At 36.8% G+C, this 72,089-nt stretch overlaps 1 protein-coding gene across 1 annotated transcript; it reads right to left on the bottom strand.

The window, feature by feature from the left end:
- Window positions 1-17,932: 17,932 nt before the first annotated feature.
- On the bottom strand, window positions 17,933-54,320 carry LOC131160680 (tRNA (guanine(37)-N1)-methyltransferase 1). Its single transcript, XM_058116539.1, has 9 exons — window positions 53,280-54,320; window positions 51,701-51,802; window positions 50,350-50,469; window positions 50,089-50,255; window positions 47,904-47,974; window positions 19,970-20,112; window positions 19,197-19,308; window positions 18,379-18,491; window positions 17,933-18,231 (listed from the first exon to the last, which is right to left on the bottom strand). Exons 1-9 carry the CDS (start codon window positions 54,174-54,176, stop codon window positions 18,088-18,090), a joined length of 1,869 nt encoding a protein of 622 aa, XP_057972522.1. The 5' UTR covers window positions 54,177-54,320; the 3' UTR covers window positions 17,933-18,087.
- Window positions 54,321-72,089: the final 17,769 nt, after the last annotated feature.

The raw sequence follows: 72,089 nt of genomic DNA, 5'->3' as shown, positions 1-72,089 counted from the left end.
CTTCCTATAACCCTTGGCGACATGTCTTGCTTTGTATCTTTGGACTTCTCCTTTAGCGTTCTTCTTGGTCTTGTATGTAAGGACCCGAATCCGAGTGGGTTCCTACATATAAATTTTTCAGCGGACGCAAATAAATCTAAATTATTTTTTATTATCAGAGCACCAATTAGCTTTATTACAAATATATGTCTCAACTATTAAAAAGTAAATTTCTAAAATTTCTAAAATACACAAATATATTCTAAATTGTATTATGCTACTTTTTTTATTCTACTCAACTCTTTCTATTCCCGTCTATGTACTTGCTACGCCAAATTTCTGGTACACTCTTCAAAATGATCTGAAATGTAAAATAATGATTGGGATGAGACAACACTCAATAAGTAAATAAGATTATTATTAGTGTGTAGCCAAAATGAGCTTTCAAAATTTTGTAAAATAATATTTAATACTATAACTTCAAAAAATGCTTTTAAAATAAATGTAAATTTAAAATTTTCTACATAAAAACTTTTGTCATCAACTATAACAGTAAAATTTTATAATCATATATTATAACTGTTAAATTGAACTTTTAACTTTGAAAAAACTGTAGTTATAATTTTTAATTATATACATATATATACTTTTCCTTATACGTTTTCTTTAGATCATCATTTAGGCACAATAATGACCATGTTCATATAAACTTATACTTTACCTTCAAATCATCAATAACTCTATTCACATAATTAAATATGTATATACATATACTGTAAAAATCACCCTTAGGCATGTTAATCGTAAGTCATATTTACTCCCATTACTGGATTGTGCGGTCTGAAGACTGCACTTAGCTGGCTGGCTGGCCAACCTAAATCAACGTACATCATCATTAAGTGAGATTTTCTCTATTAAACCCTGGTCCTCCCAGGTGTGCAATCAGGAGAAATTCATTACCATATAAAACCACTCTAAAAGCAACGTGGGTGCACTTTGATCCGTTTAAAATTTAAGTTGCGGTACCGAGCATTCGTAATTTTCTGTATCGTCTATGCCATAAGGGGTTTTGAAAACATCTTATTATAGATTTATAAAATTACAATAATATCATGAAAATCTCATTTTTACTCATATTTTCATGAAATACGCAACGTAAAAAATCAACTCATGTAATCTTTACTCATATTTTCGTAAAATATGTAACGTATAAATAAACTCATGTCATACAATTTTCATGTTAAAAATATTTTCTTGAATAGAAATTAATGATGTAAAATACCCGAGGGGTTTATAACATTTTTTAACTCAAAAATAAATACAAATATATTAAAGATAAAACTAGTATAACTAAATATGCATAAAAATAAACTCAGGAGAATTTTATAAAACTAACTAATATAATTGAAATTTACTTACAATAAACTCGGGTATAAATTTTAAATAAAAGTCTAACATAATCAAATTTACTTACCTCTTCTTTTACCTTGTGCTACGAACACAATAACTATCTCTAAGAAATGAGATCGAAAATAGTGGATGAGTGAGAATTTACTCAAAAATTCTTTCTACACCATTAATTCTTTCACTCACTAATTCTTCTCTTCCTTTGAAAATTTCTATGAAAAATGAAAGTTAAGAGCTTCCTATTTATAGGAAAATTTTAGGGAAGAAAATAGAATTTGTAAAAGTGTAAGGAGATTGGTGAAATTATAATTTTTTTAAATTAAAGAATGGGCATGGGATGGGTTAGGTATGAGATAAGAATGGAGGTCATGTGGGAGTGTTTGCCACCACTTCCTTTTAAATAATTTTTAATTAATTACTTTATTTATTTATTTATTTATTTTTATTAAATCATTATTATTATTATTATTATTATTATTATTATTATTATTATCTTTAAGCCATACTTTAGTATTTTTTTTTTAAAGAAATAAATTCGAATTTCAAATACTCATGTAAGCCCCACATGGTCTTGTGGGCCCCACACAACTTCGAGACCCAAGTGGGTCCTACATAACTCCAATAGTCCTTACATGATTTTATGAGCCCTACATAACTCCAGAACTCATGTGAATCCCACACAACTTCGGGACTCATGTGGACCCCACAAGATACATATATTATTATTATTATTTTACCATGTATTTCTACAAATTATGTCTGTCAAAATACTATTTTATGTATATGTACTTATTTACGTGTACAAACAGTGTCTATCATGTTTATCTTATAAAATTCCATTTTGATCAGGCCGACCTTCAGGGAGCGACTGAGCCGCAATGGTCTCTGAGCACTCACTAAGATAAGGTCTTTTCTTAGGCATCAAACATGGAATCAAAGATCCTACAGAAAGTACTTCTGTATGGATATTAACTTAATCACCATTTTTATTATTATTATTATTATTATTATTATTATTATTATTATTATTATTATTATTATTATACTTTAATCGTATATATATTTTTGGGTCATCACATTGTAGACCCATTTTACAACAATAGTTTTGCGACTCTTCAGGAGATTCGTCAGCTCCCAAGTTTTACTCTTCTTGATAGATTGAATCTTCTCATCCATCGTTTTTCTCCATTTGTTTTCTTCATTAGTCTTCTCAAAGCTAATCGGGTCGTTAGTCAGCAACAGACAATGTAAGAACCCAAACCGTGATAATGGGTATATATATATAAAGAGAGTGACATTTTGGTAAAAGATCAAGTTCGTCGACGAAGCCTTTGTACTTCTTGTCGACGAAATTCAGAGCCTCGTCGACGAGGAGAAGCCGAGGAGTTTCAGAAATCAGGAAATATCAGGATTCGTCGATGAGACCACCGATTCGTCGACGAATTTAGTGAAAGATTCGTCGACGAAGGCACCATTTCATCGACGAAAGTGGGTCGGGTCAAAGGGCTATAAAAGGAAATTTTTATTACTTCTTCACTAAGTAACTTAGAAAAAAATCTCTCTCTCGCTCTAAACCTCTCCCTACTCTCTCTCTCTCTCTAGATTTCTTCGCCAATCGTTGATAGAATCGGGAAACGGAAGTTACCATGAGGATCGTGGAAGGATTCTCTACAACTTCTATGGATCGGAATCTCGTTTCAAAGGTTTTCGGGTTTTGGCGAAAAATCGAGGTAAGGCGCGATTTTCATTTCTGATATGGTAGTTTTGTAGAGGATGGTCTTGTGAGTATATTCTGTACTGTGATTTGTAGGTTTTGGAACTCGGTTCGCTGTTTAGGAGCCTTGAAGTTCGGGATTTGTTATATGGGGTTAAGGCAAGGGGAACTATGTTTATATTGGTTCTTTTCGAAATCCGACTCGGTGGAACTGTGGTCCATGGTCCTGTGTGTGTTTTGGCTACTCATTTGAGGGGATCTAACGAGGAAAACTATGGGTTTTTCATTACTGTAGTTTTGGGAAAAAGGGGACGATGGGCTGTATCCCGGGTTTTGTTGAAAATCGAGTATATGTGTGATTTATATTGTAATATTGGGATGGTAGTGCCTTGACTTTGTTTAAACTGTATTTTTATGGAAAACCATGATTTAGATTACCAAATGGGTGTGGTTTGTTTGGTTATATGAACATGCATGTGTGTGTGATATGCGGAATTGCTGATAGGATCGCAATTCCAATTATTCCAGGTACTGAGAGTGTCCGGCTCTATATCCAAGGGCATGAGCCTATTCTGGTAGATCAGATCGAAGGGTGTGGATCCACTAGTTAGCGTCGGTATGATGCCATGGGAGTCGAGGGCTAGCCATGTGCTAGTGACGCCATGCTTCGCGGGTTGGCTACGGGCCAACACCGGAACGCCGGACCGGCTTTGGGCCAATGAGTGTGACGACACTGTGTATTACTGATCATGTGTGTGTATTGTGACGAGCTGCATATAAATGGCCATCGTATGCGTGCATGTATGCATTGTGTGAATTAGTACTGGATTACATTCAACTGCGTGTATGTTGTATCATGATGATACTCAAATGCCACACACTGATATAATATGTGTTCTTCCTTACTGAGAGGTGTCTCACCCCTGCTGTACGTACATTTTTACAGGTCTTTCGAGTAACCGGAACTAACGTCCTGGTGTAGGGAGCGTAGTGGCCAGTGTACTGCGTTAGTGCTTGGGTAAGTGTTAGGACTGTAGTTTGTTGGGTTGCCATTTTGAGTTGTATTTGGGCACCCAGTTTGAACTTTTTTTTAGAGCCATGTTCTGCTCTTGTATAGACTCCGGTATGGTACTGCATATGTTGATATAGAATGACTTTTTCCGCTGCGTATATGATTGTGGTTGGATGTGTTTAGGGTGCCTGGAAACCCCACGGGGTCGGACCCTCATCCATTGTAATGTATCTGTGATAATTTGTATGATACATGGATAGGTTAGGTTACATTTTCACCCCTGGGTCCTATTACGAGGTTCGGGGCGTGACAGAAAGTTTGAGTAACATACTCTTCCATTGGTTCTATATTTTCATACAGATCAGCTAGGTTCCGGGTACCTCTAGGCCTCATGTCTGAAATTTCACGCTCAATTGGTGATGAAGCTCCATTCCTCTGTGGTGAATGGTAACTGTGTGGAGGTGTATGCACTTCGGGAACTTGTGACTCGATAGCCACTTCTCTTTTCTGTGTGGATCCTTCTCCATCAAGCGTCAATTCCACATCTTTGGAAGATTCAGCCTGATCTTGGGTCAAGCTGTGCACCATTGGCAACAATGACTCTCCATCTATATGTTCAGTTTCGACAAGGTTAGCCTCCTTGCTAACCTTTTCTTGTTGTCGCCCCAACACTCATTGCTATAGTATCCGTACTTATGGCAGTTGTAGCACTGACCGTTTCTTTTATCTACGCTCGGACGGTTATTGTACCCTCCTCTTTCTTCCTTATCCTCTGCCTCGTGGGGCATAGTTCTATTGATTGGGTCCTCCTCTAGTGGGACCTCTTCCGCCTCTGCGACCTTCGCTCGAGTTAAAATTTTCATAATTTCTTCCACGAGATCCTCAGTCTCGTCCTCTTCCTTGTTGTGACGTCCCCCCTTTGTCATGTCTATCTACAATGAGAGACAACTTTGTTTGGAGGGCTTGCTCCAGTGCTTTATCATCACTCCTTCTGTTGACTTTCTGCTCATAGGCTTGAAGTGAGCCCATAAGTTCTTCTACGGACATGATTTCCAAATCTTTTGTTTCTTCCATGGTCACAACTATATAATCATATTTTGGATCCAGAGATCGCAAAATTTTCTCACAAATTCTCTCGTCATTAAGAGTCTCTCCATTTCTTCTCAATTGATTTGATACTGTGTATAGTAGTCAGCAATAGATTCAGTAGATTTAATTTTTAGAGATTCGAAATTACCTCGCAATGTTTGAAGATGGATCTTCTTTACTTTGTCTGCACCCTTGTGTGTTCGCTAGAGAGAGTCCCAAACTTCTTTGGATGTCTTGGCAAAGGCGATGATTTCAAACGTAGCTTCATCAAGACCTTGGTAGATTATGAACTTCGCATTGCAATCCTTCTTTCAATCAGCTCGCAAGGTCGTTCTTTGAGCATTTGACGTAGCTGTTTCGGCTTCTTTTGATGGGTTTTCTCTGTACCCATCTTTAACGATGTCCATGACATCCTAAGCACCTAGAAGGGCTCTCATTTGAATAGACCAGTTGTCATAATTCTCTCGGGTCAACTTTGGAATGACCGCTTCTGCAGTACCGTTAGCCATTGAGTTTAATATATCAAAAAGAAAAAGACGGGGGTTGATATTGGCAAATCTGATGCCACCAGTGTTTTTATAAGATCGAAAAATCTTAAGAACCGATTTTGGGTTGCAAAGAACCGGTCCAAAAATCACTGAACTGGCTACAAAAATTTCGGGTGGTTTTTAAACTAGGCCAGTTTAACTTAACGGCCGTTTAACGACGTTAATGCTTACCATAAGGCCACATGGCGGCTTCTGCGCGTGCCGCGTGTCGACGGCTGGATAGGGGTCGGAAGTCGGGTCGGGTCGTGCTCGTGGGGACAGATCCGGGTTGCTAGGCGCGAGTCACTAAGCCAGGTCTCGGATCAAGTGGCCAGGTCGGATCTAAACAACCGAGCGAGGAAGATGCGTGCGGGGCGCGTGGTGCACGTGTAGCCGACGGTCGGAATCTTCGTCGACGCGTGCGGCGCGTGGGAAGAACGGTGACTCCGCTGGGGGTGCGTGTGAGTGCCTGTGGAGTCTCCTAAAGTCTGTTTGAGACGTGGTTTTCACTGTTAAAATCGTCTTGATGCGAATTTCAAAATGGTAGGCTCAATTTTGGATTTTGAACAACTTCAAATCTATGAGAAAATTGAATTTTTTCTCTGTTTGTCTCTATTTGGCAGATTTCGGCATTCTTGAACGCTCTGATACCACCGATGGGTGGAGTGAACACTCAGTCAGTATTTGCACTCATTTTCAATAACAAAATTTAATTCAATCTAAAAATAAATACAGAGGATTCAAAAACAACTCTCTCTCTCTCTCTCTCTCTCTCTCTCTCTAGTTATTCACCCTCTCAACACCACATATTACATTACACACACACACATCTATTTATAGCAGATACAAAATCAAAATAATCAACAAATGCAGTTGGTAGGTAAGGTTGATGACCGAAGAAGCGATTGGTCGGCAGCTGTCGTCAATTTTCGCTGCCACCGCCAACCGTCAAGTTTACTCTTTCAACATTACTTTTATACTTATAAAAAACTAACTTTCAATAATGTGTTTATGTACTTCAAACAATTTTTTTCCATATATTAATTTTATGATAATGTTTTTCAAAAAGGTTTAGCATAAAAATATATGTATCTAAAGAATAGCATCAAAAGCGCATGAGTGAAGTGATAGCGTAATAATTTGTGTCGTAATTGCTTGAATAAAAATGGTTTATAAAAGTTATATGGAACTGATAATTTGATATATGTAATTATGACAAAAAAAGTGCAGAAGGTCATCCATAAAAATTTTAGATTTTGTTAAAACAATAATAATAATAATAATAATAATAATAATAATAATAAGTGGAGAAGGAGTTTAGGTTTGTGATAGGTATTTGGTAGGTGTAGCGCCAAATTGCTGCTCGTGCTGCTCTCTCTATCTGGTCAAGCCATCCAACCCAAATACCCCAAAAAAGAACCCAAACTGCATGACCCAACGGCGCGTGCCCATACCATTAGAACTCGGATCTCATGGGTAGGCCGTACCAGCTCGCGTCGTGCCCTCACGCCAATTTTGCCTAAATTGTACCAATAGCCGCACGCCACGTATACATATAGGGTCCACTTTCCCTCACAAGGACTCTGGACGCCTGATCTTCTATAGATTCCAAAAAAAATAAGGGTCCACCTGCAAAGGGGCCCGGCCCAATGAGCTACTGCGGAGGGAGCAGTGCGGGGACCACTGTTTCTAGGGACCACTACATACGTGGCAGCGGGGACCACGCACGTACGAGGAGGGGGTGGGCGGATCGTACGGATGAGGAGGCGGCTGGGAAAAGCGACGCGGAAGGCATCAGGATTGGGTTTAGGCACGTGCGAGGGAGTGTGGGGTGATACTGACACGTGTAAGGTTGGGGGGGACAAGGTAGGGGCTGTTTGGAAGAGCAGTGCTGGTTTTGGGGAGACAGGGTGGATACTGGGGACCTGGACAGCAGATCGTAGCCCTGCATGGAATGATTGAGGGGGTGCAATCTGCCAAACGAGCCCTAGCTGACATGCGGCCCAAATCTGTAAATCATGCTCTTTTTCTCAGGCTAAGGTCTGAGGACCACTTCCCACGTGTGTGTGTGTGTGTACGTGTGCGTGTGTGTGTGTGTGTGTGTGTGTGAGAGAGAGAGAGAGCGAGAGAGTGAGAGAGAGAGAGTCTTCATTCTCATCTCATATCTCCATAGTGAATCATATCATGCATTGATGAGGTAGCTGCCATTTCCTTTCCCTCTTAATTGCCATATTTTTAAACCAACCTAATGAAAAACCTTAACCCAAATTTTGAAGACAAATTCATCCTGATCAAAAGATGGCCTCCATCAATAAACCAACTCACCCCACACCAACACAAGTTCAAAATACAAAAAAGAATGCTACATGTGGGTACCCAAAAGAATCAAAAACTCACTTTTCATTATGTGTTACATAAATATCTCATCAATTTATATAGCTTAGTTTAGGATTTCAAACTTAATTTTGAAAAATCAAATTTAGTATAGTTACTTTGTTTTAGTTTTACTATTAAATATTTAATTGTGATTATTTTGTTTCAATGCAGGCTTTTTGTGGGTTTGAACCAAATAGCAAAAGGTAATTCATTTCTAATCCTTAGGGTTTTTTTTTTTTTTGAAAATTCAAATCGGATCTATAACTGGAAAGTTTAAGGTAATGTTTGGAGTATGAATTTTAGGTCACTATATTTTATATGAATTTATACGAATTCAAAATTCAAATTCAATACTTCATATGTAAGACAAAAATTTATTTATTGAAATGTTTCTCAAGGGATTAATATTCGTTATATTTTTTCTATGGTCATGATTTTTATTTGTTATAAGCACTTAAACAATGCCAAAAGATAATCTAAAGATCAAGTAGAATTGAAGAGTGAGGACCATTGATTTTTCTACTAAGAACTTGCTTTTGTGAAGTAATGATGGTGCAGAGATAATGATAAATAGAGTAATAAATATATTAGAGATAGTATTAGCTAAATTTGAAGCAGCCTATAACTACTAATAAAAACCTTTAAGCCCTCATAAGAACTATATACCCATGAACTGAAGGAAGTCCTTAAAAGGAATTTAAGTTATACTGTTTCCAATATTTACGAATAGCATTTGTGTGTATCCACAGCACTGCGTTCTTACTTTTTAATGATCTCATTAATTAAAGCAATTAAGCATATGGAACTCAATTCATTAGTACATCCATCAAATCCTTCTCCGAAATTAAAAAAGAGAAAAAGAACAAAACACTGCATGCATTGAACCTTGCAATGAATAATTATGATAATATTTTTTTTTCAAAAAGAAAACTAGAAATAAAAAGGTGTATACACGCATCCAACCTCTCTCTCTCTCTCTCTCTGGGGTATATGTAGATCGAGGGGGGAGGGAGGCAGAAGAAACTGTTAAAAAGGGCTTTCTCCGGAGCAGTACAAAAGCATGGCCACTTTGGAGTAAAGCCTGCACTACTGTTAGTTCTGTTCTGACATATTATTTGCAACCCCTGAGGACCACAGAGAGAGAGAGAGAGAGAGGATATATGATAATAGAGTATATGTATATTTGAACTGAGATACGCTCTCTATTAAATATATCATCAATCTGAATGCGAACTACTGGATCAGATATGGTCTCTCCCATCTCATCTCATCTCTCATATATGAGATTTATGAGCGTTTTGGGATAAGATAGCTGTATCTGCTGTATGGCGATTAAGGAGGGAGCGCCCCAGAGCAGTTGTGCACAGAGCCAGTGGCTGTACATGCATGCATGTTTCGTTTCTAATTTAACACTGGCTAGCTAGTAGATGTACAATGTAATGTGGTATATATGTATTACATGTAATGCGTTGGGGGTTGGGTTGGGTGTATGTGTGATTGATTTGGTGTATGTACACTTGGCCCAATCCATGCTAAAAACAAGTCGCTATCCCTACTGGTAGGAGCCTGCAGGCAGTGGGGAACGCTGCGTAACAAAGACTCGGACACAAAAGCAATGCATGTCCCTTCTGTCTCTCTCTCTCTCTCCGTCAGTCCCAAAGTGCTGCATGTTGTCCCAATATGAAAACAAAGCCAAAACCCCCATATGAACATGCATGAGCCCACCCCACCTTCATATCTTAGAGAGAGAGAGAGAGAGAGAGAGAGGGAGATGTCTGCGTCTGGACATCATTTCTATCTTTTTCTCGATCCCAAAGAAAATTTGTCAATTCGTATCAGTTTAAAGCAGGCTGACAATTCAATAAGTTCTGGTAATTGTATATCAATTTCCTTAATTAGTGAATTAGACTTCCTTCTCAATATAAACCTATTCTTAGTCCTACTCCATGGGCGCGGCCATGGCTGATGTAAAATTTTCATTCTTGCAGACGGCTATATATATATATATATATATATATAAGATTAAATTGGTGGTTTGTTATAATAATAATAATGCATAGTAATATTTTAAAAAAAAAATTGTGGCAGCAAGTTAATTTCACATTTTAATTATGTTAATAAATTCCTTTTTTAAAAAAAAAAAAAAATTGAGAGAGATTAATTTTAAAACTTTGATAGCCTGCATAGTAGTCAGAATTCACGTACAAACAAAGCATGGACAAAGGGCAAAAGCAGATATCAAGTAGTTCGGACAAAGGGGAACCCGTTGCATCAATTGTGCTGAAAATAAAATCTCTCTCTCAATCAATTAATTAATTAACTCCTCACATCGATCACTTTGCTACTTTCAATTATTATTATAGCCCCACCACCCACACAACACAAGTTAACAAAAGGCCAAGAATGCTTGCCTTCGTGAGAGTTTCCAAAATCTTTCCCCACCGGCACGAGTTCTGCTTTCTCTACTACGAAAAAGAAATTAAAGAACATGGATCAATGGAGATCCTATTTTGTCTACATTGGAGAGGCTGGCGCTGGTTGGCCGGCTTTCTTTCAATTCCCATCCTCCTAGTTTTAATTTCAGTTATTATTAAAAGTAGAGCCACCCACGAGGGAAAAACCAGAGAGGAAGAAATCAAATGCTGCTTGTTTTGATTTAACCATTAATGGCAAATTCATCTTGTCAGTAAGCAAACCACCCAAAACATGAAACATCTCTCTGCCTGGCTTAATGATTCTGGCAGTCTGATTGGAGTTTCAGAGAGATCACTTGACCCAAAGGGATTGTAATCTCCAGAAATCATGACACTTACTATTCGTTTTGGTCTTCGAAAAATAAATAAATAACAAAAATGAGTTACACATGCATTCTCTTGTTCTGTAGGCGCATTAACTCTCATCCAAAGGTCTCAAACGAAAATTTTCTCAAGACGTCTAAGCCAAGTAGCCAACTATCGTAACCATACGCAAGCATTTAAGAATTCCAACTCAAATCACTGAAAATCATAGTAAATTTGCTCAATGGAATGACTAGTAAGAGCATTTATTATTAAATTTAAGTCACAGAAAATCATAGTAAATTCTTGAAGAAAACACATTCAGCATTTCTTTCTCTTGTTTTTGTTCGTCATGTCTTCTCCTGCTTCATCCTCTAAAATTGATTCATCTAATCCATACTTTATGCATCATGACGAAAATATTGGTTCATTCTGGTTTCTCAGCAATTGACTAGACTTGATGATTATCCCAATTGGAGGCGTGCCATAATATTGGCTTTATCAGCCAAAAACAAATATGGTTTCATAAATGGCATGATAGTTAAGCCTAAGGATGAAGATCCTTTGTATGCAGCCTAGTCAAAATGTAATATAATGATCCTTTCTTGGCTCCTGAACGTTGTTTCCAGAAAAATTGTGTCAAGTGTTCTTTATCATGAATCAGCAAAATATTTTTGGGACGATCTTGCTGTCTAATTTCAACAATCAAATGGACCACATCTCTGTTAACTAAAGAAGGATATCTCCAACCTGATGCAGGAAAATTTAACTGTAACAGCCTATTTCACTAGGCTCAAAGGTTTGTGGGATGAATTGTCTAATCACATACCACTAAGAAATGTGTTTGTGGTCAAGGATGTGCATGTGGAAAGTCATCTCATGAGGATTATGTGCTGTAATTTCTTATGGGGTTAAATGACACATATTCACAAATTCGTGGACAAATATTCTTGAGTGATCCTATGCCTTCAATTAGCAAGGTGTATGCACTAATTGTTCAGGAAGAACGTCAACGAACTGCTGCAGGGCATGTGCCTTCCTTTGAATCTACTGCAATGTTGAGTAAAAATTATTCTTCAAATGCACACTGACAAAGATATCAAAAAAATAACAAGCAAAAGGGACCATGTTGTCATTGTGGTTATGAGAATCACACGGCTGAAAAATGTTATAAACTACATGGTTATCCTCCTAGGTACAAATTTACCAAAAATAAGTCAGCATCAAGATATACTACTTATGCTCATCAAGTCATTGCTGATAAAGACTCAGTTAATGCAGCAAATTCATGTCCTTTTACTCCAGAACAATGTGAGCAGCTTCTGAGTCTCCTCAAGGCTCCTAACTCTTCATCTTTGTCATCTGCCTTTGCTATAAATAACAACACAACATACTCCATGTTAGGTAGGTCCCTGCCTAGTGTCTTTTCTGTTTTTCAATCTGATAAAACCAGCCCTTGGATCATTGATATGGGGGCTCTGATCACATCATACATTCGGCATCTATGTTTCATACTTACTCTCGTATTACATCTAAAGTTCAACTATCAAATGGACAAAAGGTTGAATCCACTCATATTGGTACTGTTAAGCTTTCTAATGATTTATGCTTAACCGATGTGTTGTGTGTCCCTGCATTTGACTTAAATCTTCTTTCAATTAGCAAATTGACTTCCAACTCACACTTATGGTTGTACTTTACTTCTTCACACTGCTATATACAAGACCTTGTGAGCAAGAAGATAAATGGAGTGGGTAAAGCAACTAAAGGACTTTATTACTAGCTGTTACCTAGATCTGAAGACCTTCTGGAATCAGAATCTACCATAGCTACTTCCTTTTCACCATACTTAGTTCATTGTATGAATTTTGATTTGTCTGAAAAAGATCTTTGGCATTGTCGTTTGGGCACCCTTCTGGTTCAAAACTATCTTTGTTACATAATAATAGTCCGAGCATAAATAAAGGTAGTCTTCATATCTGTCACATATGCCCTTTAGCAAAACAACACAAGTTATCGTTTAAAACCAAGTTCAATCCATACAACAAAACCTCTTGAAATGATACACTCTGAAATTTGGGGTCCTTTTCCCACATGTGCAATGGATGGTTCTCGATATTTTTTAACCATTGTAGATGATTACTGTTGAAGTACATGGACATTCCTTATGGCATAAAAGTCTCAGACTCGATCCATTCTACAGTACTTTGTTCAGTTAATCTCCACTCACTTTGAAACCACAATCAAAGTATTAGGATCAGATAATGGTCCAAAATTCAATATGAAAGAATTTTTCCAATCAAAAGGAATTATTCATCATTTAAGTTGTGTGGAAACACCTTAGCAAAATGTTGTTATTGAATGAAAACACCAACACCTATTAAATGTAGCTCGAGCCTTAATGTTTCAAGCTTCTTTACCTTTAAAATTTTGGGGAGATTGTATCCTTACAGCTACATATTTGGTTAATAGAACACCATCTTCAGTTTTAAAAGGCAAGTCACCATATGAGATGTTATTTAGAAAGCCACCCTTATATGATCAATTACGTATGTGGACTTTTTTAGTCCGATCTTTGTTTTGATACTGACAAAACACAGTGAACTTATGTGTATATTTGGCATGTGAACAGATCCATAATTAAGATCACACATAAGGGACAGGGAGAATAGAGGCCAAGACAGATAATACATATACAGCTGGCATACTCCATAAAGTGAAAGCAAGGAAATAAAAGACATTTGTTTTTATTTTAATTGCATTTAATTTTCGAGTCTATAATAATGGTCTGTAATATTTGCATGTTATGCATGATAGGGTGTATATGCACAAAAGGCCTTAGAATGACCATAAGAATCATCACTCATATAGCCTAAAATGCCTTATGTTTATTTACACTGGGTTGATGAAGCACAGAAACCAAATCAAGACTTAAATGCACATTGTAGGCAGTCTCGGCCAACCGAACCCTAAGTAGTACAAAATCCTCGGTCGACCATTCTAAAATGAACATGCCTTCCACGGTCAACTGAACTGACATGTGTCTGACCCCCAACAACTTGGTCGACTGAACCATTAGTTCAAAACTGCCTTGGTCGACCGAATCTTAGAAAATGGTCAACCGAACTTGCCTTAGTCGACCAAACCTACGAAGGATTCGAAATTGCCTTGAGATGGTCGACCATATCTCCAATTCAAAATGGCCACGACTGACCAAACTAAATAATATGGTCGACCGAACCTTGAATATGGTCGACTGAACCTCTCGGTTGGTAAAATTCTTACCGCAATAAATCAGGGTTAATTTTCATTGAATTTAATTAAATAAATTTCAAAATACCCTTGATGTCCCCAATGGTTATATTTATTCCCAACTCTATATATACCCCCTCATTTGTCATAATTAGTATGAGATTAGCATATAGATTAGCAAAATTTTTTTCTAAAAATTTATTGTACTAAATACTTCATACTCCCATTTTTAACAAAGCATATTGCAAAATCTCTTTCTCATACTCATTTAATTACATATCTTTGAGAGAGATTATTTCTGTGGGTATTCATTCATTCTCTTTGCAAGCTAACAACTCTCTCATACTTGCATTTGTTGATTTTTGATTTTGGAGGGTAGCTTAAAGTTTTTCTCATTGTATTTTACTTATAAATATTAGATTGTGAAAAACTCTTCATTGGCTTAAAAACTTGCATCCTTATTACAAGTTTCATAAGCTTGTTTTGCATTTTGATAAAATCATTTTTAGCAAACTTAAACCCTAATACCCATTGTGCTTGATATTTGAAAAATATTTTTGAGATACTTGCTTAGGGTTCTAGAGATACTTTGAACATTCATATTGCAAATACATTATCTTGAAATCAAAGGTCTCACTCTCACATATACATATTGACACACATATTGATGAGAGTTAACACATTGGTTAACGAAATCTCACTTGAACTTAATATCCTATCATATGTGAGTGCATTAATTGATTGTGCGTAGTGGTACATATCTGTTTGTTGTAGAAGCATTCATTGTTGTACCAAACATTTGATTATATGTTGTATTCTTGACGTGTGGTCGGAGGGAGACTTGCCCTGTGAAAAGTCTCGGACTGGTTCAAACCTAGTTAGGAGAACTAGGGGCACCATCCTGTAAGGTGTTGTATTAGGTGTCGCTCCACCCGTTAAGCGAGTCATAGTGGAATCCTCTTGCTTGTGAGCTTGAGGTAGGGACGTAGGCATTGTTAGTCGAATCCCCAATAACATTTCTTATGCCTAATTTTAATTTCCGCAATTTAAATTCCAGCACTTGAATGTTTATTTTTTATTATTTATGATCATGAATTACTAAGCCTACTATACATGCTTTGAATTTTGCTCAGTTATTTGTTTGGTGAATTGAATCTACTTTTAGAAGGACCCTAGGTTGCGAGATACTGCCAATGTCTGGTTTAACCTAGGAGAAAAGTTTTAAAATTCCAATTTACCCCCCTCTTAGGAATACACCAATTCCAACAACATATTCTTGGCTACCTTTGTTATGCATCAAGTTTGATCCTCAAGCAAAGCCATGCATTTTTATTGGTTATCCTCATGGCATTAAGGGTTACAAGTTATATGACTTGCATTCAAAGACAATTTTTGTATCTCATAATGTGATTTTTCATGAAACCATATATCCCTTTGCTTCCAATAAACAGCCTCACACAGACACGCCTCTTACTCCAATAATCCCAAATCCTATACCTAAGTTTGAATGTCATGATAACATCTTTAATGGTCAAAACTCGCAGAATCATCCACATGCACAATCAAGTCCTCTTCCTACTGATTCCATTGCTCCATTTTAATTTTTCCTATCACAGATATAATTCCAGTTTCAATTTCTACAGTACCAGATACACATAAAAATGAGTCATCTGCGGTAGACAATTCTCTTTCCAATCCTACAGGCCACTCACCACCACCTATCAATATTCCTTTCATTCCACGAAGGTCTACCAAAAATAGGAAACATGCTAGTTATTTAAAGGAATTTCACTATTATGTTGCAAACCACTCCAAGAATGAATCTTGTCCATTAGGTACATTGTATCCCCTATCATCAGTTATATCTTATCATTGTTTGTCTTCATCTCACAAATGTTTTACCCTAGCATTATCCATGCATTATGAGTCTCGTAGTTTTCAAGAAGCTTCTAAATTTGCACATTGGTGTGATGCCATGGATGTTGAAATTAGGGTACTTGAGGAAAATAAAACCTCAACTCTCACTAATCTACCAGTAGGAAAGACTCCCATAGGATGCAAGTGGGTTTATAAAGTGAAACATAAGGCTGATCGAAGCATTGAGCGTTATAAGGCTCGTCTGGTCGCAAATGGTTATACGCAATGTAAGGGAATTGACTATCAAGAGACCTTTTCACCTGTTGTGAAGATGAGCACAGTAAGATCAATTTTAGCTCTGGCAGCTATTCATAACTGGTAATTACATCAGTGAGATGTAAATAATGCTTTTTTACATGGGGACCTTGAAGAAGAAGTATACATGACCATTCCTCCAGGTTATCATATTTCATCAAAATCACAAGTTTTGTGTTTAAACAAATCTCTTTATGGTTTAAAACAGACATCAAGGCAATGGTTCTCCAAACTCTCCAATACTCTGATTTCATATGGTTTTATTCAATTTGAAGCAGATAAATCTCTGTTCATCAAGAAGACCAGCACCTTTTTCATTGCTCTATTGGTTTATGTGGATGATATTAGGCTTGTTTCCAATGCTACATCACCAATTCCAGAATTCACATCATTCTTAAATACTCCGTTCAAATTAAAAGACTTAGGTCCTCTAAAATATTTTCTTGGCTTGGAAATCTCTCAAGCAAAACAAGGTATTTCAGTGTGCCAACGAAAATATGCACTTGATTTGTTAGAAGACGCTAGAATGTTAGCAGCTAAGCTAGCAAAATTTCCAATGGATCCCCCTTTAAAACTCTCTCAATATGAAGGTGATTTACTGACTAATGTTACACATTATAGAAGATTAATTGGTCGATTACTTTATCTTACAGTCACAAGGCCTGATATCTCTTAGTACAAGTTCTCAGCCAATTCTTGAATGAACCTAGAAAACCACATCTTGATGTTGTCATACGTGTTTTGAGGTATATTAAAAGTGCACCATCACAAGGGTTGTTCTACTCCAACTCTTCTTTAACACATCTAAAAGTTTTTTCAAATTTTAATTAGGCTAGTTGTGTTGACACCAGACGCTCTATAACAGGGATTTGTGTTTTCATAGGTGATTCTCTTGTGGCTTGGAAATCTAAGAAACAAACAATCATTTCTCATTCTTTTGCAGAATCAGAATATAGAGTTATGGGTACTGCAAGTTCAGAAATAGTTTGGATGTTGCAACTATTCCGTGAACTTGACATTCCTCATTCACAAGCTGCTTTATTATTTTGTGACAACAAAATAGTCATCCACATTACTGCTAACCTAGTATATCACGAGAGAACAAAACATATCAAGGTGGATTGTCATTTTATTCAACAACTCATTCAACGAGGTGTTATCAAAACTACGCATGTCACTGGCTGATATCTTTACAAAAGCACTGGATTCTCAACTTTTCAGCAACATTTTGTCCAAGATGGGTATTCATAATATCCATACTTCATCTTGAGGGGACATGTAAAAATATATTCTGTTATCTGTTGCTGTTTATTCTGTTAACTGCTGGTTACATGTTGCTGTTGCTGCTCCTACTGTTGCTGCTCAATGCTGCTCCAACCAATTTCTGTTTTATTTTTTAGTTATTCAGTTGTTGTTTAGTTTTTTCAGTTTTCAGTTGCTCGGTTATTCTGTTATATGTGTATATCCTTCTGAGTATAACAGACATAATAAGAGGAGAAGAAGAATTCTCTCGCAGCTTTCTGTGTGTGTGTTTCAGTTTCTTCTTCATTCACTTCTCTATTCTTCAGCTTTCACTGCATTCTTCTGTTTTCATGAAACTTACTATGAAATAAATAACACCTTTGTATACATTAGGCAACCCTTTTTCCCCTTTACTCGTCTTATGAACATGTTGGCTTAACATAGTTTGTCAGCTACATAACTAGAAGATTCAAGTAAAGATCGTATTAACAAACATAACTGAAGCTTATGATCCACCACAGCTTCATTCCAACCCAAAATCTACTTATTTACAGTTGCCCTTGCACATGCCACGCTCTCTGGGAGGATAAATGATGCACACAGCATCCATTTTCCTGGTGCCACAGGCCGAACCCTACGCATTTCCACATTAACTGCCACCTCCCGTAATGCAATTCTTATTCTCTGCATTCATGTCGGTTAAAAACAGAACAAGTCAAGAGAAAGAAATACCATCTTGGCCCAATGAGGGCGAGCAATGTTAGGAGTTTGTTGGCAAACTCCTAAGATAAATGAGGAATATAGAGGTTCTATAAAATTTCAGCACAATACCTCATGGAACTCAAATTCTGGATCTCGAGCTTTAGAGAATCCATAAACATGGATTCTAGGCAAAGTCAATTCTTTATTTTGGGGCTTCTCTTCAAAGATTCCCCTGAATACATCTGCCAAAAGAAAGGAAAACATCAACGTGAATATGTGCAACTGTGTGCGCCTTACCCACACCCATGTGTGCACATGCCCACCCACAACACATGCTTCATAGTGGTGGTAACAGTACTACTTTTATCTTTGAATGTCATGAAGTTGTTACGTTCAGAATGCCTCAACAAATGCAACATAGAAAATGGAAGTTCAAAACAGATTGAAGCCTCCCAAATCTTGAAAACATATAGTTGCAGCAACTCTCCATTCACTTGAAATAGTGATATTAGACTTCCAGAAAGAACAGTCCTTCCGCACCAAAGCTATACTTCAACAAGAAGAGTTCCCTTAAATTCCAATGCTAATGTTACACTTGGTTTATGAAAGGGAGTTGTGTGCAAGTATAATGGTCTACAAAATAAATCTGTTGTTATTATGAAGCAAATGGTTATGACAAAGTTGGTGCTATTCCAACTAACATGGAATAGACCAACTACTTACCAATTCTACCATTGTTCCACGTCAGTTGAAATAATACCATGGTCATTTGCCCTAGAATAGCACCACATTTTTTTTTGTGTAAATTACTATTATTCTATTCCCACCTCATTCAAACATTATGTAAAGGTTTGAGAGCAAATTACATATACAACTCCCAAATCCAAGTTCACCAGAAGGGAAAAAAAAAATGAAGAGAAGAAAATCAATGGCCTTGGAAGACAAACCTAGATATTCTGCAGCATCATTTGGTAAATTCATAACCACTTGCGTAATGGAGTTGGAGTTCTCGCTTCCAAATATAGCGTCAATGAACCTCCTCCCATCCATGTTAAACACCTAGAAAGCAACAAACAACATCATTAAGCTCTGTCCTGTTGTTAACTCAATGGGCAGTGTAGTAGACAAAATGCACATACATGCCTACATATTTCTATTTATCCACATGGCAGTCTACACCAAAAATGAAAACAGTAAGAACCATCAACTGCTCATGTTTTGGGCTGCTCATACAGAGCCCATTATTCTATTCAGAAGGGATACTGCTAATTTGACAAATCAATACTTCTGAGAGGAATTATGACCATGTCAACACTATTGCACAGGTACCACGATAAGTTATTTGAAAGAAAAAAAAATAGAAAATGAAAATTGTTCATAAATATTAACCCTATGTTTTGTTTGCAAAAATAAAAATTCCTAAGAATATATTAGTTATAATAATTTAGTTACAATTAGTTATACAAAAAATTACATTGAAACAAATAATAATGTGAAACTTTTTAAGAGTCCATAGCAAGGAATAGACAAGGAACAATTATTTTTAAATTTCACCACAAAAAATTTGTTCCTTTATCCATTACATGTTGAATGGCACTATAATTCCATTTTATTCCAAGGATATCTATTCCACAAACCAGACAAGCTGCAAAGGATTTAGCATTCCTTGCTACCATCTCAATTAGCAGCACAAGAAAACAGATACTATAAAGCGTCGTACCTTAATCTTCCTCTCAACTTTGTTGAGGACACTATTTCTTTCCAAAAAGTCAACAGCCTGAGGGTTCAAATCATTAGCATACACAAGTTTTACTTTCTTCGCAGCAGAAATAGCAACTGGACCGACCCCAGAGAAAACATCACCTGTTATTGCAGAAAAAGAACCCAGATATGAACACACAAGCAAATCAACACTTATAGTTTTATATTATTTTTTTATTTAAAAAAATAATAGGATTCATTAGACAAGAGGGGAATGTACAACCGAGGATAAGAAATCTTCCAAAAAAAGAAAAGCAGGAAAAAAAAAGAAAGGAATTAAATCACAAGAACAAAGCCTGCCAATCCCATGGAAGTTCAACAAACATGTTCCTTTAAAACAACCAGCCACATAAGCCTGAAGACAAGTTATAAATGATAAATCTAAGCCTCTCCCAAGATAAAACCATCTTCCTTCAACTAAAAATACAAGCATTTCACTCCAAACATAATCCCCAAAAAACAGAAAAAACTGCACCTGCACAATCCACACCCATCTTTATTCCTTTCAAATCCTTCAAAAGAAATAGGAGAAAACCTTCCACAACTCTGCACAAACCCAGTTTTCTCTTAAAAGGTCTCCTACTCTGCAACAAATTGTTGATGTTTACTTCATTAAGCACCAGTAACCAAATGCCTTAACCTTTAATATTTCACGGACTCAGAGCTATCAAGATACAAAGAACACACAACCGAAGTTCATGCCTTAAAAGGACTACTGCTCTGCAAAAAATTGTCGATGTTAACTCTATTAAGCACAAGTAACCAAATAAACGCCTTAACCTTAACGGAACTTTAGTCTTCCAAACAGAATAATCAAGAGGGCAAACCCTATTAGAGCAAATCTAACTGAAAAAAAAAATTGCAAGGAAAACCCCTCGAGGAATCCAAAACCCACACCCGAACATCTGCTATGACAAAATGATGAAACCCTCCGAGGAAAGCACAAAATCCCTCCCCTCCAAAGGAATCTATAAGGAATGTTGAGAATTCTACTTGTGAGTTTATCCTATTGTTGGAATTTCTACTTATGAGTTTGTCCCACATTTGAAAAAGTTGAGTGGATGATAGGTGCTTATATACATGGTTGAGCCCAAGACCTAATAGCTTAAGCTTTTGGGTCAAGTTGGTGCTCATCCATGTACATCAAGCCCACCCATGAGGACTTCGTGGTCCTAACAAGTGGTATTAGAGCCGATGGTTTGTAAAGTTGAGGTGCAAAACTTAATTCTACTAACATCATAGTAGTCAGAGGCGCGAGGTGAGCCGAGGCGCAAAGGGTATTTGAAGCCAAGGCGTGAGGTGAAGGCACGCGCCTCACGACCATTAAAATGCTGTAAAATGCCTATTTGGGGTAATTGATATATGATCATATGAATATCTAGTAATATTAGAATTTAAAATGCCAAAACATTCAATAGCAAAATTGGAAATTTAATGAAATTGCCAAAGGCCAAAAGCATCAACAATTCAACATAGTTCAACATCAAAATAAAAAGAGTACAATAAAAGATTTTAAAGTCTAAAATCTAAATATCAGCTAAAGTTTAATTCAATACTAGTGAATTCTTTAGTTAGAATTCTTTAGTTATGTTGGTCAAACAACCTTCTCTAGTTTAATACTAGTTGATTATTATATTAATTATTACGAATCTTCAACTTGCATTTTTTTCTCATTTTTGTAAAATATATTTTTTAGAAGTTGAAGATTAAAATAAAATTATCAACTAATATTATAAGAAGAAACAGCAGGCAGCAGATACATATAATATCATAAGAAGAAGCAGCAGGCAGCAGTAGCTAAATTCAGTAAAAAGAACATTATGTATTAGTTATAAACTTACATTAAACTACATATTTAATTACATATAATATAATAAGAAGCAGGCAGCAGAAAGAAGAACTGAAGAAGAAGAAGAAGAAAAAGAAGCAGCAGGCAGCAGGACGCAGGCAACAGAAAGAAGAAGAAGAAGAAGATGAAGAAGAAAAAGAAGAAGACGACTTACGAAGGTTCGAAGGCTCAAATACGAGCTCGCTGCTCGTTTGAATTGTCGAAGACGAAGTGATGAACTCACGCTGCTGGTTCGAAGGCTCGCAGACGAACTTGCGAAGGCTCCTGCTGGTTCGAAATGTGGAAGATGAAGTCACGAAGGGTCGTGCTGGTTCGAAATGTTGAAGATGAACTCTCGCAAAGAGTCATGCTGGTTCAAAATGTCGAAGACGAACTCACGGTGCCGGTTCAAAGGCTCGAAGACAACCTCGCGAAGGCTCCTGTTGGTTCGAAATGCGCAAGACGAACTTGCGAAGGGTCATGGGGCTTCAAAGGGTCGAAGAGGGCTAGGGCTCCTATTTGTTCGAGTCGAATGAGGGCTAGAGGCGAGCTAGGGCTCTCACCTCTAGCTATATCTTTCATTTAACAAACTTAAAATTTTCAAGGCATGCCTCATGGCACCTGGCGCCCCTCTCCGCCTCATCGTGCCTCACTGCGCCTCTTGCAGGTCGCCTCACCTCGCATGGTATGAGGAGCTGGCCTCATCGCCTCTCTGCGCCTCGCACCTAGGAAGCGTGCTTTCAACTACTATGACTAACATGCTAACAATTGGAGGACCAAGTATATGATTGAGGCCAAAAAGTATCATCTAGACCTGGTACATGGATCTAAATATGGTCAAGAGGTGGGAGGTGGGATTGATTTGGAGGCACGTAGAATGCAATCCGAGCCACGTAAGGGATGGGGGTGAATTTCACTTGAGTAACTGTTGGAGAATTGGTTTTCATTTAATAGGAATAGTTCGAATTGGGCTCGAGTGTTCATACATTTGTTCTTATAGATGTAGACACATGGAAAAGGAGCAACGATGAGTTGACTCCCATGGTTCCGTGCCCTTTCCCATGGTTGAGTAATGGCTTCTACTTGATTGCATGACTAATAATAGCCTTCGTTTAAGTGCACGTGGTTAGAATTCACAAGTGAAGGAAAGATTGTTGAGAATTCCACTTATGAGTTTGTTCCACATTAAAAAAGTTAAGTGGATGATAGGTGCTTATATACATGGTTGGGTTCCCAAGACCTAATGGATTAAACTTTTGGGTCAAGTTAGTGTTCATCCATATAAATCAAGTCTGCCCATGAGGACCCCCTAGTCCTAACAGAATCCAAAACCCACAATCGAACATCACCCTCTCCCATCAATGATTCAACACTAGTGTCGCAATCCAAAAGCAAGTTGGGCAACTGTTGACTAGAATGGAACCTTGACCTAGCACCCAATCTCCCTATTGTATAATGGTTAGGAAGCTCATTCCAAATAGTCAAGGGGCCATGCTCACCCTATAGAAGCACTAAAGGATACTTCCACACCTGCAATGCAATCCTCATGCATGGATGCATGCCGCAAAAATAAAGCAACGCACAAGTCCACAAACACATGTAGCAATTTGCTAGCCAACATGCCAAACATAATGTACCCAATGCAAGGCACAACTTCATGCTAGTATCTATGGTTCACCCATTCATGGCTTATCCATCCCACTTCTATGTGCACACTAACACCTCTCAAAGTCAATGATTAAGGGTTCCAACACCCCTCAAGGTTTATCCCGTGGGCCTCTTGCATGAATTGTAAGCAAACAAAAAATAAAAATACAAGCCCATGACATAGTACCATAGTAGTCGATAGAGGTTCCAAAGGAAGACATCACCACTGAGAAAACAAATAGGAGAAGAATAAGAAGAAAGAAAGAAAACAAAGGAAAAAAAAAATTAGAAGAATACAGACAGAGGTAAACAGCAACAACAAGCCTTAAGTCTCACTAGGTGAGGTCAACCATATGAATCCTTTTCTACCAATTCACACGAACAAGGGCATTTTCCTCATTTGGCTTAAGAGCTATTAAATGCTTCCTCATCATCTCATTTCATATTGCTTTAGGTCTAGCCCTACCCCTGCTAATACTAGTAACGACTAGCTCACTCCTCATTGGTGAACTATTTGTCTTGTATTTCAAATGCCCAAACCATCTAAACCACTCCATTCTTATCTTCTACCTATGCTATGCCTAGTGTTAGGGAGTGACAATGTAATGGGGAAAAGGGCAAGAGAGATACTGCTATAATTGTATTCTCCAGGGATTTAGAATGAATATATGATTACCTGTGTTATCGTTTGTATGGTTATTCTCTTGGAGTTGAATAATACAAGTAGTCATTTTCATTGTGGTGTTTTGTTGCCTTGGATTGTGATGTCCCTGATTGTTATAGTTTTATTCTATGTATAAGAATATATTGCTCGTGTGATATCCTATCGTTCCTTGTTTTTCTTGAGTATTGAGACTCACCTGGTGCTCGTGCTTGCAGGCTTGAACGTGTGAGATTTGGCTGACTTGTCAAAGGAGAGCTCTCAACGAGTGCCACACGGCCCGTACTTGAGTCTCATTTTAGGGGTCCGTGACAGTTGGTATCAGAGCACAGTGTTTGCGAGCACCATGAGTGGTAATATGAGAAACAAGTCACGAAAAGTGGAGCACATTGAGGCGCTTGAGACAAAACTTGTAACCCTAGAGACAACGTGCCGTGAACTCCAAGGGTTAGTGGCAACATTGATAAAGGAAAAAAGCGTGCCAACAGAGCTTGATGCCGCTGAAGAAAACCCCAGAAAAAATCTCTATGGGGTATCAAAATTTGGAGAGAGACTTGAGGAACTTGAAAAATTCATTCCACGTGTGAAATCCCTAAAGAAAAGGCCAAGAGATCTTGAGGCCTTCCAGAAGAGTATCGAGCAGTTGGAAGCCTTTGAGAGTAGGCTGGAACATATTGAGGGATATTGTCATCTCTTTCGTCCCAACGGGGAGAGCCAATAGAGCTTGAGGCCTCCTTACGAGAGCTAACAGATAATTTTGATTTCCTTGCAGAAGATGTTAAGGAGTCCATTACTGCTTTGAAGGAAGATTTGAAGGAGATGGGCAATGTCCAAAGTGCTGTGGACCAGGTTCAGAGGGATTTACAAGAGATGATAATGAAAGTGAATGCAGTGGCACAGATAGCTCGAAGGCCGGTTGCAGATCCAAAGTGAGGGTTTTCGATTGAAGGTACCAAATCCTAAAAGTTTTGGGGGTACGCGAGATGCAAAGGAACTGGATAATTTCTTATTTGATATGAAGCACTACTTCATGTGCTCACAAGTGGATCTAGAAGTGGACCGGGTAAATATGGCAACGTTATACCTGGTTGGGGATGCAAAATTGTGGTGGAGAACTAAATGGAATGATATTCAACACAATAGATGTGTCATTAACACTTGGGAGGGCTTGAAACAGGCGTTGAAGACCCAATTCTATTCAGAAAATGTGGAGTATATAGCAAAGTGCAAAGTAATGGAATTGCAAGAAGCCGGCTCAATAATTGCAACAAACCGGCTTAATAAGGAGTTATGTACGGGAATACCAGGCCTTGATGTTGGACATCATAGACATGACCGAATCGGATAGACTGTTTCATTTTCTTCGGGGTTTGAAAACATGGCCAAAGAATGAACTACACCAGCAAGGTGCTGGTGATCTCTCTTCTGCCCTTGCTGCTACTGAACGGTTGGATGATTTTTCAGACAATTCTGGGAAGCGAAATTTCCCAACGTCTATCAATAATGATTCCAGACCCAGTAAAGTGTATAAGCCCACAAATGGGGGAAGGGATAGGGAGACAAATTGTTCTTAAAAAGATAAAAGAGCGCCCATGAATAAGGAGTGGAGGGGCAGACGAACGGAGGGTGGTGAGCGTCGAGTGCCAGTCTCATGTTTTCTTTACATGGGACCGCATCGAGTGGCGGAGTGCCCTGAACGAAAGGCTTTGAATGCTTTAAAGGCCCTTCGAGGGGAAACCGAAACTTCGACAGCAACCCCAGAAGAACAACAGAATATGGTGGGAGCATTGAGATTTTTGGGGACATTAGAGCGCCAAGTAGTTACCAACAAGTCTCAGGAGAAGGGCTTAATGTACATTGATCTACTTTTGAATGGAAGGACAATCAAGGCCATGATTTATACAGGGGTCACCCATAATTTCATTGCTGATTCAGAAGCCCAACGGTTAGAATTACAAGTAGATAAGGATGTGGGGAAGTTGAAAGCAATGAATTCTCAAGCGTTAACCACGGTGGGAGTGGCACCTAAAGTAGCATGCCAAATGGGATCATGGTCTGGAACAGTTGATTTCACCGTGGCACCCCTCGATGACTTTGATGTGGTATTGGGGATGGATTTTCTTAAAGTGACACGCTCAATGCCGATCCCAACTGCAGATTGTCTTGTGATAATGGGAAGTACACCTTGTGCGGTCCCCGCAGCCTACAACAATTTCGATGAGGGAAAGTTGCTTTCAGCCCTCCAATTCAAGAAGGGAGTAAAAAGGGGAGAACCTTCTTTCGTGGTTCTACCGATAGTCTCAGAAGATGAAGAGATAGGGAAATATCCAATTGAGATTAAGGAAGTTTTAGAAGAGTTCAGGGAGGTAATCCCAAAACAGCTACCTAGGGTTTTACCACCTCGACGACAGATTGACCACGAAATTGAGCTTTTGTTGGGGGTAAAGCCGCCAGCACGTGCCACTTATCAAATGGCGCCGCCTGAGTTAGCTGAACTTAGAAGGCAACTGAATGATCTAATTGCAGCAGGGTTTATCCGTCCTTCAAAAGCACCTTTTGGGGCTCCAGTGTTATTCCAGAAGAAACAAGATGGTAGTTTGCATTTGTGTGTAGATTATCATGCTCTTAATAAGGTGACGGTTCGCAACAAGTATCTCATTTCACTAATTGCCGATATTTTTGACCAGTTAAGTACAGCTAAATATTTCACTAAACTGGACTTGAGATCGGAATATCATCAAGTGCGCATTGTAGAGGGAGATGAACCGAAGACCACTTGTGTCGCCCGGTATGGAACATTTGAATTCCTTGTCATGCCTTTTGGGCTAACAAATGCACCTGCTACCTTTTGTTCTTTAATGAATCAAGTTTTTCGGGACTACCTTGATCAATTTGTGGTCGTTTACCTTGATGACATAATGGTTTTCAGCGCATCCCTAGAAGAACATAAAGATTACCTTCGGAAGGTTTTTCAAAAACTCCAAGAAAATCAGTTATATGTAAAAAGGGAAAAGTGTGTTTTCGCTTAAAAGCGTATTAAATTCTTGGGGCATATCATTAAGGAGGGCCAGATACCGAAAGTTTATAGAGGGGTACTCCAGAAGAGTTGTATCGTTAACAAATTTACTGTGGAAAGGGGTACCATGGGGGTGGTCAGAAGAGTGTCAATCAGCATTTGTTGAATTAAAGGAAAAGATTGTAGGAGATCCTGTGCTAATCCTTCTTGATATGACAAAGTCATTTGAAGTACAAGCAGATGTCTCTAACTTTGCATTAGTAGGAGTTCTTTTGCAGGAAGAACATCCAGTTGCTTTTGAAAGTAGAAAATTAACGGGTGCCGAACGGAACTATACAGCACAGGAAAAGGAGCTTCTCGCGGTGGTACACTGTCTCCGGGTGTGGAGGCACTCTCTCTTGGGGTCTAAATTTGTGGTAAAAACCGATAATGTGGCAATTACTCCCTTCTTGTCACAACCTAGACTAACTTCAAAACAAGCCCGTTGGCAGGAGAAGCTAGCTGAATTTAATTTTGATTTTGAATACAAAGCGGGGAAGACGAATGAAGTGGCCGATGCTTTAAGTAGAAAAACCGAATTGGCAGCATTGAAACTCATCAGTCATTTATCAACTAGTAGGGTGGTGTTACCTTTAAAGAATCTTATTAGGGAACATTTAAGTACAGACCAGCAAGCGCAGACACTGAGCAAACTAATAGAAGAAAGGAAGACACGACAATTCTGGGTAGAAGATGGACTGATAATGACTAAAGGCAGGAGAGTCTATGTGCCCAAAGCTAGAAACTTGAGGAAAACCTCACTAAAAGAGTGTCATGATACATTGTGGGCTGGTCATCCGGGATGGCAAAGAACTCATGCATTGATTACACAGGGGTACTTTTGGCTGAATATACAAGATGATGTGATGAGTCATACCAAAACTTACTTGATCTATCAACAAGACAAGGTAGAAAGAAAGAAGACCTCAGGTTTATTGGAGTCATTGCTAGTTCCTGCTAGGTCATGAGAGAGTGTCTCTTTGGACTTCATTTACTCGTTGCCAAAAGTAAAGGAGTATGATACAATTTTGGTGGTGATTGACCGGTTCTCAAAGTATGCAACTTTCATACCAGTCTCGAAGCCATGTTCAGCAAAGAAGACAGTTCAGCTATTCTTCAAGCATGTGGTGAAATATTGGGGTGTTCTAGAAAACCTAATCAGTGATAGGGATGTCAGATTCACTGGGGGATTTTGGGGTGAACTCTTTCGCTTGATGGGTTCAAACCTTAATCTGTCCACCAGCTATCACCCACAGACAGATGGTCAAACGAACATTTTAATGAGATGCTGGAAGAATACTTGCGACATTTTGTTAACTCAAATCAGAAGAATTGTGTTACTTTACTGGACACGGCACAATTATGTTTTAACTCTATAAAATCTTCTGCGACTAATAAAAGCCCTTTTGAGATTGTGACAGGTCAACAACTGACTCTCCCGCACACTCTGGATGATCCATACAAAGGAAATTACCCAAAAGCATACCAATTCACGAAAAATTAGTTGCAAAACATCGAAGTCACCTGAGCTCAGTTAAAAAAAGCATCGAAGCGCATGAAGAAATGGGCTGACAAAGGGAGACGGCCACAACAATTTGAAGCTGGAGATCTGGTTCTTGTAAAAGTGCTGCTAGAGACATTTTGATTTCTTCGCAACAAGTATAAAAGGCTTTTACGCCGTTACGAAGGTCCAATCAGAGTGATCAAGAAGGTGGGACATGCATCTTATCGGCTTGAACAACCCGAGTGGATGAAAAGCCACAGACGTCCAGTCCATCTCGTGTTTCATGTCAACAATTTAAAGTCATTCCACATAGATGAAGCAGATCTACACCGACAAAAGATAAGGAGATCAACAATTTCCAGAAGGCAGCCTGTAAACAAAGATGTCCCGGAGATCATTGCAGACAGAGTCGTCAATGCAGAAGGTCTTCAACAACAACAATATCTGGTTCAGTGGCTGGGGCTGAGGGAAGAAGAGAATAGTTGGGAAAAGGCAGAAAACCTTCAGCATGCCATACAAAAGATTGAAGATTTCAGAAATTCGAAGACAACAATATCAGCTTCAACATCAGAAGAGTGAGAAGGCCTTCTATAACACATCGATGAAGACGTCGATAAAATGAGTGGGGGAGGATGTTAGGGAATGACAATTTAATGGGGAAAAAGGGGAGAGAGAGACTGCTATAATTGTATTCTCCAAGGATTTAGAATGAATATATGATTATCTGTGTTATCGTTTGTATGGTTATTCTCTTGGAGTTTAATAATACAAGTAGTCCTTTTCATTGTGGTGTTTTGTTGCCTTGGATTGTAATGTCCCTGATTGTTATAGTCTTATTCTGTGTATAAGAATATACTGCTCGTGTGATATCCTATCGTTCCTTGTTTTTCTTGAGTATTGAGACTCACCTGGTGCTCATGCTTGCAAGCTTGAACTTGTGAGATTTGGCTGACTTGTCGAGGGAGAGCTCTCAACGAGTACCACACGGCCCGTACTTGAGTTCCATTTTGGGGGTCCGTGACAGATAGCTTATTGCAAATATGTTTATTCCTTATTTATCCTTTCATATTATACCACTCATCCACCATAGCATTTGCATTTCAAAAACTTTTACTTCTTGGATACATTATTTTTTAGTTGCCCAACATCCTAATCCATAAGCATGGCTGGTCTTATAGCCATCCTATAGAACTACCCCTTTAATTTTTAGGGTATTCTACGATCACACAGCACGCCCAAAGCATTCCTCCATTTTATCCAACCTGCTTTAACTCTAATCTAATACATCATAGAGAGAGGTAAGGTCTTTGTCAATATTGTGAAAATGCTGTAAAATAATATGGCACATCTCAATAACCTGCACAGGTTTCAGGTTGACCAGGAAATGCAATTCAGATTATATTTTTACAGCGCCTGGATGCTGGAACATGTAAAAAAATTACTAAAATCAAAAAAAGAAAAATCAGGAAAAAAAAATTCACTATATATGGACCAGGTCAGGCATCAAAGCAGTGTAGCAGGCCCACTACAGTTGAACATCACCAGAAATTCTATTGAGGAACTGATTCTAAGTTACTACATGTAAAAACTTCTATATAGAATCATAAATGATGAAAGAGAATTTTATACACTTTCAGGACAACAGGAAACTGCTCCAATCACATTCTCTTTAAGATAATAAAAATTCCATGAAAGAGGACAAGACAAAGTAAAATACGTGGGGGACAAGACATCCTCCACAAATTAACTAAAAGCAATTACAATAATACAGTCCTCCAATCCTTTCGGAAATCAGATAACTGAATCCCCTAGAAAATACCCAAAGAATGTGCCCAAAAAGAAACAAGAACTCTATCCCATAACCAGTTGAAAGAATTTGTCCAAGCATTGAAAATCCTTGCATTTTGCTCAAGCCACAGAATCCAAAGAGTACATGCAGTGTACATGTCCATAAAGCTTACCTTTTTTACTTTTCCCAAAACCCCAAAATTGCGTCAACAAGGAATCATCTTCGATTTGACAGACCACTCACACTTCACCAAAACAAGAGAAAATAGCGTTTCTCCTGTTAAGATTCAAAGTCCAGATGAAAGCCTTGATCTTAAAAGGAATAGCCTTCCAAATAACATGATATAGAAAATGAGGAAAGGGATGAAGGTCTCAATAAATGAAGGAACAACAATTCGGAAGAAAAAGAACCTTATAAATCCCCAAGCCAAACCCTTGCATCACTCCTTGTTTGTGGAATAAAAGTTCAGATCATAATTCTTTTTGTAAATTTTGTCGATGCATTCTCATGGGCATTCTTGGTAGCATATACATCTAGTGGACTCAAGAGGCTCCCCCTTGAGTCTTCAATTTTTTCTTATTAAAAAAAAAATTGTTGACTGAAAATTAATAGTAAAACAAGCATTGGAGGACAAGATATCCTCTAGTCCTCAGCTGAAAGCAATTACAGAAGTGCTGCCCTCCAGAGTCCAATTGGAGGTCAGACAACAAAACAACTCAAAAGATTCCCAAAGAGTGCCCCACCCAGGTCTCAATAAACGAAGGAGCAACAATTCGGAAGAAAAAAGACCTAATAAATCCCCAAGCCAAACCCTTGCATCACTCCTTGTTTGTGGAATAAAAGTTCAGATCATAATTCTTTTTGTAAATTTTGTCAATGCATTCTCATGGGCATTCTTGGTAGCATATACATCTAGTGGACTCAAGAGGCTTCCCCTCAAGTCTTCAATTTTTTCTTATTAAAAAAAATTGTTCATTAAAAAATTAATAGTAAAACAAGCATTGGAGGACAAGACATCCTCTAGTCCTCCGCTGAAAGCAATTACAGAAGTGCTGCCCTCCAGAATAAAACTTTGGCTTCACATTGAATTTCAAAATTGAAATTGTGAATCATTTATTAAAATCATTTCTTTTCAAACCCCAACTTTTTTTCCCTTTGACAATGACAAAGGGGGAGATATATTTTAAGCATGGAAAAAAAATTAAGGCAATTAACTTATTTTTTAAATGACTTAATTAGAAACAATTGGTGTCAATTTTTTTTTCAAATGATATATGATAGGCAACAACTAGTATCAATTATTTATATACAACTCTTGACCATGCATTAAATTGGTATCATCATTTGTCATAGTTGTGACCCTGTAAAGATGTTATGTAGAGCATATTGGTATATTTTATTTATGACGAACATGTCGTGGATAAAATTGAAATTTACCTTTGATTAAAATGTTCATTAAAAAAAAAAAAAAACAACATTTTATGCTTAAATGATTTATCATTTTCTCCTCATCCCTCATATTTTAGTTTTGATGATGTCAAAAGGGGAGGGATATGAAAAATAGGAATTTGTGTGTCATATAAATGATTTATATTTGTTCTTATTTCTTGAGGACAGTTTGTCATCATAAAAAAAAAAAGGGAGATTGTTAGCATCAAGGTTTCATTAACTTGGTTTTGATGATAACAAACTATTTGATACTAATGGTACTATGTTTAAACTATTTTTTACAGGATTAAGTCATTGATGTTGAAGATTTGAGAAAAGATTAGACGACATTATTTGTTTTATTTTGTACTTATCTCTCAAATTGTAATTTCTGTTATCTTGTATATCTTTAAGAAAATGAAAATTATGATGCTAAGGCATTTAAAGATGGAAGAACGCACAAAATGAAGAGATTATTCTGGACTGCCCTGCCAGGGTTGGCATTTGACTGCTCAAGAGGGGTGACGTTTGACCACTCAAGAGGGGCAATCGACCTACCTAGGCAGAAAGCCCAGGTCATCGACTGCCCCTAGTGTCAGGTCGACCAAACTAGACAAAAGCTTGGAGCGGTTGATCGGCCCAAGTGGGCGATCGACCAATTCAGCTTTTTAGGAACTCCAACGATCAGCTTCTCTCTCTAACAACTAGTGCCTCATTGACCAGCCTGTGACCCAACTCGACTGGTCTATACAGCAGACTAACTCTAACAGATAGGAAACAGCTAGTATTGCTCTAAAGTCTATATATGTGTCTATTTAAGCCTAAAGAACTTTAGAGAAGTTATAGTTATTGATTTTCTAAGTGTCAAAATTCTTTATTCTTTTTTAATCTCTCTTGTGCCTCAATTTGCTCACTTTTATGAGAAACAACAAAACTCTAGTGTCATATCTTGCATATTATTTAAGTGCTTTGTTTTGGGCTTCAAATCATAAATCCTTCCTTGTAAGGAAATTTCTATTGTAATCATTTATGTATTTGGTTTCCTTGCCTCCGTTAAAGCAAGTGGTTGTATTTGGTTTCCCTGTCTCTATCTAAAACAAAGGGTGTAATTAGTGACCTTGCCACAATTAAACAAAGGGGAGTAGCGGAACCTCAAGGTGGTTGGCCTTGAGAGAGTGGAAGTAGGCAGGGATAGTCGTATCGCTATGAAGCAATTGCATCTCTCTTCCCTTTTAATTGTTTTATATTTCTATAGTTGCTTAATTTGCTTAATTTGTTTTAAATTTGGTAATCAAGCATTTAATTTTCATTAACTCAATTCACCCCCCCCCCCCCCAACTCTTGGGTTGTCGCTTGGGCCAACACAGTGAGCCTCCCAATGAGCCCAAAAATAAAAGTAAGGATTATCAAGGCCTAGCAAGTTGTGCAAAGAGTTTTAATTTTCCATTTCTGGAAGAACTACCAAAAAAAAAAATGCCACCTAGTTTTCCAGTTTCCAACATTTGTATAGAAAATCTGGAAAAAAAAATTCGGAATGGAAAATAAACATGTTTTTTACAAGCAAACAGGCCCTTAAGTTTCTTAATCCCAATCTGATTTGTAGCCAAAGTAATGTTACCTAGAGCGTGGAATGTTTTGGTTCGTGGAACAGAAACAAGATTGCAATATGGCACATGCTCTAAAATGTGGAACATAAGGGGTATACTTAATGAGACGTATTGGTGAAAAAAAAGTGTAATGGCACTTGTATATTTTGGAGATAATGTTGAGCTGGTTCTAAATCTAGACGAGATCTTCTGTTGTGGAATAGATTAATAATGGCAGAAATAGAATTAAAATGTGATGATTCCCCACTTTTACCTAAGAAAAACTCATGTTGTGCGAAAAATATTGAATTAAAACTTTGGATCATTAGATTTAGCGTTAAGAAACGAAAGTGTACCACGTTTTGGAACGTTCATACCAATACATGGTTCGCTGTGTTAGTATTTTCTGGTAACTATGAGCCAAAAATACTGCTCCATTTAAGCAAACCATGGAAGGGGACAAACTACTGAAATCCCATAATATCTGGAGACTGCTATTAAGATTTAAAAAACATAGACATACAACTTATCAAACTAAAGAAAAAAAGAGAGAGAGTTGACATACAATTCCAGGCCATCAATTTCTTTTCTGAAAATCAAGATGACCAATTCAAGTTAACTTTAAACAGTTTGCAGAACTCCTGCAGCACAATTTATTCACAGAATACTTCATTATCAAATTCTCAGATGAACAAACATACATGATTAACCATATGTTCTTTCTTGATCATTTTTTTTTTGCTTTAAACCTAAGCAAGCAGTACTTTAACAGTACACATTACTCCCACATTTCATATTACGTCTACCCTATGGGAAGAAACTAGTGTGTCGTTCTTTATTTCTTGCTGCCATATTGGTCGTTTGGGTTAAAATCATACATAGCATGTACGACACCACTAATGCCAGAAAAACAGTTTTTTATCCTCATTGTAGACTGAACCGACTAAAAACTTTGATGCTATTCTTTCTAGTCCTATAGTCAAAAGGGAGCACTATGCTCCACAGCTGCTCATTCCCAGCTTATGGACTCCTGTGCTGGTAACTCCAAATTCAAGCATCGGTAGTTGCTCTCTACACAACCAGCCAATTAGCCCTGGACAGCATCTTTAGAAAACATAGGCGTACCAGTATCATACTCATTACTCACAAAAATTTTAGCTCTCTATGAGGGTCAACGAAACCTTTCACTGTAGGTATATATCACTTTAGGGTGGAGGAGACCAACTAATGATATCCAAGTGGGTGCAAAATGGGTATTCTGGGATCTGGGCTCCTCCCCAACATCACAAGTGGAATTCTTGAATCTTGGCCGCTTCCTTTTTCTTTTTTTTCTTTTTTTTGGTAGTAAGAAAAGAAGATGTATTAGAAAAAGTTAAGGGAAACTACAACCTGGGCGAGGACAGGAAGTCCTCAAAAATTTAAAAGTCATAATAAAATAGGACGAAAAATAAAAAGAACTAACAATTAACCAAGAAAACTGTCTTTAAAATCCCTTTCCATCGTAGTTCATGAGTGTTAGGAACAGTGTTTTTGAAGGAAGGAATCAATTGGATACATAGATCAGCCAATCATGACACAGACTTCTTACCTCAAATGCTGGTGCTGAAGTCATTCTAGGGAAGAGTTCAATCTCCTCATTTTTTTTTATTTTTTTTTTTTGCAAAACAGGAAATCCAGACAACAACAAGAAAGCACCAAAGCAGAGAACAAACAGGAAAAGCACGTCATAAACAACTTCCCCATCAGAAGAAACTACCAACTGCATGCAAAGAGGATGCTTAACCGAAGAGAAGGTGCACATTCTAACAGCTACTAAGCTCCATCCTCACAGCCCATCCCACAATTCATGAGCAAGCCTGGTAATGGACCTGGGGAGGGGAAAGAAGTACAAGCAATAGAATTCCTAACAGATAATATCTAGAATAATGAGCATGCTACTCCAATGCCCATGGCAATAACCACTTTTGCATCCCCTTCAAAAATGAACCTTGTTCCAACTGGAAGAGATAGCAGATGGTCCTTCTACTAGTTAAAATTGGCAATGACATTGTTAATGGTTATTTTAGTCATTTAGCATTATTAGTGTGTTAGTATTATGTTAGTGCGTGAGTTTGTGAGGATATTATAGTCATTGGTATGTACTTGACATACGTTATAAATAAAGGGAGAGACATCATTTTTTTTTTATTAGTAAAGAAGGTATTATTAAAGGGGTATCACGGAGATGCCAATCTGAAGTACAAGAAATCAACCGCCCCAAAGGGTGTCACAAAAATCAAAAATTACATTAAGTTCATTTGCTATAAGTCCACTATGCCAACTAGGAACCACAGTAAACCACTGCTCTTTGCTGAACTGAAGCGTCAACATTGAATGTTTTAAAACTCTTCATAAATCCTCTTTTTTCCAAACACACCAGAAATTTGCAAAAGGAATGAGAGACAAAGCCTTCCTCTTTTTCTCTGTTGCCAAAATCCCTCTCTAGGCCTAGAGCTCTCGCCTGACAGATTTAGAAGTAACCCACTATTGTCCAATAAGAATCAAAGCCACATTCCAAATAGTCTAGGAGCAATGGAGAAGGATATGGTCTACTGATTCTGCGCTAACCATGCAAAGAGCACATCTGTTGACAACAGAGAATCTCCTTCTCTGCAAGTTGTCCAAGGTCAAGATCTTACCATAAGTTGCTTCCCAGGTAAAAATTACAACCTTATTAGGGGCATCTGTCTCCCATAAATGAAATCAAGAGGATTTGTCACAATCCTGAGCTCAACTTCGGTGAGGTATTATCCGCTTTGGTCCACTAGCCTCACGGGTTTGTCCTATAAAAGGCGCGTCACATAATTGGAGCACAAACTCTCCTAATAAGCCCAAGATCTCCCTTGTACACATTTGATGTGAGACCATGATAGGCTCTCTCATTCAATCTCTGACGTCCTCGTCAGAATGATCTCCCTAATACACATCCGATGTGGGACCATGACAACCTCTCTCGTACGATCTCTAACGTCCTCGTCAAAATGATCTCCCTAGTACGCATCCAATGTGGGACCGTGACAACCTCTCCCGTCTGATCTCTGACGTCTTCGTCAAAGTGGCTTACACCTCTATGTAGGAACCACTCACATGATAGTACCCCTAGGATGGATCCACTCACATGATAGTACCCCTAAGGTGGCTTTGATACCAAATGTAATGGGTCCTAGGCCCAACTCCAATGAGGTATTATCCGCTTTGGCCCACTAGTCTCACGGGTTTATCCTATAAAAGGCATCTCACATAGTTGGAGCCCAAACCCTCATTATAAGACCAAGATCTCCCCAGTATACATCTTATGTGGGACCATGATAGGAGTAAATGTTGTGTGACTCTAGGGATAAATAGTTTCCTGCAAAAAGATCCGACAAGGAAGACCCCTTTCTTATCCAAGGACTATTTAGAAAGGTTATAAGTGTTTAGAGGCTAGATCATGTAGAGATGACTGTAGAAATCAGTGAATTAGTGAAGTTCCCAATCTTCCACATTTCTATGAACAAGAATATTCTAGAAAAACCCTTAAAATTGATGCTTGAAGGTGTTGACAAATGCAAGCATCTTTATCACAAGCTATGTTGTAAATGGCTGGAAATGGATATTGAGAACCTCCAGATAACTCCACACATCATGTCAAAAATAAATGTTGTCTCCATACCCCTCTTGAAATCTAATAAAGGAGAATTCCTAATGTATTTCCACAACCCTACGTTGTGTGGTCCTCTGCCAACCCGAGAGATCCACCCATTGTGCTCAAGCCAATATTTCATTGCAACGATTTTCCACCAAATGTGATCTTTCTCAGTCATGAATTTCCAAAACCATTTTCCAAGAAGGGTTTTATTGAAGATGTGAAAGGATTTTAAACCCAAGCCTCTTGAGTTGATTGGCTATTTCACCAAGCTCCATTTAACCAGGTGGAATTCGAATTTTTACCCCAAAGTTCCCCCAAAGGAACCTCCTCTGAATCACTTCCAATCTTTTGGCAATAGAAAATTAGGGGTGGGAGGAGTGACATGAAGTAAACTGCAAGGTTTGTCAAGGTGCTTTTAATAAGTGTGTCTCTCCCTCCTTTTGTCAAAAAATTCCTTTTCCATCTTGCTAGCCTTTTCTCGAAATTCTTGATTATAGTGTCCCAGACTCCTTTATCTTTAAATCTAGCTCCAATAGGTAACCATAGGTAGCTGATAAGGAAGGATCCTAATTTGCACCCCAAAGAGACCTGCAAGGAGAGGTCCTCTTGAACCGTTGCTGATCGGAATAATTTCACTTTTCCCTAGATCAACATTTAAACTTAAAACAGCCTCGAACGCTACTAAAATGCATCATAGATTTAGAATTTCTAAAGGGTCATCCTCACAGAAAATGATGGTGAAACCCACGAATAAAAGGTGAGAAACAAACCAAAACCTCAACATGGTATTAAAACAAGATCCGGCCTAAACTCTACTGCCAAACAGAAGCTCTAAACCTGATTGTCCTATGCAATTCTGCCATTATAGGAGGATCATCCGTACCTTTAGAGGCTAGAAACAGGCCAAGAAATCACTAGAAAATACTGCAGTCACCAAAAACTTCTTGAACAGCGTTGCATTCTTCAAAATCTCAATAATCGTTCCAAATTTCACAAAACCAAAACCATAGCCACTCACAAAACCCTCTGATATGCGGTGGGTGAAATTTGCTCGCCCAAGGACCACCCATATGCCCCCACACATTGGCCAATTGTCAACAAGTCCATCCCCACGCGTCAGCGCGTAAAAGCTTTTTCAGACAAGTTTTGCCTCCAATTTCTTCCAGAATGCTCTAAATCCTTCCATAGACCATAATGTCAAGTCATGGTAATGTTTTTTCATTAAAAATTCAACCTTTTTCAATTGTTTGCTTGTGGCAGCTCATTGGATGTTGTTCAGTACTCTTAAGGTGATCAGTTGGTACCTTGGGCTTTTGAAAGGTTGTGGCAGTGCTATGCCCGTTTGTTGGTGACTTGTTTGTGCTTGAGTTAGTGGTTAGCCTTATTTGTGGTTGCTCCAGCTGTTCCAAAAGTTTATCTTAATTGTTGGTTTCATTTAAGGGTGTTGAGATGGAGATAAATCCCAATAGTATGTTACTTTCATTGCTGCAACAAATAACATTTGTGCTTGAGTTAGTGGTTAGCCTTATTTGTGGTTGCTCCCCTTCTTCCAAAAGTTTATCTTAATTTTTGGTTTTGTTTTAGGGTGTTGAGATGGAGTTAAATCCCAATAACAAACGAAAAGTTGGATTTTTCCTATCCGGGCCCTCTATTGATAAAGGAAAGAAGTGTAGATTCAGGAAGATGCACTTGTTGTTTCCCTAGAACTCGATGGAACCTTAGATTGCAGTATTGCTGCACAAATGTGCATGCATCTGGATGTAAGCAAGGATATTTGGGATTATGTCAAACTCTTATACTCCAATAATATTACACATATGTACAATCTATACCCGGAGTACTTTTAATTACAACAAGGAAATAGGAGTGTCACAAAATACTTTGCAAAGATGAAGTGTATCCATGAGGAGCTTAACATTGCAACCCATAACTATAAATGTTCAAGAGATGCAAAAGTAAAGAGAGTAAATGACAATTACTTGGGCCATAATAGGTTTGAAACCCAAGTTTCAAGCAGCCTGGTCTCAAATTCTTAGTAGTGCAGAGTTGCCATCCCCTACACATGTTTATTCTTGCATCTTCATGCTTTCTCCAACAAACATTCCCCAACCCCTGGCTCTAAGAAGATTGCTTTCATTACACAAGTTGGTTCAAGTGGCCATGGTGGAAGAGATGGGTGAGGTGGAGGCTCTCATCGCAAGTGAGCTCATTGTGGATGAAGTAATACTATTGAGCAGCGTTGGGATTTCTGCTGTAAACATCCTCATGACACCAATGTAGCCACCGCGAATTCTTAAATTTTGGGCCCATGTGTAAAGCAACACGCTATATATGGGTCAAAGGAAGAGTATCCCAAATTCTAGCAATATCAAGAATCTCAGCGAGCTTCCCTTATCATCGCATTTCTTGCTCAAAGCCTCAGACAGATAACCCTACAACTTGATTGTCATCCAATACTTCTCATCCTAGTCCTTAGGTTATAGATTCAACCACCACAAATCATATAACAAGTATACATAATTTCTTCACTACTCTCCAATATGCTGACAACTTGCCTCGTGTTATTCCTATTGATGGATCCACTACTGTTGTTAAAGAAATAGGAACTGTAAATCCCACACCTTCTATTTCTCTTCCTCCGGTTCTATATATTCCCAAGTTCCTTTTCAATTTTACATCAATTAGCAAGATTACTAAATCCGTGAACTATTTAGTAACATTCTTCCATGATTCTGTGGTTATTTAAGATTTAAAGAAAAGGAAGATGATTGACAGAGGGCATGAAGCTAGTGGACTTTACCACTTTTGTAGTGATCCCAAAAAAATAATAAATAATAAATAAAATAATAATAAATAATAATAAATAATAAATAAATAAATAATATTTAATATTAAATTAAATTGAATTAAATAATTAACTAAATTAAATAATGATAATCATTAATTAAATAATGATAATCATTAATTAAATTATATAACATAACATATTAATATATATTATTATAATATATATATATATGTTTAAAGTTACTTCTTCCAGAAGCAGAGAAGAAGGAAGAAGTTTATTTTTTTTTACAGGAAGCTACGCTGCCGCCCCCCACGCTCGCCTTCGTCTCCTTCTCTCTCTCTCTCAATTTCTCGACAAATTTGCGGCGGATCGGAAAACGGAAGGTGTCGTTGGATTCCTAACTCCGCCACCGATATTTATACTGGAGCAGATTTGTCGTGGGAACGATTTAGGCACTACTCCTGGAGAAGGTTAACTTTTCCCTATTTTCCCAATTCTTCTTTAAATATGCTGTTAAATCGACGATCAGACACTACCACGTGGTCCTAGTCACGATTGTCATCATTTTGACGTAGGTAAATTTTCAATTAGAGTTTTTTAGGCCCCACTCCGAAGCGAGAGTGGGATTTGGGAAATTTGGCAAATTGGTTATATTTGCGGGTATAACTATTTATTTGGAAATTATGACTCTAGAAAATATTTAAATAATATTTTATTTAGGGTTTATTTAATGGAACTAGGGTTTTTGAACCAAAGTCCGGGTGAGCGCCGCGGGCATCTGTATGGGATTCCTATCGGTGTAGTTCAAGGATTCAGGTAAGGGGAAATTATATATTAAAACAGATTTTATGAAATTAAAGATAATAAATTATGTTATAATATATGTATGTTTTGGTGTGAATTATTAAAATGTCAACCATGTAAAACTATGATTTCTAAGCCTAGGACCACTTATTTAGTTATGTATATGTGGAAATGAACTAAGGAAAGTGAAAGAAATTTTCTGAGAAATTAAGTAAGAAATGAAATGTATTTTCAGCATATAAATGTTAAATGTGAGTTGGCCTATTTTACAAAAATATGTATGAATTTTACTATTAAATTGTGTGGCATGAGATTCTGTGTAAATATATGTTAAATGTATGAGATGCAGGCTAAGTAAATAAAGCATTGAAAATAAAATATGATATGGACTATGTTGCTTGTGTATGTTAAATGCAATCATGTAAATGTAAGACAGCTGAAAGATAGCCATGTTAGCAAATCTAGTACGTTTCTACGTAGACTAACTAATGACAGCTAAAAGGAGTTGTAGTAATGACAGCTAAAAGGAGCTGTAGACTAACTGATGATGGCTAAAGACCAACTGTAGTACAAAGGAAATGAAATGAAATGTTATACAATGACAATGAAATGGTATGAAATGACAATGTGAATGATGTAATGTTGAAGAATTACGTAAAGTGAAATGCAATGCAATGCTTAAGTTATGAACATGAACAGATGTGTATGATTGAATAATGACAAAAAGGGATAATGTATTATGATATTAGAAGTATCTATATATGTAGAACATGTTACATTTGGACGAGGCGTACTCTTCACCTGAGGGCTTGCTGAGTAAGGCGAGTGCACTAATAGCTTCAAATGTGGCAGTAGCTGCATAACGTACTAGGGCAGAGGGAACCTACTTGTATGAGCGGGTAGATTTCCCTATCCTCAGGGCCTTTGCCAGTAAACTATTGTTGAACGATGCAAGTACGAGATCAATTTAATACTTGAGGGCTTACTGAGTAAGGTGAGTGCCCTGATATGCTTCAGTTGTGACCTTCGGGTTGTCAAATATATCAGAGAAGAGGGGTGCTACTTGTATGAGCGGGTAATCACCCCTATCCTTGGGTAATCTTGTGGGTTAAATCTTTTGCATGTGTTTGGTTAGATTCAGAAAATGATTTCAGTGTTATGTTAATGATTTGCAAATGAAATTAAAATGATATCTATATACCTCATGTTAGCCACACGCTATTTTAATATGTATATTTCTTTCCTTACTGAGATGTATCTCACCCGAATATGATTATTTCTTTTTCAGGACATCCTCGACGTCGGGCTTAGAGAGCTCGAGGGTTTTTAGCCTTTTGAGGATTGTAAAGAAAAAATGGTGTATTTTTTATAAACTTTGGGGATGTAAATATTTAATGTTTTACGTCTTTATATTTTAAGTCTGTTGAGAAATGAATGATTGTTAGAATACTGAAATGTTTTGAGAGTTGTGTATTTATGTGAGTACAGGTGGATGTATGATTTATGTTAGAATGTAGATGGATGTAGAAAACTCTGGTATTATATTTGTTAGAAGATTATAGTTATATTTTACGCTACATAAAGGATATTAGAATGTGGATTATCAGGTAAATGAATGGATTAGTAGCACTCCGAACCCACGTAGAGGGTCGGGGCGTTACAACTTTGAGACACAATCTCCTTCTACCCCCACAACTGTTATTGCCACATCACTCCAAATCCATTGCCGCCTCGACCATCCTATGTTGAAAAAGTTAAAACTACTAGTTCCAACGTTGAGTTTTGTGCTAGTCTTGATTGTGAGTCTTGTCGGTTGGGAAAGAAAGCACAATCATGTTTCTTTTGCTTCCTAGGTCAATAAACAGGCAACAGCCCTTTCTTATTAGTCTATTATGATGTTTGGGGCCCTAATCGAGCTGTGTCCAAGTTGGGTTTTCGATATTTTGTAACTTTTGTTGATGATTATTTAAGGATGTGTTAGATCATTCTGAGTAATTCCATATCGTTTATAATTTTTGCTCTAAATAAAGACTCAACTTGGTTTGCTTGTTCGGATACTTCACAGTGATAATGCCAAAGAGTACTAGAGTACCCAATTCACTACATATATGACTCAATTTGGTATTGTCCATCAATCATCCTAAGCCCACACTTCTCAACAAAGTGTCATTGCCAAAAATAAAAATAGACATGTCCTTGAAGTCACTCGCACCTTACCTTATCAAATGCATGTTCAAAAGTGCTTTGGTCTAAGTTATACTCACAACCTGCTACCTCATTAACAAGATGCCATCCTCTGTTCTTGGTGGTAAAAAAATTCCCTACTCCATGCACTTCACTAATGCTCCTTTGTTCTCTTTGCCTCCTCGTATATTCAAGCATGTGTCCTTTGTTCACCAACTAACACCTGTAGTGGATAAGTTGGATCCTCATGCTATAAATAGACTCTTTCTGGGCTACTCGTATACTCAAAAGGAATATTGTTATTATAGTCATATGCTACAGTTTTTTTTTTTTTTTTTTTTTTGTCTCTACCAATATTACATCCTTTGATTCGACACCATACTACTCTCAATCCCTGAGTGCTTCTGACCTCAATGAGTCTCTTCCTCAAAAATCTTCCATATTCTAGTTCATTGTCATTACCTAGTCATCCACTTGTGTCTCCATGTAGTTTGAGTCCCCATTGTCTCGATCATTCTAATCTACAAGTGATGCAAGGGTAGCATTAAGGATTTGCAATCGTGGGAAAGATTAGAAGAAATTGAAGAGAGGAGGGAATGGGAACAGAAGAAAGAGGAGATACAAAGGGGAAACTCACACTCATTTCAATTCAAATTCAACAACTACTTGCAATACTATTTTCACACACTATTTATAAGAAAGCCTCTAACAATGAAATGATACATATGCTCCTAAAACAACATGAAATTATAAATCAACCCTAAGATACACAAATATTACAAAAAAACCCCAAGTACACATAATCTAAACTAAACACACAATTAACTGCTAACTAAAACCAATTAATCCCTTAACCTAGTTTTCTAAATTATTCTCTAACATCGATCTTGCCAAGGTCTTACTTCTTGTCCTATACCAACTCTCTCCCAAATTAGAAAAAATTTGGCCTCTGATTTTGAAATGTTGGGGGATCGGAAGTGAGAAGCAAACTTTGATTTTTCGAGAGCCAACACTTAAGTGACACAAAAAACCACAATCCTTTGGCATCATCATAGATTTGAATTGAGAATTGGCATTAATAAACACATCAAGAATGACAACCTCAACGATAGGAATGTCTAAAAGATTTTAGAAGTCTTCAAAGAGTCGCATTTTCTTCCTTTTAGTGTCTTCAAGTTGAGTAACTCCGGTAAATCCTTTGTCTTGGTTAGTTGGTGGAGTAGGCTTCAAAATTATTTTTTTCCCCCATTATAATACAAGATATATGTGTTCTCATGTACTTAAGTCACCCAAATCATCCAACCAAGGAGAACTAAGGAATACATGACCAATATTCATGGGTATGATATCACACGAAACATTATCAAAATAGAAACCAATATGAATAGGAATCAAACATCTTTCACAGACATGTAGAGTTATCAACCCAAGATTTCTCATAAGACTCTGGGTGAGATTTAGGATGAAGTTGCATACAAGAGACTCAATTTCTAGAAACCGCATTCATAGGACATCTTCCATCAATGATGAATTCCACACTCAAGAAAGGTATGGAATGGCTTGATATCATGCCCAAAGTATGACAAAAGCCATTCATTTTTCCAGTAAGTTGTCACCATATTGTTGGACTTATTTATATATATTGCAACTACAGGTCACCAAAGCCCTTAACACAATTTGCCAAATTTCTCAAGAACCATCTTCAATTCAAATGCAGTATTGAGTGCATGCAGAAAGTAAACAAAATCACATAGAAAACTCACAAATGCAGCAATGTGAACTGACTATTATTGTTGGCTGTACAAATCAGTGTTGAGGGCAACCTAATAGTTCAATTTAGCCTTTCCTATTAAAATATCACTCTTAAGCACAAATTATCTTGCCTGGAAACAAAATCTCGTGCAGCAAATCAAAATCTCTGGAGAATACACCAAATTATCATGTTTGGAACCAATTTCTCATGATTCTAACAATTGCAAGGTAACTGGAATATTTCTCACGCACGTCGCCAACACATGGGGCACATGAGTCTTTCTAGCGATGAAATTTTAGGCGAGTGTAGATCTGAGGGCAATGAATGCAGTGGTGGTGGTGGTGGTGATGTGATGAGAAAAGCACAAGAAACTATGGTTTTTGGAAGGCCAATGGCTAGGAAGCATTTGGGGTTCAGATTTTGGTGGTGTGGGAGGTGTTGTGAGAATATTCCAAGAATTTAGGATTGCAAAAAATTGGGACACAACTGGAATTTTAAAATTGTTCAAAACCCCTTTTTGGTGGTTTTTTTAGACTATAACTTCATAACAAAGATGATGGTTGATCGTGCTTTTCATGGATGGTGTTAAGATGAGAGACTAACAAAAAGGGGGATTGACTAATGGAGAGAATGAAAGATGAAAGAACAAAGAGAAATTTTGAATTTCAGATTGTAGAACATCAGAAAGAGAAGAAGAAGAGAGGAGGATAAAACTGCTGTAGGTAGAGCAGTGGATTAAAGACAGCAAAAAATACAGGTAAGGGACTGTGGACAGCTGCAAGAACAGAGAAAGAGAAAGAATGGAGAAGGAAGAAGAAGAAAAGAGAAGAAGATTGAGAGGGGATATGGAGAACTGAAATGGAAGAATACAGATTGAGGTTGGACTCTGATACCAAATGATGTAGGGGCAGCATGAAGGATCTGCAGCTATGGGAGAGATAAGAAGAAATTGAATATAAGGATGGGGAAGAGAGGAAGGGGAAGTACAAGGGGGAAACTCACATTCACTTCAATTCAAATTCAACAACTACTTCAATATGGCTTCCACACACTATTTATAAAAAGCCTCTAACAATGAAATCATGCATATACCCCTAAAACAACATGAAATTACAAATGAACGCTATGATACAAAAATATTGCAAACAAGCCCCCAAATACACAAAACCCTAAACTATACACACAATTAACTACTAACTAAACCCAACAATTCCTTAACCCAGTTCCTCTTAATTATTCTCCAACATGTCCCAAGGTCTTGCTTCTTGTCCTACATTAACAAGTGTATTCACAACGGCGGCTCCAAGGAAAAGAGTCCCCTCTAGCATCTATTGCTACGCCTTTGGTTTCCTCGTTTGATGATCATATTTCCCACGATGTTAATCCTCCCATTGCTCTCCGAAAAGGTAACATGTATGCAACACTTATCTCCAAAATTTGTTTGCTATGATTTATTTTCACCCTCCTATTATTGTTTCATTACTGTTGTGTTCTATGTTGATCTTTCCAACTCTATTTCTGAAGCCTTAGCCCACTCTCAGTGAAGCTATGCAACGGTTGAAGAGATGAGTGTCTTATAGGAAAATAATACTTGGGAATTGGTATCTTTTGCTCAGTATAAATCTATGGTTGGTTGTCGCTGGATTTACTGTGAAAGTCAACTCTAACGGTTCTATGGCTAGTAGAAGGCACATCTTGTTGCTAAGGGATATACTCAGGTGTATGGCTTGGATTGTTCAAGTACATTCTCCCCAGTCGCCAAACTTACTTCCATACACGCTTGTTCATCCCATTGGCCACCACTTGTCACTGGCCTTTGTATCAATTAGATATACAAAATGCCTTCTTATATGGTGATCTTGAGGAAGAGGTCTCAAGGGGAATCAAGTTTAGTGTGTCAACTCAAAAAGTCATTATATGGTTTAAAACCACCTCCCAGAGCATGGTTTAGTCGATTCAGTGTTGTAGTACTTTAGTTTAGCCTTCGACGGTGTACAATATATCACGATGTGTTTTATCATCATACTCTATTAGGTATGATTCTTCTTATCGTGTTTGTGGATGATATTGTGATTACACGTGATGATGTTCATGGTGTTCAAGGCCTACAACATTTTCTACAAACTAAGTTTCAGGCCAAAAACTTGGGACCATTTGGGTATAGAAGTATCTAGATCACATATGAAAACTTTTTTGTCACAAAAGAAGTGTATTCTTAATCTTTTGGATGATTATGGGCTCTTGGGATCCAAACCTTTTGATACAACCATGGATCCTAACAGCAAATTAATGTCAAATATGGTTATTTGTTGCCTGACCCAGAACTGTACCGAAGACTTGTCAAGTTGAATTACCTCACAAACTTTATCGGATATATCTTTTGCAACAAGTTATGTGAGTCAATTTTTGGATTCCGCGAGGACAAATCACTAGGATACAATAATTCACATCTTGAGATATCTCAAAGGTGTACCTAGGAGAGGTCTCTTGTATCGAGATCAGAGTCACACTAATATTCAGGGATATACAAATGCAGATTAAGCCGGATCACCTTCAAACAAAGATCCACAATCGAGTATTGTATCTTTATTGGTGGCAATTTGGTTTCCAAGGAGAGTAAAAAACAAATTGTAGTGGCCATGTCAAGTGCTTAATCGGACTATAAGGCCATGGCTCACACTACATGTGAGCTTGTTTGGCTGCAAAACATGTTGAAAGAATTGGGTTTTCTACATTCTCGCACTATGGAGTTGATGTGTCATAATTAAGCTACTATTCATATTACCACCAACCCGGTCTTCCATGACAAACAAAACACATTGAAGTTGACTGTCACTGTGCTTGGGAGAAGCTTGTGAAGAAGCTCATTACAATGACTCAAGCCAAGAGCATATGATATCTCCAGCTTGAGTGTGAGTGTAGTTATCATTTTAATCATTTAGCATTATTAGAGTATTAGTGTTAAGTTAATGAGTAAGAGTTAATGAGGGTATTATATGTACTTGACATATATTATAAATAAAAGGAGAGACCTATCATTTTCTTAGGTCTTCCATTTTACTCAATACTTCAACAAACATGAATTGGAGAGTGCACAATTCTCCTCAAAAACTGCAAGGAACAAATTACCATCATAAGAGACCCAAATAACATGGCAAAAAAATTAATGTTAATGACAGAGACCAAGATATGAACATACAAACAATATCCTTGCATGTAAAGCTATTCACCAGCCTTTGCCTTTCTGTTGCAAGTCTTGAATTCCAATATCTGCATGAAAAGAGAAAAAGTTACAAAAAGAAACATTAGACTTTTGTTCCCAACTTGGAATTCCACACACATTTACAAGAAATACACTTGAAGTCAATTGGCAAATGCCTACGTAGAACAACTACTATGTGAATATGCAAACAAAACAAAAAGGGGGGGGGGGGGGAGGATAAAAGACGGAATGTATAATTTGAATAAAGAAAAAAACCATTCAACCTTGTGATGGTATAGTCGTTTTCACTTTTAATGAACTTCCCCATAACATAGTAAACTACTAGCCCTAAATTTCAAACAAATCATTGACATATTGTGGTTGCAAATGATTTTATACGTTAAGTGGGATACCAAAGATGAAACGTAGCCAAAAACAACTCCATCTACGATAAAAACTATTAATCACGATGCCAAGCCACTCCCTGTAGTAGCTACAACATCTTGATTCTTGACTACATCTAACTTGCCAAACATCCAAGAAAAAATCAAGCATCCATCAGAAATTGTAATAAGATGTTTTCAACACAACCACAAAAAAAAACTTCCTCATAATATCATGTTAGCAAAACAAGTTGGATTTCTCTTTCACATAACTATGGATGGTGGGAGCTATATAGCATTTGACTAACCTAACCATCCACTTTGACTTAGGCTATTAAGATCTAGTACTGTAACTTCCACGCAGCGCAAGGTATGCAGACCAGTTTGTCTAGGCATCCAAGACAGTCGGGCAATTTTCAAGGCAAAAGGAGGTGCGGAATTGTATGCTTCTCATTGATAAGCAAAAATATCCATGCATATATTTCTCACTCAATTAAAGAGGTTTCCAAAAGACACTAACTGCCCGTTTGGTTTGCGGAATGAAATTGAAGAGGAATAGAATGAAGGTAGGAATGGAATTGTTTTTTAAATTCAAATATTGCGTTTAGTTAGTAACATAATTTGACTGTTGGAATCCAATTTAAATTTCTTTCCAACATTTGGCATTCTTCAATGGTTTCTACAATGCAATGAAAAATATGTCATTTTCATAAAACCCCTAATAATAATAATAATAACAACAACAATTAATATAATTATTTGTTGTTGTGTTTGTTTGATTATTATTTTTTTTATATTTTTATAATAGTGATTATTATTAGTGCAATTTTATTTTTTTTAATGTTGTTATGACTATTTTTAATTATTTTCATAATAATTAATATCCTTAAAATAATTATTATTAATTTTGTATTTTTATTATTATTGTTCTTGTTGTTATTATTATTATTATTTTACAATAATAAATATTATTTTTATTGTAATTATTATTAGTTTTTATTATTTTATAATAATTATTACCCCTGAAATAATAAATATTATTATTTTGGCTTTTTTATTATTAATATTGTTCTTGTAGTTATTATTATTTTTACAATAATTAATATTATTGTTATTGCAATTATTATTATTAGTTATTATTTTTGTTATAATAGTAATAATAACTAGTATTATTAGTATCAGTTGTTGTTTTTAGAATATTTTTTTATTATTAAATGAGTTTCACTCCATAGAAAGAAGATTGACTTCAGCTCATCTAGACTGAAATCACGATTCCCATTTGCAGGAATCGTATTCCGGTCGGAATATAATTCCGCCCTTGATTCCACAAACTAAACGCAGGAACACAATTCCATTCCTGAAATTTGATGCCATCCTAGGCCTGATTCCGCAAACCAAATGATGGATAAGAATTATTAAACAGACTCCTGACTTTTCCAAGTAAGGAACAAGCTTTTTGAGCCTTAATATTACAGACTCATTAATCTGCAACATAACAAAATCATGCAGACAGCTTTAGCATCAGAAGCAGTTCATGTAGATAAAAGGCTTTTGACTTGGAAAGCGGAAACCTCAAACACTTGGATTGAGATGTAACTATATCTATGTTAATCCAAGTCAGCACATGTCACAGCATTGAGATGCCCAGCCTCACCACTAAATTGAAATGCCCATGGTCAGAGCAATAAATAGGAATAAATAAATTATTCTATTCTAATACCATCGTGCAATTCAAAAAGGGAATATTCAAAAAATACCAGATGAATATTCCACTAGCTTGCAGGAAAAGGAAAACTTACACAGTTGCTAAATCAACATGAAAACGTATTCCATTCTCAACTACTGTAGTTACAAGGGAATGATTTCCCACTAAAACCTCCAGCTGCATCGTTCTGTAGTCATTATGTATCACATCAATCTTATTGACAACTGTTTGAATCTTTGGCCTATTTTTGTCCAGAACTGCCTGAAAGTAAATCAATCTTTTCCTGTTAGACATTTCGTTGATACATTGTTCAAAATAGACGGACTCGCTGACATGATGGCATATATCTCAGAACCTTGGCAATAAGCTTCTTGTATGGTAGATGTTCATCTCTTAGGTTCAGATGCGCAATATGCCCAACTGTTTCAAAAGCTGAAGGAACAATCATACCCTTTGGTAGCACGGCCTCTAAAATCTGCAAGAAACACAGAGATCTTTGAATTCCAGATGATCTTATAAACTTTTGGCAACTGTGTTCAACTAATTTAAAGGTACAATAAGAAAAACTTTTCCAAACATGATTCAGGGAAAAAAAAAAAAAAGGCATTAGAGAGTTTAAAAATACAAATGTTTTTCCAGATGTCAACGAACATAATAAAAATGCCCTCAACTAACCAAAAAAACAATTTAAATAAATAAATAAACTACCTCCCTACTCACCAAAATTTTATGGCAAATTGCAGTACATTTATGATTATACATACATCTTCACAAACAAACTGAATAACTTTTACAATGTCTCTTCACAATAATGAAAGTAACACCACTCATACTCAACAAGACTAAGCCTTAATCCCAATTTCTAAGACGTAGAAAGTTGTAGGGATGTGGGGCATTGACCTTCGTACCTCTCACATGCTACGCAAGCAGTCTGCCTCCCTCCAAACCTATTAACTTAGCTAGGAAGACTTATTAGGGTTATAATTGCTGAAATCATAGGATCATGCAACTAATTAGTCATTGTTCCATTAACCATCTGAATATTTCACAGATTATTCCAAAAGTTAAAAATCCAAGTATTGCCAATTTATATCTGTTAACCATATTTTTACAAACTATTCCTAAAACTATTTCCAAATTGTACCATTATGACTAGCTTCTCTACTTTTCAAGATATTTTTCAATCCAATTTCTAAATTCAATACTCTTTCCAGCTCCAAATAAAGACAGCTCCCAAAATAAAGTAGCTAAACAGAATGTTTTTCAAAGACAGATTAAACAAGAGAAAGAGCAATGGCATGACACAGGGAGGGAAGCAATGTATAAGGAGGACTGAGAGAGTATTGAACAAGGTGGATGTAGAAAAGTAGGAGAAAGAATCAGCCTGCCATGAAAAGAGCCAAAATTAACAGTTCCAGCTCACATTTATGGCACCTAATTAATCTTTTGTTCAAAAAATTGATAAAACACCTCTGTTCTTCTCTCTGTATCTCTCCCTCAATTCTCTCTCTCTGTTTCTTAGTATCCTGCATCAAACTATAAAACATCAGCCTGGACATCTTCTTAAATGGTTTAGAACTAATAACATTAAAACTTTTCCTAAGGAAAAATGGCAAGACAAAGAAACACAGCTGAAAACATATTAATGAAAGGAAAGGCAGGCACAGTAGAAATGTAACTGAGATTTATATACTCTGGGGAAGTACCTCGTCCATCTGCCAATAATTATAAAACAAAGTCAGCTTGCATCTCACAAGGTCAATGTTGGTAGAGGTTTTACTTTGCCTAGTGCCTTCCTTGAACAGCACCTGGAATATAGGATCATAGTATCATATTTAACGTCATAAACAAACTGAAAATTAGGCTATATATTCATGTCAACAATTTATAATTTATTTTTAAAAAATGATTAGAATTGTATACAGTGTCATACATTTTTAACAGTATCTAAAGAAATAGCAATATGACCCCAAGGATAAGCTGAAAAGTGTGTCTTATATCCAATTTTATAACAAAGAAGGAGAAGAATAAGAGAAGGTGACATGTTACTATTCAGAGTTAGAGACAGTTCTGTTTTGTAAATTAATGAAATTAACTTGTATCTGAAAATAATGAATGGATAAAAATAAGCCAATGGATAGTCACTTGAGCAGACAAGCAAATATCTCATTTCTCAGCCTCCAGGACAACTGCCAAGTCTAGCATATAATGGCTAAGAGTTAGGAACAATAGCTAAAGGCATGTAATGGTTAGAAGATGTGACCATCGACTAGAAGAATGAGGAATATTGGCCAAAAAGCATGCAACCTGTTGATGGCTTAAAAAGACATAATATGACACCACTTTTAGTGAAAATGCCACAGGAACATCAAGATTCACACCAATGTTGTGGAAACATGACAAGTATCACCTTCGCAGGACCTATGATACTAACGGAGCCAAGAAAAGGGGTCATGCCTTGACAGCATCACAAGGCACAACTGTAAGCAGTCACAAGATGATGGACATTACTGCTGCTGTTACTGCTACTACCACCTCAAAAATAACAAAGAAAATGATTTCAAATCTAAGTGCATCTCATCCATTTGTCCACAGAGGAAGGCAAACTTGACAAGCAGCCAGGCATGGGATCAAAGCCCTGGGGATAAATGGGTGGACTTGCAGATGTGATGAACCTAGGCCCACATAAAGGACCCCTCGTGTGGTTAAAAGCATTAACTGTCATCAGAATCAGAAAACAAAGAAACATTCTTATACCAGTTCAGTATTCTAAAAGCGCTGTACATAAGTTCCTCAGGAACATTCTGGCACATTTCTCATCTCTAAACAGTTGTAAAAATCCTACCCTCCTAGAAACTCCCTATCAGCAGACAGAAGGGGACCTATCTTTTATTCCCTGGGTCTAGGTAAACTCGCTCAAAACACTGTCAAAGTGGAGACTCAAGCTTCATCATAAAAGTGTTCCACTCAGCAATTCTCTTGTACGAAGGTGATGGAAAAATGAAATAGCTAAGGCCTAAGCTCATTTTACATTCCTTTACACAGTGTACTGCTCTCTTCCTTTCATTTATTCAGTTATTCATCAAGTTTTTCATTCAAAAAATTTAACCATGCGGTCACTCGAGTGTCAAAAAGACAATCCTCTGCTGACAGCTTCATCCTAAAAATGTATCTAGCAAAATGTAGGCTATTCACCCATTAATTATCATAGAGAATAGAGCAACAAAAAGGGAAATCATTTATGCATAAACCACTCACAGAGAATCAAAGTGTTGGAACAGCCACCTTGACGGCCTCAGGCATATCGTCCAAGCCTTTATTGGCATACCGCTCATCCAAAAGCAACAGCCGCGTCGACCCTCTCCACCTCCTCCCCTTAAAACCATCCCCCAACAACCCACTCAAATCCTCCCCCTCCTCCTCACCATCTTCCACAACCTCCACCACAGCAAAGTCATTCTTCCCAATCCCCTTCTTCCCCCTACTTCCCTCCTCAATTTTCTCCTTCTTCTTCTTCTTCTTTGGCCTCGACATCTTCGCGAGGTTCCTAAACTTCATAAACCCACACGAATCAAACTTATTTGCAAGCTTATCCCGATACAACACTGGGCTCAACGGCTCGCCATCGCCCTCGGCTTTGCCATAAACACGCCGGTTCAGCGACACCAAACTTCCATCATCGTCGTCGTCGGCATTGCCTTTGTGTTTCAGCAACTTCACGACCTCCTCGTCCACGTCGTCGCCGGGGACTCTGGCTACGTTCCGAATCCGGGGCCAATTCAAGAGGTGACCGCGGAGGCGGCTCTCGAGGGCGAAGCAGTGCTCGGACGGGACTCGAATGGCGGATAAGTCAAAGACTCGAGTGAAGACGCTTTCATCAAATACATTTTCTTCTTCTTCTTCTTCTTCTTTCGGGTCCTGTTTGTTGGCTTCATTGGAGGGCTTAACAGGGTCAAGCTGGTGGTGCAGAAAGTCTTGCGGTGGGGGCTTGCCTTTGCGCAGAGAGGGTCCGTAGGAGAGGTTCGAGTTTGGCGGATTTGTGACAAGGGTTGAGGTCAAGGATTGAGTGGTGACGGCGGCGGCGGAGAAGAGAGAGAATACAGAGGTTTTGGGGAGTAAGGGTTTAAGGAAGAAACAGGGGATGGGATGAGCATGGGGTCTGAGAATGAGCTTGATGGCCATGGCCACTGAACGGCGGGCAACGGAATGTGGGAGGGAGGGCGTGATCCGAACTCCGACGTCTCAAATCGGCGGAATGGCCAGCGATGGTTAATTTGCCGTTTTGGCTTTTAGCGGCGATATTTTTCACCAAAAATAATAGCAAACAGTTTTTGGGCATATGAATAGATCTTAAAATCCGACCATTTAGACATTTAAGGGATAGTTTCGAATTACTTATTGGTTTTTTAAAAAATATTAAATTTAAAAAGTAATAATAATTGCTAAATAATTTAATAAGTAATAATAATTGCTAAATAAGAAAAGTATAAAAAATTATAAGTGGTGTATGACTATATTTAAAATAAATGGTACTTCAATACTTTTCCTTATTATAGGGTATTACATGATTATTTTTAAACACATTCTAGATTATAAATATTAATATTTTTAATTAATAATTTTATTAATAATTATTTTAATTATTTATAATTAAATTTTGAATATTTTCTATTAAAAAATAGTATAATAATATTTTTTTTAATTAACAATAATCTTCCTATTAGTATATATTTATAATATATTACCATCATATTAATTTATGACAAAAAATAACATTATTAATTAAATTCAATTTTTTAATTTATTTAATATTTATTTAAATTAATAAATAATCTTTGTCAATTCAGAATTGGATTATAATAACTTATATGTCACAATATATAGTAAAATAATATATACTTGTTTTTAAACATATTTTAAATAAAATATTAATATTTTTATAATTAATTTTTAAAATTTTAATAATATTAATTTTTTTATTGACTAAAATTATGTTTCATTATTTATTAATTAACAGCAATCTTATTATTAATGTATATTTATAATATATGATTATCACACTAATTAATGTTAAAAATAAAAATTTATAGGTGATTTTTTTATTCATTTCAAAATTCAATTATATTTTATTAATAATTAATAGGTTATAATGCATAGTAAAATAATATATAGTTAATTTTTAATTAATAATTATGTTAACTCTTATTTTTAATTAACATTTATATGTTTTTATTAAGTGAAAGTTGTAGTGATCCAAAGAATAATAGCATTTTAATAATAATAAGAGGGAGAGAAATAGAAACAGAAACAGAAGGAGGTCGTAGACTTCGTCGACAAGTGCATAAGGAAATTCGTCGACGAATACAGGGTTTCATCGACAAGAAAATACCGAGCGGGGTTTTTGGCTGCTCTGAATTTTGTTTACGAATACAGGGTTTCGTCGACGAATTTAATGAAGGACTCGTCGACAAGGTGACGTGTCTCGTCGACGAATATGTTTCTATAAATAGCTAAAAACCAAATTTTTATTCACTTTTAACGCTTCTCTCTCTCTCCTACATCTCTCTCTCTCTTCTCTCTTCGATTTTGGCCCCGCCGGTCGCCGGATTGAAGATTTGAGGCTACCATGACGCTCCTGGCGAAATTCTCTGCAAGTCTGCCGAAGCAGATCGTTGGGAAAACAAAATTGGATTTCATCTCAAATTCAGGGTAAGGCCTTTTAGCCTATTTTTGATCTTATGGTAGTTATAAGAAATGATGTAGGCGATAAAATATTGATATTTCGTTCTGGCGAATATTATTTTCAGGGTGTTGTGTAGGAGGTCCTGCGAATGTTAGGTTAGTATTCCATAGGGGCTTTCCAGTAGTCAGGTAAGGGAAATATGTTATGCTAGGTATTTTTAAAATATTATACAATTTATTAAATTATGAAAATTATGTATTACAGTATCGTGTGGCTTATGAATATGAATATAGTACGGAGATATATTTTACGATATTTCAGTATTCTGATTTTATAATATTTCAGCACCATGATTTCATGAACCTCAATACCATGATAATACAAATATCAGTATTATGATCATGTAGTTTTAATACTATGATTATGCAGATGTCAGTGTTATGATTATACAGTTCTCAGTATTACGTATGAACTACAGTTACAGTTTATGCAGCATCATGGTTATTTCAGTATTTCAAAATTATGGTAAATTAGATAGATATGTATATAGAAATATATTATATGATATCAGACCCTGTTGGACTATGCAGCTATGGAGCACGGTACCATTGCTACAGATATTACGTTACTTTTTGAGTGCAACCACCTATTTAGATAATACGTGGTAAGGTCGATCACCTAGGCCCTTGAAGAGGTTAGGCTCCCCATCTAGATATGGGTTGAGATGGGCAGATTGTCCGATGGAGTATAATGATTTATTCCTGGTTAGCCAGGCAAGGTAAATCCCGCATACGGGCCGCACAACCCTGTCATAAGGGGGTAAGTCATGACACACAGATATCCACAGGGAACAGTTTCAGTTATTATTACGTATGTATTGATTTGCAGAAATAGAGAACATACTTACTTATACTAGAAGTATTTTGAAAAATATTTTCCGATACTGACATGTTAAACATTAGAGACAGGGGTGGTGGATTTTATCACTTATACTTTATTTATATATTCAGTTATACATGTTTATTTGAAAACGGATTTTCATGATATAGTAGTTCATTTGCCACACACTAGTAATAGCATATTTTTTCTTACTGAGCGTTGGCTCATTCCAGTGTTGAAACATTTTTCAAGAGATCCAGGTAGGCGAGCAGACCAGACTCGCAGATAGAGAGGCTTATGTACTGCCCTGCCAGTGAAGAGTGAGTACATTTTGGGAGTATTTTTGTATACCTTAGCTAATTAAGGGTATTTTGGGGAACAGATGTATGTATATATATTTTGGAAATCATGTAATACTCTGGTATTGTGTGGTATTGGTTTGGTATGGTATATATATTTTCATATGGTTATGTCTATGTGATTTATGCTTCTCGCTGCTTAGGTTATTGATTGGGTTTACTCCCAGTATGGTATTAGAGCATGTAGAATGTTATAGTATAAAAAAAAAAAAAAAAAAAAAATAAAAAACCCAATTAATTAAGGTGGTTGTTACAAAAGTAATATAATATTATTTTTTAATCAATAATAATCTTGTTTTTAATTTAAACTTATAACATATGATTATCATATTAATTTATATTAAAATAATATTATTAACTAAATTAGTATTTTTTTTATTTTTAGTACTAATTTAAATTAATATATGATTCTTCTTCTTTAAGGATGAAGATATTAAAGAAAAGTGGTGAACTTACTTTAGTAAGTTGTTTAACGAAAACCAAATAGAAGGCTTAAACTTAGAATTGTTAAATGAGGAAAAGACTAAAAATATAAGATTTATTCGCAAAATTATAGTTAAGGAAATTACGTTTGCACTAAAAAGGATGAAAAATAAGAAAGTTATGAGACTAGATAACATCCCAATTGAAGTTTGGAAATGCTTGGGTGATAACGGAATTATATGGTTAACTAATTTATTTAATATAATTGTAAAAATTAAGAAAATGTCAAATGAATGGAGGAAAAGCACTTTAATACATATATACAAAAATAAAGGAGATATTCAAAATTATAATAGCTATCGTGGAATTAAACTTATAAGTCATACGATGAAAATATGGGAAAGGATAGTTGAACAAAGATTAGGGTTAGAAACAAAGATCTTAGAAAATCAATTTGGTTTTATACTTGGGGGAACTACCACAGAAGTTAATTATCTTTTTAAGAAGATTAATGGAAAAGTTTAGGAAAAAGAAGAGAGACTTGCATATGATATTTATTGACCTCGAGAAAGCATATGATAGGATACCTAAGAAAGTTCTATGGTGGGTTTTAAAAGAAAAAAAAATGGTCTATGTTGTAAGTATACCGATGTCATTAAAGATATGTACGATGGAGTAATGATTGGTGTAAGGGCTATAGATGGAGAAACTAGAGAATTTCCAATTACCATAGGTGTATATCAAGGATTTGCTTTGAGACCTTATCTTTTTACTTTAGTGATGGACCAACTGACTAACAGTATTCAAAATGAGGTTTCATGGTGTATGTTGTTTGCAGATGATATTGTATTAATTGACGAAACTAGGGACAGAGTAGAGGCTGAGGTAGAATTATGGATAGAAGTTTTGGAATCTAGAGGCTTTAGGATAAGTACAAATAAAACATAATATATGAAATGTAATTTTAGTAATGATAGGAGGAATATTGGAGACAAAGTTAAACTTGATGATAAAGAAATAAATAACACTTGTAGATTTCAATACCTTGGATCTATTATGCAAACTAAAGGAGAAATTGAAGATGATGTAATGCATAAAGTTAAAGCAAGTTGGGCAAAATGGATAAGTGTTTCAAGTGTGTTATATGATCGTAGAATACCCTTAAAATTGAAAGGAAAGTTTTATAGGATAGTTATAAGACCAGCTATGCTATATGGATCAGAATGTTGGGCGACGAAAAAACATAATATCCAAAAAGTAAAAGTTGTTGAGATGAGAATACTTAGATGGATGAGTGGTATAACTGTAACAACCCGAAAGATTTTCCCACAGGGCCTCGTCGACAAACACAGGGAGTTCATTGACGAGCGCATAAGGGGACCTCGCTGACGAGAAGATACCGAGAAGGGTTTTGGGGATAGTTTGAAATTCGTCAACGAGGGAGGAAGTTCGTTGACGAAATTATTGAAGGACTCGTCGACAAGGTGACGTGTCTCGTCGACGAATCCGGCTCTATAAATAGTGAAAACCTGGATTTTTCAGCATTGTTTGGCGCAAAATTCTTTCTTCTCTCTCTCTCTCTACATCCCTCTCTCCTTCTCTCTTCGATTCCGAGATCGTTTTACACCGAATCGACGATCTGAAGCCACCACGATGCTCCTGGAGAAGTTCTCTGCAAGTCTTCCGGAGCTGATCGTGGGAGAAATTGGTTTGGAATTCATCCCAAATCCAGGGTAAGGTATTTTATTTAGATTATGCCTTTCTTATCGTTATAAGAAATGTTGTAGGTAAGAAAATACTGATATTTTGTTTTGGGGGATGTTGTTTTCAGGGTATTGAGTGGAGAACTTCACGAGTATAGGGCCAGAAATTAGTAGGGGCTTCTCAGAGTTAAGGTAAGGGAAATATGCTATGCTAGGGTTTTAATAATGCAAACAGAGATTTCATAGGTACATATATATACCAATTTATTATACAGTTTTTATAAAATAAGAGTTTTTAATGTTTGTGTGGCCTGAGTAGATATTTACTTGATGTAGAATTTATACAGTGTTTCAGCATATCATGTTATATAGTATATTTATACATAGATATTCACAGATATTTAATAGACAGATTTATATAGATTTTATTCAGTTAAGTATATTATAGTATTTATAGAATGTTATGTTTTCCTAAATGTCATAACACACAGTTTATAAAGACAGATTATATAGTTATAGCATCAAGATGCTATAGTTACTCAGATATTACGGTATTTACAGTACAGAATTATAATGCTATGGTTATTTTAGAAACATGATGAAAACAGCAAATATATATATATATATATATATGTATATATATATGTCACGACCTGCTCATTTTCCACATATTTTTTTTTTATAAAATCAACATCATACATTCCAGCTTAGCAGGTCACCATCCACCTGGACCCGTGGGTACCAGGGATATATTAGAATATATATAGCAGAAGCCTAAGCAGCAAAAAACATAAAATCATATACATCTCATCACCACATGCATTACAATATAATAGAGTTACTACAATCACTATCTCTCAGTATATACATCCCAAAAATGAAATCTAGGGACAATCCCCACAAAAACCTAACTGTCCCTACCAAAAACTTACCCTTCCAAAGAGGGCAAACAACTGCTCTAGATCATCGGAGCTTTTCTTGCTCTCCTATCTGGGGCTCCTAAAAATTTTATAAGATTTAGGGGCGAGACACCTCTCAGTATGGGAAATAAACTAATACCAGTGTGTGGCAACATGAGTATTCGGTGTTCAACATATATCATATATAACATATTCAGTATTGTTTATCAAATCTGGGAAAACATATGTATATCGAAACATGGCAGAACATACTGCATTTTCATAAACATAACTTATCTCATACAATAATAATAACATAAAACAATCCTGGTAGGTTAGCTGACTGTTGTCATGTATTTCCTCCACATGACTGGGTTGTGTGGCCTGAAGGCGGGACCCGATAATGGTTGGCCGACCACTGCCAAGTCAATAGTCTAGTCTGCAGGTCCGATGGGTCTACCAGACCTGGTCTGTACACCAGGGGTGATAACAACACACTTCTTGAAAAATAACCACATCGACCATCCAATCTCACACCACTCCATACAGCGGCATTAACACAGATATCATGATCACGAAGATCATGGACAAATAACAACGGTACCGTGCAAGTGCTAGCCTAAACCAAGCAAACCAGGTTCTAATATCATATACATATACTAAAACCGTGATACATAAATATCTCATATCATTAATTACCAAACCAATCATATCAATTTGCACATACACGTATATCATGAAAATCATCGGCCCATACGCCGGTGTTACACGTTTTATCATAGCTCAGCCCGTACGCCGAAAAATCATAGCACAGCCCGTACGCTGGCAAATCACATCCACATAGCACGGCCAGTACCCCGAAAAATCATAACACAGCCCGTACGCTGGCAAATCACAGTCACATAGCACGGCCCGTACGCCGGCAAATCATAGCATAGCCCGTACGCTGGCAAATCACAGTCACATAGCACGGCCCATACGCCGAAAAATCATAGCACAGCCCGTATGCTGGCAAATCACAGTCACATAGCACGGCCCATACGCCAGCAAAACATGTAAAAATCTCGGCCCGTACGCCGGTTTTCCATCATAAAAATTCATATCATCCACATTCCCAAAAAATAGTATTTCACAACATTTTATACTCATGCCACACAAACGGATTTTCACATATTCAACCATACAATCATTTTCACCATATTTTGCAAATATAAAACATATATATAAATATATACATTTGTCGCAAATCAGATGCTAAATATATATATACTTACAGTTTCTCAAAACAAACTAGCTTAGTTTATCCCCTTACCTGATTCCTGTAAAGCCCCTAAGAAAATCTTCCCTGCACCCACAGGGTTCCCAACTCAACACCCTGAAAATGGAAATTCCCAATATTAAAGTTTAGTATTTCCAAGCATATAGTACTTTTCTCAACTGTCAAAAACCCAAATATTGAGTAGAAAGTTTTTACCCAAAAGTATTCAAGTCTAACACCTGAGGGATTCCCTGACCAATACCCTGAAACTGAAAACCCCCAGTATTAAACTTCAGTATTTTCATGCGCACAACATTTCTATAACTAGCGCAAGACCAAATATGGCTTAAAAAGCCTTACCTCGACTCTAGGATGATTTTCAACTAGCTTTCACCAACGATCCGCTCCGGAAGATTTGGAGAGAACTTCCCTAGGAGCGTCGTGGTGACTTTGGATTGTTGATCCAGTGAAGATCTGGCCCGAAATCGACGAAAGAAAGAGGGAGAACCGAAGGGGACAGAGAGAGAAGAAGAATAGCTTAATTAGGAAGTTAAATCTGGATTTTTCATATTTATAGGACAACGGAATTTCATCTACGAGCCCGTCGTTCGTCAACGACTCCTTCACAAATTTCGTCGACGAAATCCACTCCTCGTCGATGAAATTCAGTCGACTCAAAAACCCCTCTCGGTATTTTCTCGTCGATGAGCCCCCTGTGTTCGTCGACGAATTCTCTTAAGCCTTCGTCGACAAATCCCCTGTATTCATCGACGAAGTCCTGCTGATCCCCTTTTTCCGTTTTTCCTCCCAAAGTTCAATGTTATGAAGCGTTCGTCGACGAAGTCGACAGCCTCCTTTTGTTTCCAGTCTCCATTTCCCTCTCTTTATTTGTAACGCCCCGAACCCTTAAACCCGGGTCCGGTGCGTTATACCTGATAAAATCCCTGATAATCCATAATCCATAATATATGCAGCGGAAATATAACCATAATCTTCATATAACATAATACCAGAGTTTACTAATTCTAACTACCAACCATAATAAATTAATCATCCACCAGTATTCAAATATATACATGTCTCCAAAACATTATCCACTAATACCAGTATGTTTCACAACCATCCATATCTTATAAAACTTAAAACATAAATTATAAAACATAAAATATACATATCAAAGTTAACATAAAAATATACCCTTTTTTCTTATATCTTCCAAAAAATGTTATAAAATCTCGAGCTCTCAAAGCTCGATCCTGAGAAATCCTGAAAAAAAAAAATGAATTCATATTCGGGTGAGACATATCTCAGTAAGGGAAGAAACAATATATTAAACTCAGTGAGATTATACATATCATTTTATAATATTTGCAAATCATTAACATAATACTGAAAGTCATTTTCTGATCCTAAACAAACACATGCAAATGTTTAACCCATATGATTACCCGAGAATAGGGGTGATTACCTGCCCATACAAGTATCACCCCTCTGCTCTGATACATTTAGCAACCCGAAGGTCACGATTTAAGCATACCAGGGCACTCACCTTACTCAGTAAGCCCTCAAGTGTTAAACTAATCTCGTACTCACGCGTTCAACAATAGTTTACCGGCAAAGGCCTTAAGGATAGGGAAATCTACCCACCCATACAAGTAGGTTCCCTCTACCCTAGTACATTATGCGGCTACTGCCACATCTGTAGCTACCAGTGCACTCGCCTTACTCAGCAAGCCCTCAGGCGAAAGGTACGTCTCGCCCAATCGTAACATATTCTACGTACATACATACTTCTAATATCATAATACATCATTCTTTTCTGTCATTATACATTCATGCACATTCATTCCTGTTCATAACTTAACTTTGCATTTCGTTTCACTTTAAGTGACTATTTCCAATTTGTATCATTTTCCTTGGTCATTTCATTTCATTGCCATTTTATCGTCATTTCATTTCATAACATTTTCATTTCATTCTTGCGTATTACAGCTGGTCTTTAGCCATCATCAGTTAGTCTACGTAGAAACGTGCTAGATCTACTAACACAGCTCCTTTTAGCTGTCATCAGTTAGTCTACACAAAAGTGTGCTAGATCTGCTAACATGGATGTCTTTCAGCTGTCTTACATTTACATGGTTACATTTAACATACACAGGCAACATTGTCCATATCATATTTTATTTTCATTGCTTTACTTACTTAGCCTGCATCTCATACATTTAACATATATTTGCACAGAATCTCATGCCACACAATTTAGTAATAAAATTCATACACTGCCTGTAAAATAAGCCAACCAACATTTAATATTTATATACTGAAAATACCTTTCATTTCTTACTTAATTATCCTGAAAATATTTCCCACTTTCATCAGTTCATTTTTGCATATACATATCTAATAAACAACCTTAAACTCGAAAAAAATATAATTTAAACAGTTGGTATTTTACCCATACTGAAACATATACACGTACATATAACACAATTTATTTTTTCATTAAATTCATAAAAATTCTGATTTAATATATATTTTTTCCCTTACCTGGTTTCTTGAACTACGCCAACAGAGACTTCGAAAAATTCCAGCGGCGCTCACCCGGACCCTGAATCAAAAATTCCTAACTCCAATAAATTATTCCTGTATAAAATATTATTTAAATATTTCCTAGGGTTATAATTCCTAAATAAATAGATATACCCTTAAATTTAGCCAAATTGCCAAATTTCTCAAATCTCACTCTCGCTTTGGAGTAGGGCCTAGAAAACCCCAATTGAAAAATTACATACGCCAAAATGACGACAATGACAATTAGGACCCCGTGGTGGTGCCTGATCGTCGATTCAACAGAAGATTTAATCAGAAATTGAGAAATTAAAGAAAAATTACCTTTTCCTAGGAGCAGTACCTAAGCCGTTCCCACAACAAATCTGCTCCAGTAGAAATGTCGGTGACGGAACTAGGAACCCAACAGCACCTTTCCTTTCCCGATCGGCCCTTGTTAAGCTGATGAAATTGAGGAGAAAAAGAGAAGTGGAAATGGAGATGGCGGCTCGCAGAAAGAAGCTGGAGAAATGCAGAGAGAGATTGAGAGAGAGCGAGACGACTGCTTTCATCTTCTTTTTTTTTTTTAAACCTTACTTACTTACCTAACTTAACATATATATATATATATATATATATATATATATCTTTATTCCATTTTTTTTCTTTACTATTTTATTTATTATTTATTTATTTAATTTAATTTAATAATATTTAATTAATTCATTAATTAATTAATAATTACTTTTTTTTTCATACTATTTCTTTTTGCTTGTTTATTTAATACATTAATTGAATAATGTTTAATTAATTGATTGATTAATAATTTTAATTAATTAATAATTTTTTTTTCAGGTTGTTACATAAATTTAAATACCATTCTAAATTCGGGTCGTTACATATATATACTTATATAGTATCAGATCCCTGTGGAAATATTACAGACAAATACAGTTTACAGAACACGGTACCGTTGCTAATATAGATAGTGTGCAATCACGTATCTCAGATAGTGTGTGAGTACCGTCAACCGTGCTCGAAGAGTATGCAGCTCCCCAGTTCACTGGGTTGAGAGAGCCAATTTGACGAGGTAGCAGCCAGTCCCGAGCCTAGGAGTGGATGTAGTTTGGCCCGACTGAGGTAGTGTAGAGTATAGTGACTTATATGGAGGGCCGACCAGATTAAGTCCCGCCTAAGGGCCGCACAGCCCTGTCATGAGGGGTCAAATCATGACATACAGAGTCCTAGGAAAAGAACACTGTTATTTATATGTATACAATTTTATAGTTTTTATCGTATGTAGTATGTATAACAGTATGAATGATAGAAAGCTCAGATGATACAAATGTTTTAAGCTTTTTATACATGTGTTGTGCTAGATCATGCAGTTTTAAATACTATTAATATAATTTTAGGACTCGGTCGCCACACACTAGTAATAGCATATTTCCACTTACTGAGTGTCGACTCACCCCATTATTTTAACATTTTTCAGGTGAGCCAACTAGGCGAGCAGATCAGGCTCGCGGATAGAGATTACTTGGTCATCCTAGTTATAGGGCAAGTTTTGTGTAGGGTTTTGTATTTTTTGGATAGTTGACACTAGAAAAAGAGATGTATTATATGGCTATGGTTGAAAATACTGAATTATGGTATTATATATACATGTATATGTGGTTATGTGATTTATGTTTTTCGCTCCATAGGGGTGCCCATTATATTCAAATATTAAAGTAATTTGTTAAAAAAAATGGAGAAATTTTGAGGATATTACATTTTGGTATCAGAGCTTAGGTTGCTAGGTTCTGTTGACTCTAGAGTGTGGTGGAAAACAATACCAGAATATAGGAAAATATTTGAGGTTTGTTCTGTGATCTAGATATAGGATTTCCTAATGGTTTCTGTGTTTTTCCTGGGATGACGACTTCAAGAAAGCCATAGTAAACTATCGATGAGTTATGTATTTAGGTTATAGGATGTGATTTGGGGTTAGGATTATGAGGGATGATTAATAAAAAATTTGGAGTTTTAGTTGAATAAGTTGGATTTGTAGGGAAATAGAATTCTGAAATAGTGTTCTATGTGTTCGCAAGATGGACCCAGGAGGCAGTAGCGCTCACGCTAGTGGGAATGATGGTGTCGGGCCTTCTGATGTAGGGGGTGCGGATTCAAATGTTGTGCTACGTAGTGTGTCTCGGAAAGTTATGACTGAGATAGCGCGGAGTTCTAGAGAGCAGGGAGGTCCATCTCCAGTTCAGGGATGCACCATAGAGAAATTCATGAAGATGAATCAGCCAACTTTCTCTAGAGTGACGGACCCTGCAATTGCTGAGAACTGGGTGGAGGAGGTAGAGAAGATCTTGACAGTACTTCACTGCACCGAAGAGCAGAAAGTTATGTACGCTACGTATAGACTAGTAGGGGAGGCTGAGAGATGGTGGACGACTACTAGACTATTAAAGGAGCAGAGGACGACTCCAATGCCGATGACCTGAGCTCGTTTCAGGGATATATTTTTCGATAAATACTATCCTACCTTAGTTAGAGAGGCCTGAGTACAGGAGTTCCTGAGTCTGTCCCAGGGGTCGATGACAGTCTAGAAGTACGCGGTGAGATTTATCGAGCTCTCGCGTTTCTGCGCATATATCGTCCCCGATGAAGTAAAGAAGGTCAGAATGTTCGAGAGGAATTTGAGACAAGATATTTATAGGCAGGTGGCGGTACTGAGGATCCAAGATTTTATAGAGTTGGTTGATAGGGTCATTATAGCAGAGGAGAGTCTACCGAAAGAGATTGAGACACAGAGTCAGAAGAAGATGACCACCCCGTATTTACTTATACAGAGATATTATCTTATACAAAGTATGATGTGAAAGGAAAGTATGTATTTTGTATATACGTGTATACAATTTTACATGATTTCATAGGGAAAGGAAAGGTAAATAATAGTTGTATATTTGGAATACTAAAACTCATTTTGCCACACACTAATAATAATCTATCCCTTTTTACTAAGAGGTGTCTCACCCAAGAATTTAAACAGTTTAAGAAATACAAGGAATCAAGGTTAGAGTGCTCCGGGGCAAGATCTAGATAATATTGTTGGAAGTAAGTGTGTATGAGTTCTGATATTTATACAGTGATGTTTTGTACACTACGGGTTGTAAATATGTGTATGGGAAGATACTTATGTGTTGGTGGATGGTTGTATAACTCTAGTATTGTATATGGAATTTTATATGTATGTTTCCACTGTTTAGTTCATGGACTGGTTTATGATCAGGTTTACCCGTTACCCCACTTCGAAATCGGGACAATATAGTTTGGTATCAGAGCATATTTATCTTTTATATATATATATATATATATATAAGTAAAATATAGTGATATTTTCGGTTCGTTACATCAAGTCTCTCCTTCTTTAGGGTACTTTTGTATGTTTGGAAACTGACTCTCTTCTGTTTCTCGAGAATGCAATCTGTTGGCCTAACAAGACTTACCATTCTTATTTTGATGATAACAAATCATGATATAATTAATATGGTTTGTTTTAAGTGAAAGTTTTTCAGGAAGAAGGAAAGTTTAAAGATAGTGGCAAAGCTTAAAGAAAGAAAGGATGATAAAGTAGTGTTCAAAAAGATCAAGAAATAACGATGATCAGAAGCTCAAAGATAATAGAAGAACAAGGATTTACTTGAAGATCAAAAGAATATGTTTTTAAGGATGTTTGTACGTAAGTACTTCAAGTAAACTCCAAATATAAACTGAATTGAAGCTCTCATAAAATCAAAAGAAACTTAGAAATAAAGTTTTAAGTAAAACCCTAAAGTATGATTTTTAAATCAAAGAAAAGAAGGGTTTAAAAAATAATTTAAATAAAAAAAACAAAAGGGCCAGGCGATTGCCTACTCTTGTTAGGCGACTACCCAAATTAAATGAATATTTTTAAAGAGGCAGTAGGGTGTCAGGCGATTGCCTGAGCACAACCAAACACCTGGGTGGTCATGTCAGGCGATTGCCTTTGGCAGGTGACTGTCAGTGTTCTATGTTTTAAAATTCCACTATGGCAGGCGACTGCCAGGTCGTGGCAAGCGACTGCCACTCGAACGTTTGTTTAAAATTTTCTAACGGGAAAATTTTTTAAATGGATTTCTTGGGCACTATTTTTTTGAAAAACTTGGGGATTACTTCAAGGAAACTTAGGGAGCAAGGAATTACTTTTAAACTTCTATAAATAGTCCCAAACTTTAAAGATTTTTATACCAAAAAATTTTCCAGCAATCAAAGTTCTCAAAAAACTCTCAAACTCTCTTGTGTTCATCCTACTTCAATTACTGAGTTACTACTGATTCAAAATCCGAAGTAAAGCCTTCAAAGTCTGAATCTTTCAATAGTTGGAAGATATTTGGTGATCTAAATTCAGTATTAAGCTTCAAGTCTTTTATATTTGATTTACTTTGAAGTATTCTTGTGTCGAATGTTGTACTAACTTACTCTGCTCTGAGAGCGTATCGTGTATGCAAACTTTAATTTTCTCTATCTTGGTTCTTGTTTACAGACAATTCAAGGTTGTAGAATCATTGGACCAAACGAGGGAATATCATTTAAAAAGGCGGGCTCTAGCCTAAAGGAATGAGTGGTTGTAATCGGTATTGTTCCACCCGTCAACGGAACTGAACTAGTGAATCCTTTGGTGGCTTGCCAAAGGCGAGGACGTCAGTTGGGTATAAGCCGAACCTTGTAAAACCTTGTGTCCCTCTCTTCTTCCTTACTCTTTATTTTTCAGCAATACTTACAACCTGTGTGTATGCTTTAAATTGTTAAATTCTGAGTGTATGGTTGTTAAATAGACCGGAAGATAATTTGTTTTGGCTTGATCAGCATTGATTGCGAAAACCGAAAGGGACTACATTGGTTGATCATCCTAAACTTATTAATCTGAAAGTTTGTTTAAAAACTAAACACAAAGAAGAAGTGTGAGTTTGGAGTAACATATGACTTACATAAATTCAGCGTGCTTTACAATTTATTACAGGGCTATTGATACAAAGATCAAGATATTGATTATCTTGTTGATTGGTTGTGGTTGAATTGATTTTGTATTTACTTGTTGTGATTGTTGATATAAAACAAAGTATTAAAATTAAAATAATTTTAAAAATCCAATTCACCCCCCGTCTTTAGAAGCTATCCTAATTTCACAATCCTCGCACATATCAATCTTTACTGACCGTAGATCACTTAACTTTCCCTTTGAGTGCATCACCTTAAGTCTCTTCTCACTTATGTGACCGAGTCATTGATACCAAATGTTGCGACCGTCATTTCCTATAGTAATTAAAGTAGACATTAGAAGTCACATAAAGCATTCCACTTTTCTTACCTCGTGCAATCGATAGTGCACCCTTTGAAATCTTCCATTCATCACTAATGAATGTTGTGGTGTATCCTTCATCTACCAATTGTCCAACTAAGATTAAGTTCTTTCTCAGGTATGAAATATATCTGACATCTTTCAGCTTCCATACGAACCCATTCATCTTGATTTTCACAATTCCCTTGCTGATTATGTCGCAAGGTTGATCATTGCCAAGGTATACCTTACCGAAGTCACCTAGAATATACTCCTCTAGGCAATCTTTACTACAAATGGCATGAAATGAGGCTCAAAAATCTATGACCCAAGACTCCTTCTTGCTCTTCAAATAGCATGTCAACATATCACCTTCTTTTGAAGCAACATTTGCTTCTATCTTCGCTTTATATTTTTTTCTTGAACCTTTGCACTAGCTTCTGTAATGCCTGATCTTTCCACAGTTCCAACACTCAATGTTTTTTGTGCCCTAGGAACCTCTGAGATTTCTGGATATAGACCGCCTGGACCTATATTTGCCACGATTTATCATCCATGCTCGCTTCCTTTCCATGAATCTCTCCCTCAATTTTCCACGTTCAAGGCTTAACTTGAAGAGGAAGTAGTGTTTGACTGCATCCTGATCTCTTCCGTCAAAATCATGCTGATGATTTCATCAAAATTCAGTTTTGATTTTCATGCAGAGCTACTGTAGCGCCACAAACCCAATGGAGCCCAGAGTGCTAATATTCCATAAATAACCCTATAATACTCTAATACCATAATATCAACATCCAGTGACCCAGTGGGGTCCAAGGACATATCATCCCATAATAACATAAACATACAACCAACAGAAGCAAAACATATTTATGCAACCATACATACCAAAGTACTAATTCTTAACCAGTCATACTAAAAATTCCCAAAACAGCATACATGTAACGTCCCTAAATTTCTTAACATAAAATATCACATAATAAATAAAATGGTCAACCTGAACCCGTGGGTAGCGAGGACACCTGTCAAACACAGCGGAAAACCTAGCGGCAGTAAACAAAAAAAATCTCAAACATCCAATCATAAAACATAATACCAGAGCATTCTATACATCCTCACATACATCAAAATATATCTAGGGTCAAACACAAAATAACTCTGACACTATTACAAAATCTTATCCTTCTCACAGGGTAATCTCACTAGCTCAATAGCGGCCCTAACCCGTCGGTCTCTCAGGGGCTCTTGAAAAATTAATGAAGTTTGGGGGTGAGACACTTCTCAGTAAGGGAAAATAAACTAAATACAGCTGTGTAGCAACATGAATATTTAATGCATTTGTACATATACAGTACATTTTATAATTCTATAAACATAATCATATCGTGCTGGATAAACATATATTTTCACATCTGTTAATAAATCATATCATACATAAAATCATCTGTTATAATTGTAGTACTGAAAACAAACCCAGGATGAATAGTTAGCTGGTGTCATGTATTACCCCCTATGACAGGTTGTGCAACTCGAAGGTGGGACCCGACAATGGCTGGCCGACCATTGCCAAATCAAATATGTCTGTAAGTACGATGAGCCCGCCATACCCTAGTCCGGACTGCCAAGTGGACGTCCACACTCTACTGAAAGCCACATCGACTATCCATCTCCCATCCCCTCGTGGGATGGTTAACACTAATCTGACGTAGATATCTGATCTACACATATAGCTACGGTATCGAGCCCCTGAACCGAACTAAACTAACATCCTGGTGGTGATAACATATAATACATGATCATATATATAACATTATTACGGTCTCGTGCCGAAAATATAGTAATTACGGCCTCGTGCCAAAAACATAAATACGTGGCCTCGCGCCAATAACATAAATACGGCCTTGTGCCAATAACATAAATACGGCCTCGTGCCGATAACATAAATACATGGCCTCGCGCCAATAACATAAATACGGCCTCGTGCCGATAACATAAATATATGGCCTTGTGCCAAAAGCATAAATACGGCCTCGTGCCGATAACATAAATATATGGCCTCGCGCCAAACTGTTTCAGGTATATATATTCTGAAAATACATCATTTATCACATAATCGTCAAAAGCATCACAACATAACTCATATTTTCATAATACCTGAAATCATGCTTTGTTCGTAAAATCTTTCACATCATAATACATTTCACACAAAATAATATTCATGCCACACATATGCTGTTAAAAGTCATACTTCATATTCTAAAATCGTGAATTACTTACATCTCATACATACATATACATTTTAATCATCATAGTAGTATTTTCCCAATCGTACATTTTATTCGTAATACACAATATAACATATGCTTTTCTGAAAATAAATTTACACATAATCAATAATAATTTGTATGAAAAATTACTGTTTTGGTTTATTCTCTTACTTGACTATTGAGAAATTCCTTAGGACCCAAATCTTACGCCCTTAGCGCCCGAAATTCAACTCCTGAAATTTACATTTTCCCAAAATTAATTAATCTATTTCTCCAAAATAATACTCATCTAGCATTCCCTAAGCTCCATATACCTCAAATTAATATTTAAACTATTATTTAACATCCCTACTTAATTTTCTAAATTTTACCTGTGGGTCTCAAAATTACACCGGCGGCGCTCACCCGGGCCCTAAATTCCAGAAATCCTACTTCAGTCCCAGATGCTTAATATTTTAGCATTTCTGAATTAATGCTAATTAATTAAAAATAAGCCCCTCAATAATCGCCACACCCCAAATTTGGGGTTTTGGCCCGACACCCCTATGAGAATTTCGTTCCACTAGACTTGTAGAGAATCATCCCTAGATTCTCGTGGTGGTGTCCGTTCGTCAATTGGGCTTATATTTTGCGAGAAATTAAAGAAAAAGGGAAAAATGGCTTACCCCAGGAAATATGCTTATGCTGCTCCTATCGCCGATCTGCTCCTGTAGAAATGACGGTA

This window comes from Malania oleifera, chromosome 1 (assembly GCF_029873635.1).
Source record: "Malania oleifera isolate guangnan ecotype guangnan chromosome 1, ASM2987363v1, whole genome shotgun sequence".
Taxonomy (NCBI): Eukaryota; Viridiplantae; Streptophyta; class Magnoliopsida; order Santalales; family Ximeniaceae; genus Malania; species Malania oleifera.
Note: the sequence above shows the minus strand (reverse complement) of the source record. Positions and strands in the feature narration are given on the sequence as shown.

Coding starts and splice junctions, on each gene's coding strand:
- LOC131160680 (XM_058116539.1), bottom strand. CDS start 54,176: ATGGCCATCAAGCTCATTCTCAGACCCCATGCTCATCCCATCCCCTGT. Junction 51,803..53,279: donor ATATGCCTGAGGCCGTCAAG/GTGGCTGTTCCA, acceptor CCTATATTCCAG/GTGCTGTTCAAGGAAGGCAC. Junction 18,232..18,378: donor CAGAATTTGAGTTCCATGAG/GTATTGTGCTGA, acceptor ACATGAATGCAG/AGAATAAGAATTGCATTACG.